The sequence below is a fragment of the Gavia stellata genome, chromosome 2, assembly GCF_030936135.1.
Source record: "Gavia stellata isolate bGavSte3 chromosome 2, bGavSte3.hap2, whole genome shotgun sequence".
Lineage (NCBI taxonomy): Eukaryota > Metazoa > Chordata > Aves > Gaviiformes > Gaviidae > Gavia > Gavia stellata.
Genome location: NC_082595.1, coordinates 71,559,465 through 71,620,412, shown reverse-complemented (window position 1 = coordinate 71,620,412; position 60,948 = coordinate 71,559,465). Strand labels below are relative to the sequence as shown.

The window sequence follows — 60,948 nt, the reverse complement described above, 5'->3', positions numbered from 1 at the left end:
CTCCGTTTGCTTTACTTCGTGGAACGTATGATGAACTGATCCAGTTGTCAAATACTTTTTTCTCTAAAGAGTGAAATATACTTTCCCCTATAAGAATCCAAAAGCATCATTAACAGCACTTAAACTTGGTTTGTGAAACAGAAAGAAGTCTGAATATAAAAATAATTCAAGCAGATTCTCTTTACAAATTGTATAGTGAATTCAGTATTTGGCAAGACCGTTTTTACTACATAATGAGCTCCTGAGTGTTTGTCTATTAGCTAAAACTTTTCTATTTTCTTTAAGCCATAAAGCAAAGAAAACCATATACTCAAGTTATACTGAAGTCACAACTTCATTTATGAAAAGAGGTTTGACCAGAAACTCAGTGCAAGTGGCAAAGTTGACCATTACTGTACAGTATCTGCAAGAAAATAAAATAACTCCACATTGCTCAAGTGGCACGAAATGGCTGTGCCAAAAAAATCGTCTATAATAAAATCTCAAATAAGTTTCCAACATTAAAATTTTATAAATAAGTACAAATTGAATGATATTGCTGAACTGCGAACCGAGAAAAAAAAATTATCGTGTAACAAGTTACCAAACTAGTTCTAGCATTGAAGACAAAAAGGAATGTTGGAACTTGTTTATACAATAGAAATGAAAGCTTCCAGTTTGTAGGATGAGAAAAACTGAGGCATGCAGGGACTTTTGCATATGGATATATATATTTTATATATATTATATATAATATGTACAGTTTAGCTATAAAACTTTGATGTGTAAAGAAGCTGTCTTCAATGAAAAATTGAACATTCAGAGGAAATTCCTGAGTTAGGGTTTTGTGACATGGGCCACTGAGAAAAAAGCTGCGGTTGGGTCCTCAGAGGTGTTCTGTCCATCCCTGTTAAGATTGAAATCAACATACAAAAACAGACAGTGTTGCCACTGCTTCGTTCCCTGCCTGAGCAAGGGATAGCACCATTGTGAAGAGAACTCCTGCTTGTAGAGAGGAGGGAATACTTAAAAACAGTATTGCTGCTAAGACCACTGTAGTGTGCACCAAATACGTTCTTCTAGACAACAAATGAACACTGCCACTGGCTGACTGAAGAACACCTGACCAGGTGTAACGTTAAGGTTACAAGTCACTAGGTGTAATCTTTCCTAGGTTGTTCATCTGTTGTACATTTATCAGTCATTTCCTGACAGAAGTCTACCGTGACCGTTTGGCTGCTCTGCTCTGGTGGAAGCTCTCTCTCGGGGTAAGTACCTGTGTCGGCTCCATCCAACCCCCCGCTAGCCGAACAATTTTCCGAGATGTTGTTGGGCAGCCAGGGCGCTCCCAGTTGCACCGAGCCTTGCTCTGAGCAGCACTGCATGCTTTCCCCGACACACTGGGAGGTCACCAGGCTCTGCTCCACGCCAGCTGGGGAGGGGCTGATGGTGGTGGCTGGCTGTAGATCCATGGGTCTGAGAACGGGGCAGTATCGATGGAGAGCTTGGATCTGTTCCGGGCTCTGCATGTCTCTACACACTTCTTGGGAAAGACATGAGAAGTTGTCTAACAATTCTCCCATGCTTGCTTTCAGCTGGTTCCTTTCTGAGAGCAATTTCTCTTTCTCACACACCTGAAAAAAAAAGAAGGCATCTTAGGTTGAGGAAGGGCCACCCGCTGGCTGCATACTCCAGGCATGTATGCAGCGATACCCAAGAAGAACACTAACACATCACTGTTATTTTTGTATGGGCAGAGTAAAAGTCACAAAGACATCAGGTTTTTGACCACCATGAGGTCTGTGTGGACTGCAGTTTGGGAAACATCTGGAGAAAAACACCTGAGTTGGAAGAGGATAAAGTCACAAGTTATTCCGAAGAGACTGTTAGTTCCCTTTGTAGACTAAGGCTGTTTGATGGATGATGATACAAAAAAATTCTGAAAGAAACATTTTTATGGAGAAAAGCCATTACCCATCTAAACTGCAAGAAAACAGGGTTTAGTTCCTGAAGGGAGGGTATGTTGCACTAGTTCAGTTTACCTTCTAACTGGTTGGTCAGACTGCCTGTACCCGCTTTGGCCCGTGTGCCAGCTGAACCCCCATTACCACTGAGTGGTGTGTTATTCAGAGGAGAGGATCTGAGTGTGTGCTCTGTGGCCTGCACCATGGCTCATTTCCTTACGTCCTGGTGCTTAATGGTTTGGTTTTGACCTAATCAAGATATTTTTATGAAGATGTATGTGAAAACTCTGAAGGTTGGTGGGCTTCTTAACACTCAGTACAACAAGCTCAATGTAATTTCCCCTTTGTTCTGCTCTGCCTCCTGTGCTCCCAAATGTCTTCCCCTACCAACATCTAGCTTGAGCATTTTCAGAGTTTCACTGTGTCAGTGGGCTGCTCTAAGAGGGGGCCAGGTGACAGGCAGGACAGTACTGGTGAGGAGGAAGAATGAGAGCATCTGGTGGGACTTATTTTTTCATGCAGGATTCAAAAACTGGGAAAAGGAGCTCAGGTTGTTCTGCATCCAACAAAGCACCAGTAAGGCCCCCAGCCCTAGGTAGTGTAGGGTGCTGTGCGACGTGCTGCGGTGGGAATCATCTCCAGCTTAGACCTCATGTGGCTGGCAAGCCCGCCGTGGGTTAAGCACTGCCCTCCTCATCCTCAGGAGGCAGACCGGGGGAGTTAGGCGCAGAGCCAGACCCAGGCTGTGGTTACACCTCTAAAAACCGGTGTTGACTCAGTGCAGACTGACTGGGATGGTCCTGCTGCGTCACCTTCTGTCCCAGGAAGGTGGGCATACAGCTCAAGGGAGTAGGTGAGATTTTGTAGAGTACCAGAGCTATTTCCAGAGTTAAGCTGGCCCTGAAAGCAGCGCAGCCATGTACCTCACCTAGTAACACTGCTAAACCCAAGTTGCCTTGGCATGTGAGGCATGAAAACTCCACAACTCAGACAATCTGACTATGGGTGGTGTTAACAGCTGATAGCATTGCCCTGGGTCCGAAGCCCACACTGGAAGTATACAGCTGTGCGAATGAGAGAGAGCAGTGCACATGAAAAGAACCAACTGCTAAAATATTGATAAATCTATCAAGAAAGCATAAAAATAATAAAAAAATAAACAGATGCTCAAGTACATCTTGAGATAATGAATTATGGAAGAGAATATGCTGTGAGTTTGCAGGGTAAAAAGGGAATGTGAGTGGGTAGAGGGATGAGTGAGGGAAAGCAGGCAAAAAAAAAATTACCTATCAAACTCAGAGGATACGACCATTTCACTCACTGTCTGCTGTGAAACCATCTGTGTCAAGAAGATGGGTGACTTGCAGGAAGTAAGTGCAGGGGAGTAAAGGGGTCTTACATAAAAAAGACCCAGCCAAGAAAAAAACCCTTAAACCCTAGTACCATTACACAATTCAGGAGACTGGAAATTACTGGTCACAAAGTGGACAAAAGATGACAGAGGAATTTCCAGTGACCATGTGTTGTGTGAAGTCAACTGGAGTTTCACTGCTGCTTCGCCTAAGAGTAAAAGTACAATTGTGAAGCAGACTATCTGCTTAGACAGGATGCGTATGGGGGGAGGGCAGGAGCGCTTGAGACGCAAAGTTAAAGTTGCATGAATTTAATTTTGCAGCTTTATACTCTTGCACACCTTGTGACTGTCTTTTTTATGAATGCCCTTTTTCAGAACGATGCACCAGATCCCGTACCACTACATACTCAAGTCCGGCTTGCTAAATAGAAACTTCAATATTTCTTCTGAAGAATCCTGTACCTCAAGGGGTTTTGATTCCTGAAATTCAGCAGGGATCAGGCCCACAAGGTCACTCATATGCCTTTAATTCATTTCCTTGAGATGTGTCTGTGTGCTGGAGAGAGAAGGGGACTTAAAAAATTTCTTTTGCCTATACACAGTTTAGACAGTAACGTTAATGTCACAGGATTGTGTAAAGCCAACGAACCCAAATTAATTTTCAAGTGAAGGTTACAGGTATCAAGCTGAAACACCCTGTGCTGCTAGTCCAGCCCTTAGAGTGCTGCCCCTGGTGCTCTGCTCTGGAGAATGAGAGATGTGTACTCCTCCCCATCATCAGCTCAGTGTAGAGGGGTGGGCATGTGCAGCCAAGACTGGACCCACTTCTCCTGACAACCTGCACGAGGAGCCACTCTTTCACCCTGCAGAACCTCTGACTCACCCCACATGCACTGTGGATTACGCTCGGTGCAGGAAGCAGTTGCTCACGGTTTTGTTTATCATCTTTTATGTTTTGTTTGTTTTGCATCAGTGGAGCACTACTCTGAACAATGTTTTGATTTTAATTTCTTTTTTTTTTTCCTCAGGGCTTCAGCAGCATGGCATCTGAAGGCTTTGCAAGCCTTCATGATTTAAGCCTCCCAACCAGCTTGTGGGGTCAGCATCACCTCCCTGTTACAGACAGGAAGCAGACAGGCACAGGCAGTAAGTGTGTAACCCAAAGTCATGCGGCTTTCTGCCATTTGTGAGGTGATACTAACTCAGCTTCTTCCAACAGATCCCTGCCTCTTTCACACTATGTTTCCTACAGCTTGTGCAGAGAATGAAGCACAACGAAGCCTACACTAAAGGCCACTTTCAACACGCAGAACACACGACAAGAACAAGAAGTACCCCAATCCCCAGATCTACAAAGTTCAACCTACAACTAAGCATGTTTTAAATCACAGAATCACAGTATCACTGATGTTGGAAAAGACCTGTAAGATGATCAAGTCCAACCATCAACCCAACACCACCATGCCCACTAAACCATGTACCACAATGCCACGTGCACATGTTCCTTGAACACCTCCAGGGATGGTGACTCCACCACCTCCCTGGGCAGCTTATTCCAGTGTCTCACCACTCTCTCAGTAATGAGATTTTTCCTAATATGCAGCCTGAACCTCCCCTGGCGCAACTTGAGGCCATTTCCTCTTGTCCTATCACTTGTCACTTGGGAGAAGAGACCAACACACCAATACCCCTTTCAGGTAATTGCAGAGAGCGATAAGGTCTCCCCTCAGCCTCTTCTTCGCCAGACTGAACAACCCCAGTTCCCTCAGCTGCTCCTCATAAGACTTGTGCTCCAGACGCCTCACCAGCTTTGTCACCCTTCTCTGGACACGCTCCAGCACCTCAATGTCCTTCTTGTAGTGAGGGGCCCAAAACTGAACAGAGCATTCGAGGTGCGGCCTCACCAGCGCCGAGTACAGAGGCATGATCACCTCCCTGCTCCTGCTGGCCACACTATTTCTGATACAGGCCAGGATGCCGTTGGCCTTCTTGGCCACCTGGGCACACTGCTGCCTCATCTTCAGCCGGCTGTCAATCAACACCCCCAGGTCCTTTTCTGCGGGGCAGCTTTCCAGCCACTCGTCCCCAAGCCTGTAGCGTTGCATGGGGTTGTTGTGACCCAAGTGCAGGACCCGGCATTTGGCCTTGTTGAACATCATACAATTGGCCTCGGCCCATCGATCCAGCCTGTCCAGATCCCTCTGCAGAGCCTTCCGACCCTCAAGCAGATCAACACTCCCGCCCAACTTGGTGTTGTCTGCAAACTTGCTGAGGGAGCACTCAATCCCCTCATCTAGATCATCGATAAATATATTAAACAAGACCAGTCCCAAAACTGAGCCCTGGGGGACACCGCTTGTGACCGGCCACCAACTGGATTTAACTCCATTCACCACAATTCTCTGGGCTTGGTCGTCCAGCCAGTTTTTTACCCAGCGAAGAGTGCACGTAGACATTTAAATCAAAGACTCCAAATAATCTTTAATTTTAATAGAAGCTGGGTACCCAGAGATGTCAGTAAGGAAACTAACTTCTGCTCCTTTTGTTTTATCTGTGTGAATGAATTAATTTATCACTCAAATCCCTGGATATTCAAAGGCTGGGTTTAAAGCTGGACTCCTAAATCTATCCTGTATAATGCAATAAAACTGTCCAGTCCTGCATGCTGCACACCCACACTTCTCATAAGAGCTGAACGGGGACTATTACATTATTTTTGATGTCTCAGAAAGCTGTTAAAGACTTTTAAACAGATGAGGAGGTGCTAACCCATTTTGAAGGTCCAGTGTTGCATTTCTCCTGCTGAGTAACACCCTGTAGACATGTCTTCCTCCATGACCCTTGTCTCAAGTCTTTTTTTCACAGAATCATAGAATGGTTTGGGTTGGAAGAGACCTTAAAGATCATCTAGTTCCAACTCCCCTGCCATGGGTGGGGACACCTTCCACTAGACCAGGTTGCTCAAAGCCCCATCCAACCTGGCCATCAACACTTCCAGGGATGGGGCATCCACAACTTCTCTAGGCAACCTGTCCCAGCGTCTCACCACCCTCATAGTGAATAATTTCTTCCTTATAGCTAATCTAAATCTACCCTCTTTCACTTTAAACCCTTTACCCCTTGTCCTATCACTACATGCCCTTGTAAAAAGTCCCTCTCCAGCCTTCTTGTAGACCCCCTTCAGGTACTGGAAGGCTACTGTAAGGTGTCCCTGGAGCCTTCTCTTCTCCAGGCTGAACAATCCCAACTTTCTCAGCCTGTCTTCACAGAAGTGCTCCAGCCCTCTGATCATCTTCGTGGCCCTCCTCCAGACTCGCTCCAACGGGTCCATGTCCTTCTTATGTTGGGGACCCCAGAGCTGAAGGCAGTACTCCAGGTGGGGTCTCAAGAGAGTGGAGTAGAGGGAGAGAATCACCTCCCTTGGCCTGCTGGTCACGCTTCTTTTGATGCAGCCCAGTATATGGTTGGCTTTCTGGGCTGCAAGTGCACATTGCCGGGTCCTGTTGGGCTTCTCATCAACCGACACCCCTGAGTCCTCCTCAGGGCTGCTCTCAGTCCGTTCTCCGCCCAGCCTTTATTTGTGCTTGGGATTGCCCTGACCCACCGTGCAGGACCTTGCAGTTGGCCTTGTTGAACTTCATGAGGTTTGCACAGGCCCACCTCTCAAGCCTGTCAAGGTCCCTCTTGATGGCATCCCTTCCCTCCAGTGTGTTGACGGCACCACACAGCTTGGTGTCGTCAGCAACTTGCTGAAGGTGCACTCAATCCCACTGTCCATGTTGCCGCCAAAGATGTTTAACAGCACCTGTCCCAATACTGACCCCTGAGGAATGCCACTCGTCACTGGTTGCCACTTGGACATTTTGTTGTGTACCAGCTTACTTTCTCAATGGGCAAGGGATGGCTGAGGAAGAGGAGCAGGGCCTGCAGACCACAGAGGCACTGTCATAAAGGAGGGGAGATTCTTCAGTTAAGGTGCCTACAGCTAAGATGTCTACACCTGACATGGCTCTCCAGGTGATCTTGTTTAGTGATGGAGAGGAACAAGCACTTCTGGGCTGTATGTCACCTCCTCTGCTGCAGGATGAGACAAACAAGACTCAACAGGTATCTATTTCTCTTCACTGACTATAAAGGAAACCAGGACAACTAGCTCTAGTGCAGGCGTCTATATTGTAGACATCTGTATTTAGCCATCCAAACCACACCTGAGGTGTCCATACCATGACTGAAAGAGAGAGGAATTTCCTGATCAGCCATTAGGCTCACTCCAGTCACCTCACTCCCTTAGATTAAAATGTGGTAGCACTGTCCACTGACACCTTGGCACACAGGAGACCTGTCCCCAGATGTGCTCTGGCCAGTGAACAGGGCATGCTTTGCTCTCCTCTCCGCAGCAGACTATTGCCAGACACACACATCAAGGAGGGTTGGGGCAAACCAACAGTTGCCACCTGAGCCCAGTGCACGGGGATGTGAAGCCCAGTGTGCTGTGGAGTGGGAACAGGCCTTTCATGTTAGATGGTTCTTGAATCACGGCGGGGTTTCAGTCCATGGCACACCAGGAGTGTTAGAGAGAAGAAGACAGCGGAAGCAAGGAGGAACATACCATTGCTGTCTCACTGACCTACACCAAAGGATGCCCACTTGTCTGGATATTCACATTCCTGGCTTGTCACTTCCCTTGCCATGTCTGCCATTTGCTCATTGAATGAAAGAGCTGAAGAAAAGGCATAGTGAGCTGAAACGTCCTGAAAACGCTGAGCTACCTTGTAGCACACCAAAGAGAAAGAAAATCTCTATGTAGAGATGAAGCTGGCCCTGCCACACCACTGTTTGGACCAGCCTGCCTCTGAAGGTCTCTTCATACCTGTCTCTTTTGAGCACTCCACGAATCCCTGACCAACAGATTGTTATGGTAGTTAGGCATGGAAATGGGTCTCAGATGAGAAAATGCCTTTGTGGATGCACTGTAAGTCCTGGGGAGAAGTTCAACTGCAAGAAGGGAGCTGTGATACAGGCTTCCCTCCTCTTCCAAGACACTCAACAATCTGCTCTTGAGATATCAAAATAAAGAGACATCTAGGCCTCATTCCACTGGAATTTTGTGTTTTCTATATACATTATATACACACACACATGAATATATTTTTGTATATTAAATTTTCATACTAGTGACTCCGCTTACTTATGTACAAACTGACTGAACCCACCAAACTCTGGACAGGAACTGCTGTCGGTGCCCTGCAAGCTGCGGCGCGAGGGTGAGCGGGGCCGTGGCAAGAGCACACAACTCACCAACTTGCGGATTTCACATTCTAGGTTCTGAATACAGTCCAGTTTCCTCTTGCGGCAGCGCTGAGCTGCAATTCGGTTCTTGCTGCGCCGGCGGACATCGTGGATGAACTCGAGCTGCTCTGAGGTTAGCTTGTGCATCTTTATCATCATCTGGAAATCATTCCTTGGAAGATCTGTGATTTGATCAACAGGAAAAGGAAGTTTCACCTAAAACAAACAAATACAAGACAAGAGCAGAGAGTCATATTTTGCTTGCTGAATGCAAGCCGAACAACACTGAGCGGAAGGACAATTACCTATGCTGCCGCCCCCTAAATAAACAACACACAAGTTTTACATTGAGCAAGTTTTTAACACTCCCTTGTGGCATGTTGTGGCGGTCCAGCTGGTAAGGATTAGATTATAACTACTGAAATCAGCAATATAGATGAATACCAGGTAAATATTTCATCTTTCTAAAAAGCTCTAATAACAGATCTCCTTGCACTAAAAGAAAGCTCCGTCCACTAAGAGACACGGTCTTTTGCAAACAGTTAAGTACCTCGCTGCTATTAATTTCAAACTGGTTTCAAGGAACGGGCTACTACCACAGCAGGAAACTTGTCTCTGCACAGCCTGCAGGACTGGAAGTTTGATTAGGTGTGAGGTTAAAAATGGAACCTGACACCTCAAGTGGATGAAAAATACTGTATCGCAATTAGGAAAGGTCGCCTAATCACCATTTCAACTGAGCAGTACACCACATAAGAGGAAAGGGTCAGAGGAGTGTGATGCAACATATCCTACCCCGCTAAAATATATGCATTTTGAAATAAACCAATATTTGCTGACATTCTAATATTTTTGTAGATAGAAGAGCACCCAAGTTGTATTTCTTGAAAAAAACCCCAAACAGTCTAAAACCTCAGTTACTTGCAGTAAAACAGCAACAGTAGCTCCAGGTTCTGACTTCAGGAATTCCAACCATCTCTCCAACTCCTACTGATTATGTGTTAAAGCAAAGCAAAACACAAAGCTCCTGACAGCTTGGAGCAACGAACACACACTCTCTCAAAACCTGGGGAATGGTGGATGTGCTCAGACTTCTGTTAGCTTTTTTTCCTCAAACCTATCAGCTTGCTCAAATCAAACTGAGCACCTCTCCCTACAAACCTTGCTTCACTTGTAGCTTGAGACCATTAACATGACCATTAAAAAAATAATGTTCCTCAGTGGACTGCTGTGTTTGGTGGTCAAATAACCATCAGTTGACAAAGCTGAAGGAGGTGACGACTGAGTAATTCGATTGCCCCCCTTTCTTTTTTTGAGTCATTCCCACACTGCCCAAAAGATGGCAGTAAGTATTTACATTTCTGTCCCCATTTGGTACAAGCCAACCTCTCGCACAAGGAGACTACTCTGCATGCAGGCTACCAAAGAAGATATGACTTAAGTTCCTCCAGCCAAGCAAAAGACATGGGTTGAAAAGGTCCCTTTGATATTTAAAACATGGTTATCATCTTCAAACGGTGCACTTCAATTATTTGGAGATAAAGAAAATAACAGCACAAATTAGAAATAAGTTATTTTCATTGGAGAGCGTGTTTGTTTATGCAAAACAGTTTCCTAAGGACACATGTACACAAACACACGGCAGTGGCCTCTGGCATTGACAGTCATGGACCCTTGCCAGGCACCCGGACCTGCCGATAACCAGCTCCTCACCTTGTTTATGAGCTTGCGTTTTCTTGTGCTCTTCTATCATTGCTCTGCATATCTCCAAGCCTGGGCCACATGAAATTCAGTGCAAACACCTACCGCATCCTTTCAGATGGTTTCATGTCCTGAACATTGCCCCTCTGCCCCATGTGTCCAGGCACCGCTTCATAACACACTACTTGACAGGTCAATTTAAACCAGCAAGAAACACCAAACACTGCTCCAATCCCCCCAGATTCCTGCTTGTACATTGAAAGGATGACCTTAGGCACAGTGATGTGGACTAGCTTGTTTACAGACTGCTAACTAATGACATGAAACCTGTTTGATTTCCCCTCCCTAGCCTTTGGACGGTCAACATAAACTCGGTGTCACTTGCTTTTCTCTCAAGCTTCAACCAGGGTCTGAAAACGAAAACAGCCTGTGCTTTCCTCTGAAAGACACCACAGTTTCACTGCAAAAACAGTCCTTTCACATTCCCAGTTTTTCCTTATTTTCTTAAGTCCAAAGCGGAAAGCAATGTTAACTTTATTTCTCCCTCCCTCTCCCTTTCAAAACATATTTAATTCCAAGGAGGAGATGTGCTTGCAGCTGGAATGGGAATGAAAGGGAAGCGACTTAAATCTGTCAGGTAGAAGTTGCTGAAGGGAAATGGGAAAATAAATAGAAACAGATTCATAAAAAGAAATAACAGATTGAAAATAAAACCATCTACACAGCAGGCCAGAGACTGCTATCAGTAAATCCAGCATAATCCCACTCCTGTCATAGGCAGCACCGCACAGGATTAAAAACGTTAAAGGGGGAGTGGAAGTGAGTCAGACTCATTTCCTTCCCCATTCACAGCATTTTTATTGCCCATCTCCCTCTCCCCAATTAGCTGTCAACTGAAAAAAAAAAACCCACCAAGCCTTTGGCACGGAGACAGTGAATAACTGCGCCGGGGTACTGCTGCAGTGAGAGGCGAATGGTGTTTTATATCGGCACAGGGCAAGACTCTCAGCTGGTATTTATCACAACAGAGCGGTAAGTCACAGAATCACAGAATCACAGAATCACTAAGGTTGGAAAAGACCTGTAAGATCATCAAGTCCATTTGCAAGAGCTGACAATTGTGCCATGGGTGGGATTCATCTGACCCACTTAGAGCTGTCTGAAATGATGGGTTGGGACTAACTAGTGTCCAGGTCCCTGCTGTTCGCATCGAGGACAGAGAGGCCTTCAGATGACAATGCATCCCACACGGCTTCTCCTTCCTCCTGGCTGCAGAAGGAGCAGAGATGAGACTTAGAAAAGATGCTGCACCTTACAGTATCTAAGGTAGGTGAGAGAAACCTTACCTGAGGTGTCTGAAAAAGGACAGTCAATCTTCTCTAAGATGTGTAAAAAAACCCCAGCCAGTATGTTTTCTTGTAAACTTTTCCTTTTAGTAACTATGAATTTTATACAGCAAATGACTGTGTACTCTTTGGTTCGGACTATTTCTAATTAGAAATGTAAGCGGGACCCCTACTCCTTCCAGGAGTTACTCCAGCCAGAGTAACCTCAGAGAGCTCTAAAATCTTCCCTGTCCGCACAATTACTCTTTCCCTGCATTTTTACACCAACAGCAGAAGCTCTGATTCCACCACACAACAAATAAACTGGCACTTTCTGCCACCACCGCAGCCTCTATTGCCCCAGACTCTGGCTGATGCACCCCTGAGAAGACAGCTGACCCACCCTGGAGAGAAAGAAAACTTGTTTATGATTTCATGGCGTTTTCCCCCCTGTATTAGCATTAGGATGCCAGTGTAAACATCATTGCTTTGAGTGGCTAAGTAACTGCAGTGATCTAGACAGACAGGGACAGCCATTGACTCAGCACATAAAAGGCCCATATATAACCAATTAATTCCTCCAAGCTTCACTAGTTAGTGCCAGCTTGGATCATATGCCAGTTACTGCTGTGCTGCTCACGTACTGTACTAGTTACCGCTGCTGCTCTCCCCCTTCTCTTTTTCTTTGGAATACAGGAAAGAACCAAGGCCTCATATTCACTCACATTAAAATATAAATGTCAAGTGTTTGGAATTTCCTCATCTCATGAGTAACATTAGCTTTTTCACTATTTCTTTATATCTAAATTTCAACATCATCTTCCTTGAGCTGCCAAATACTAGTAAAGACAAGGAACTTTCCCAGCCTGGCTTAACATCACAGTAACTAAAAGGAGTCATGTATTATCCATAAGAAAAAGTAATCATTCTGTATTGGGCACGAGAGGGCAGAACTCAGTGTACCAGCTTGACCTTTATAAATGGTTCAAAATCTCGGTCAGTTGCTCCAGAGTTGTAAGAAATAAAACTGTTCTCTTAATGCCCTTAAATTGAAAGCCAGAGCTATTGAAAGCCTCTGACACTTAAAATTGCCCAGCCCTTGGAAAGCTCTCAGGACCCACCCAAGCAATCTAGCATAGGGGTTGAATCATATCAATGCTTTTCTGACATAGAAAGGGGTAATTTGCTTCACAAAGAAGAGCCCAATACATTAATGCTCTTTTTCGTAGTAGCCTTCTTAGCATGCAAGTCTGTCTTCCACAAATGCTCAGGAAGAAATTCATCCCAGGACAGGAACTGAGGTGTGCCCACTTGTGTTAGGGGCTTGAATGCCTACACACTATTTCAGGCACCATTTGTGGTCCCACGGAATAGGGACCTACCTGATTTCACTTGGACAGAGGCTATCTAAGAAGCACAAAGCCAATGGGCCACACTTTGTGTCAGAGAGAGGACAGGCAGGATGCACTCTCACTAGTTTCCTCACCCCGTTGTCTACTGGTATAGGTAAAGCCTTCAAAGCACCTCTTCTTTTCAGATGTCAACCACACCGAGATGGCAGAGGACTGCAAAAGGAGAACAGCAAGCCCAGGCAGTGAAGATCTACCATTGTGTCAACAAACTAGGTCTGAAATGGGCTTGATCAGGGTCCCACTGCAAACAGCCTATCTGCCACAATACAATTGATGGCCACATAATTGCCCAGGGTCAACTCCAGGCTTACCTCCTGAGGGCCACAAGAGGTGTTTTGGTCAAGAAATGCTACTTGAGAGGGCACTGCTGTGCTCAGCAGAGGCAGTCTCGGTAACCTTTTGATTTGCCACCTGCCTCGAAGAACTGGGGGAAGGAGCTAGTCCCACGGCTGCGGGCTTTAACCCAACAATCAGGAGATGTGGATGGAGTTCTTGTCCTTTAGCCCATGACTTGGACTTGTATTCTGATCGTACACTGCTGGTGCTTAAAAAGCTGGGCTGACCTCTTCCTGTTCACTGGTCGCAGTGTCCCCAGCTTCCACCCCTACACAGGGCATGATAGTACAATACCTCTGCCTATTAACAGGCTTTTCTGGGAACAGGGATAGCGCGGAAACCCCAACAGAAGCTGTAGATGCACTTGAGAAGGGCAGATCAGGCAGTGAAATGAGGGGGTATAAAGTGCAGTATTTCTCTGAAAAATCTGCTTTTGCAGAAAAAATTCAAGAACTGGAAAGAGTCCTTCAAGAGCTCCAGCAAGGGCTTCAGCTCAAGGCATAACAGAATTGACTGTAGGCTGCAATGAAATAATACAATGTTTAAAAGGACCTTCCTGAAATATCAGGCTTGTAATGGGAAACTTTCACTGTTGTTGTAATCCAGTAATTCTCTGCTACCAGCGTGGATACCACTCCTACTGAAGAGAGGAAAGAAAACAAAACTGCCATGAAGTTTATCTTGCTAGACCAATGTTTGACAAGACTCCATTTAACCAGATGTTGCCCAACACAATTCCCAGTGCTCTGCTGATGCTGTCAAGGATCCTGGTCAGGAGAACATCCACCAGAGAAGAGTGTGGAGAGTAACTTTCTCACTTTCAAATTTATAAACCTAGTAAGATCAGGAAAGCTGGGGTGACCGATCACCAAATTCTGGGGAGGAGCTACATACAAGTTAACACCTTAACATGCATTCTCCTTGTTTGTTCTTCTTTCTGCAACACTCTTCACTGAGTAGAAACATTAAGCAGTGAAGACGACTCAGCTTAGGTAACTCAGCACAGCTCCAGCAGATTTCTGGTAGGGCAACTTTGCTTTACCCCCTTTTACTGGGGCTCTGACTTTGCTAAACATCAGCAGACGAACAGAGAAAGGGTGGCTGCCTGTCTCTTAACATGGAGGGTTTTGGACTCTCACTGTAGGTTTTTTGCCTGCAATATCCTCAATGGTTCAATTGCATTAGCTCTGCCTTTATGAAAATTTCCTTTGAAAAGTGAGTCACTAACCCAGGCGGGAAATTCTTTTGAAATATAAATGAAAGACACATTGAATGCAATTCTCTAGATAGTAATAGTTCTTGGAAGACTCCACCTCTTACCTCCTCCTACCCTTGTTTATTCTTTTCCTAAGAAAAGTCACTCATCAAATTAGACTGAGTTGAGATTTCTTTTTAGCTGGTTTAGCAGTACAATGGTTTTTACAAGTTTTCCAGCAGAAACAAACCCATAGATACCTGCTGAAGAAAATGAGTATCAAGAAAAGTAGGGAGTGCTGAAGTTTCTGTTCCTAAGTAGGTTAACAGATTGACAGACTACTTCCTTCTTAACAATTCATTATTTCAGGGCTTATTGTTTTGTTTTTACTATTTTAAGCATGATTGTCAGAACCTGCCTGCAAGCACCGAGGGTAAGTCTTCTCTCTAGTATTCTATCCCAATAATTGATTTTTAACAACCTGTGGAGGCCTGAGGGAGCTGGGTGAAAAGAACAACACAAACTGTTAAATGTTTCTGTAAAGTCTCAGCAGATCAAGTAATGGCCCCATTCCTGCAACTCCATAACCCCGGGATACCCCACACTGCACTTGCTGCTTCTATCACGAAGCCTTAAGAAAGGGAAATCTCAGAAGATTCTGGGTGGCTCCCTTAACAGGAAGGAAAACGAAAGGCAAAGACATCTCGGAGAGGATCTACCAGCAGTGCTATGGGGACCGCCACCTCCTCTGACACTCGCACCCCTCTATGGGACAGGAAGGCTGGCCACAGAGGAGGGTCACCTTCACCCACACGGCACTCATGCCGAGCCTTAGCACGGAACAACTTGGGCACGTGCTTCTGAACGGCACCCGTCTGCAGGAAAGCAGAATGCCCAAAAAAAGCAGAGAGAAGAAACCTTTCACCTACTTCTCACACAATCAATACACTAGCAAATGATGTTTTGTGATGTTAATTCTGGCACCTACAGCACTCCGGGACCCAAATCAAGACCAACAAGGTCCAAATTCCAGGGGAACTGAGCAGCCCCGTGAGATAACCGAGGGTCAGAGTCCATCAGGCTTATTCCCATCAGGCTGTCCCACCCAAACGAAAGCCCATCCACAGCAGAAGGGCCTGTGCGGCCGTGCTCCAAAGGGGCGAACGCCTGTGTATTGCCCCCAGCTATCTTATCAGGTGCTTTTTGAAGAGAAGCCCAGCAAACACTGTGTGATCTGATATGACAGGGGGTAAGGGACCTGTCTGGGAAGTCATCAGGACAGCAAGGGCAAACGGACAATTTTGGGGATGGAGAAAGATTCCCATGCAGCTTAAGGTGAGGTAAAGAACAGAAAGCAGTCCATTTCAAAGTGCTGTGAGTCTCTCCTGCTGTTTTAATGGCAGCCAAACCACTAAAAGTAGGTAGAGCGACTTACACAAGAACTTCTTGCTGCCATTAGATATTTTCTACTGCCTGGTTTAACATATCCTTCACTGAGGTTTCCACAGCAGCGGATCTTGCAGGATTGCAGGATACACACCCCAAGTCGCTGTATAAATACAACATTGTTTAATGAGGCTGCAATGTCCTTTCTTGTATCGGTAACAACCTTTAAAAATTCATTTTTCAGACAAAATCTGTACTGAAGCACTGGTGTGATCTGTTTACTCTTTGCTTGCTCAGGATAGTGCAGTGCAACCTCACGGAGCATTAATTTCCTCACCACATCTTTAATGCCTAACAGTCCTAATCAAAATGCCCTGCAAAGAAAAGGAAGAAAAAAGCCTTATCAGCAGTCCCAGGGAGAAAACTTCCTCAGCACAGTGCAGAAAATCTTCCCAGGAGAAAACCAGCAGCAAAACTAGGAGGGGAGAAAACCCCTCCTAGCTCTACCCCAGAGCCAGACCTGTCTGCCTGCCAGCAGCACACTGAGATGGCCTCCCATACCCCACCCGCTTTCTCCTCTCGTGAATGTCCCTCCTCTCATCCATGCTCTCCTGCACACATTTGCACGCTTTTTTGGGAAACCACCAACAACCCCCTACACCCTTCTCATTTGACTCTTCCGGACTCATTTCTGTTGCAGCATCTCCACACAATTAGCCAATTATGACAGCTAATTAGTCATCAAACCTCAAAAGGCTAACCTCCCGGCCTCTTCACTGCCTCACACTGTGCGTTAGCCCTTGTTGGGGAAGCAGCATGTGTGGGTGGAGATCCAACACTTCCCTCTGTCCCACTCCCTGCTCCCTTCCGCCCCTCATAAAGGCAGGACTTTCGAGTAACCTTGGTATTGCCAAGTAGAGTGGGTCTGCTGTAGGGCTTCCCAAATGAGGTCCTATGCACAGCATCCCAGGCAGCCTTCCAAGGACACTCCTCTCCGTTCTGCATTGACCCCTGCTCAGGACGTGGGGACAAACAAGAACCATCCTCTCAAAAACACAGGTACAGCATGACAGGGCTTAGGACACCGGAGGCTCCCCAGGCTCTTCAGCTCTTCCTTAGAGCTAAGCAGAAAACCACCGAACTAAAGGAATCATCCACGTGTGTCTGGAAGGTATCTTCCAGAGCCTGAGATGTAGCTGGAATAAGGATTGAGGGATAAAATAAAGTTCACTCTTTTCATCTCTAGCCTACAAATAAGCCCAACTGGTTCTGTCCTGGGTGCTCACAGCATGTGAAGCCCCCATACTTGCACTCGCTGCTCCCCATGCTGAAGCACAAGCTCTCAGTGGAGCGTTTCAGTGTTACTAGAGGAGCCAGATACACGTTTTCGCCCAGGTGCTCTCCACGTCATGCAGTTTCCTAATGAAACTCTAAGAAAACATCCAGTCTTTTTTCAGTTTCTGGGCTCCACGATGCTTCTCCATGATTTAAGTCTTCCCTCAACCTAGTGACTTCACACAGACAGTTTATCTGATCACGGTTAGCCAGTTACCCCCGCAGCATCTGCAACTGGCCCATCTCTAGTTTTAAAGCGGGCCCTCTTTCTCCTTCCTCTCATGGCAGAGCTGCACAACAACTCACAGCTTGCTCTCCAATGCCTGACCTTCCCCCTGTCTTTCTCTTAACAGTCCTGTAAATTAAAGGATAACTTCTCTTTGAGACCATGTATGCAACAGCTGCTAGACCTCGCCACCAAACAAAGTGGGGTCACCGGCAGGAAACATCATCTCAGTTGTCACTTAACGGAGGCAAAACCCACTGTCTGCATGTGCGCGAGAAACACACGCACACGCACGTGCATGCATGCACGCGCGCACGCACACACACGAACACCATTCCCACAGCTGAAGGTGGCCAGCTATGCAACTCTTCAAGTCATTTCACACCTCTTTCTCCTCCCACTCTGTCTGCCTCCTCTACTTGGGCCGTTAGCAGCAGGGGCTCTTGGTGCAGGCTGCCTGACCCTTGGTGCCAGTGAAGGCATCCCTTGAGGTTGCTCAAACACACCAGCAGCAATGACAAGTGTTGCTAGAACCACCTCGGCAAACTACGGATGAGGAATGGTGCTTTGTGCCATGGGCGAGGGAGGGAGGAGGACAGGACACTGCTAGTAGACTCCTACGCACATCAATGTGCTCTCATAATTCAGCAGTTTGCTATTGCCCCATACCCAAATTCTGATAAGTGCCAAGCACCTCGGAGGTCAAGCAGACCTATTTACGTGAAGTCAACCACGCGCACTCAGCTGACGAGGGAATAAATAGAAGTTACTCTTTGCCTCTGTAAACAAAGAAAGTCCTGGGGAAATGCCAAGTCATTTGAGAGAATAAAGGAGCAATTAATCGGGTCACAATGACTGTGATATATGTACTTATCTTAAATCCCTACCTCATGCCCTCTATCTTGCACAGGACATGATTCACTGTCTGCTTCTGAGAATGACCCAGACTCATCGCTGGAGTTTGTTCCATAGGATGGCTCACATTTAATCTGGGCTCGGACCGGGTTGTACAATCCATCCCCCACCACGCCGGGCTCCTGGTGCTCGGGTGCCAGGAATCGGGGGCCTTGGGAGCAAGGGGAAGAGGAGAGCTCGCAAAGACGCAGACTGCAGGGAGAGCCACCGCTGCCGTCCTCTGCGTACGAGTAGGAAGAGCACGAGCTGGAGGTCCTGGTTCTGGTTTCCAAAGGAGGAGAGCGAGGGCAAACTTTAATTGGCACCGGACAGCTGGTGTTCGGCCGCATCCTTCCCGGCAAGTGATCAGCTGTCAGTCCGCTGTGCGAATAGGTCTGAGAGCTGGGGAGAGACTGGCTACTGCCAGCCCACAGACCCTTTGGCACAGTCTCAGTGAGGTCTTTGTCCAAGCTGCTCACACCAGAATATGAATGCACCGAAGTGTTTACTTGGTCACAAGCGTTTGAAGAGAATATAACACTCCTTCTGTCCAGTTCCCCTTCTTGCTTACAGAGAGTTTCAAAGCCAGGCCCCCTGAGCGGTGATCCCACTGTGAAGCTGGAAGCATCCTTCTGCATGGCATGGGACTGTCCATAGTTCCCTGTGAAAGGGACATAATCAGTTTTGTGGTCACCCTGAGTTGTCCCTTTTTCAAAAGGGCATGCTGGACTCCTGCCAAAGTGCTGTTGGGAAGTGCTGGGGAAGCCAACCAAATCTATGCTTTTTGTTCTGTTGAAGAAAGACCGCAAGCAAGAAGGAGAGGACCCACTTTTTGGCCTGTCGGCGCAAGTGGGGCTTGGCTGTTTCCTGTCCATTTCAACATCCCCTTCTTTATCCCTGATGTCAGGTTCATCTCCAGACAGGCAAAGCGTGATGCTTTCTTCATCGTTCTCTTCATTCTGAGGCTCGCTTTTTATCTGCCCCATAGCAAGTCCTGATTTGAGGCCATTTCCAGAGCTCTCTTCACTGAATGTGCTTGCAAAACCTGAGGTACTGATGTGTGATGTGTTGTAGACATTCTTGGTACAAGCAAGCTGGTATTTCTTGTATCTGGGGTACCGTGTTACTGCATCTTTGTCCAAATTGTCCTTGCTATCTCTCAGCATGTCAGAGTCAGGCAACATCCCTTCACCTTTTTCTGGTCCAGCAACAGTGTTTTCAAAATTGAAGGGCTCTTGGTGCATCCTCTCTCTTGGGCAAGAAATTTTTGACGTCTCCGATTCCATCGTCTCCTCCTCGTCTCCATCTGAGTTCTCCTCATCGTGCATGCGTTGACAGGTGTTATCTTTTTTGCACAGGAACAGGCCATCTTCATTGTTCAGCAGTTGCGTCTGAAGGAAGCTGAAGCAGGAGTCCTCCAGGTTGTGCATGCGCAGGAATTCGGCGCAATGGATGACCTCCTGGATGTTTTCTCTGCTGAGTAACAGCTTAGCAGTGTAGGCAAACTGTAACAATGGACCAAATCCCCTGACAGTGACCTGCAAAAAAAGAGAGGGAAATTGCCAGTGTTATCATCAGCTCTTGCTATCATCCTAAGTCCTTCATCACATAGTTGGATAACCTAACACGTCTAGCGTCCAGAAATAAATACTGCTCAGTACTAGTTATTTGTCTGTCAGGTCATCAGTGATGCTACATCCCGTAATTAGCACTGCTCCCTTTATGTTGCTCCTGCACATCATTGTACAGGTTGAGCTGAGCATTATTTTTCCCAAGTATCTTGAAGACCTATGAACTAAGCCTCTGCTGTAATAAAAGACTGAAAAAACAGGGTGGTGTGGACACTGCTAATTCTTGGACGGATGTTATGTTAACTATGATGCAGCCCAGCACCCTGAAAGTACCAATTAAAATTTGACTCTTCTGCCCCAATGGAAGCTCTGGTGAACAGTGGTTTCAAGTTTAAAACACCCCTTAAATACCAAGTGTTTTGGGAAGGAAACATTTAATACTATAGAAAAATTCAACAGAAAATATCTTTCTGCCTCTTTCAAGAGCAAACTGGTTCCTTTTTTTCTTCTCAAATTTTTGCAAGCCATTGCTGAATAAATAATAGGTAAGTACTAACTGCACAGCTCTCTTCTCCATCCTATGGAGAGTATTCTTCTCATACTGTTCCTGATTTTAGTGAGTCTAAGGTACAGTTAACAGGAAATAAATCCATATTCATAGTTCAAGTGACACAAATCACACCGAGTCCCACCTCAGTACTTAATTTTCCACCATCTTCTTTGTAGAAACAACTGTTTCCAGGAGTGTGATCTCCAACCAACTGTTCCAGATCTGAGTTATGCACTACTACTTGTCCTTTCTTCTCATCATACCATCTACACTATATTTTATATTCACAGATCATACATTAAAAAATACATGCCTTCTCCCCCTGCCTTCTCCCCCCAGATATTTTACAGTGATATCTTCACATGTAACTATCAAATAACTTGCTAAGCCACATGGTAAACTATAGATATTGTCTATTTTTTGAGGAAAAATGCACTGGCACTGAATTCTGTTGCATTTTTTCCCCCAATGGGCAGGAAACAAAGATACTGGAAAAACTCTATTCTTCATGAAGCAGTGAGAGGCTGCTTCAAAACCAGGGCTCACCATCAAGAATAAAGGTTTCTCCACAAGAAGCAGATTCAGTGGTTTGGCCACTAAGTTGAGATTTGGGAGACCACAACTCAATTTCCGATTGCACCAACTACCTTCTAAATGACCCTGGCAAATCACCTCAGTCTCAATTCACCAGGACACCTTCTTGCCTTATTTGTCGTATCCACAAATCTGAGTTCCCTCATGTGCATACCAAGGAAAGGCATCTAGATGTGATTCAGAGCAGCCAGACAGCTAAACCATGCAACAGCAACCACATCTGGCACCTATGTGCAGGTTGGGAAGCACAGCCTGCAACCTCCCTCTGGCTGTAGGTATCTCTGGTAGGTGTTCCCAGCTCAGTTTCTTCTTTTAAAACAAACAAGAAGAGGAAGCACTGCTGTCCCCTTTTCATAAAATAGCCTAAAGATCAGAGAGGGACCCAGAAAGTAGGAGACCAGGTCCCTTCCTTAGGCTGTGGGGATTCGAACTTGTATTTCCCAGCTCCTCAGAAGGATATCGTGTCCAGTAGGTATGGGATACCCTCTGAAGGTGAGCTGTTTTTCCCTGTCCTTCCAATTGAATTAACACACCTGAGCAAGAAGCTGCTCAAGACGTCGGTGAGACATCAGACCATGAATTTGTGATGGTCTTATTCGTGATTAGCATAAATCTGAGTGAATAATTTGGTTCATCCCAATGAAAAGCCTATAAATTCCTTACACTGCCTCAGGACCAGTGGTAGAGCTCACAGATTTTTATAGAAAATCCTGATTTCCAGAAACAACCCTTTGTTATTCATAGATCTGCACTTGTGATGCTGGATTATGAAGATAGCACAAGTGGTGCAGACTCTGATGGAGAGAAAAATATTTTAAAACACCTGTAAAATTGCTCCCAATAGCTTTTCCATACATAATATTACTGCTGTATCTGCTATTTTAAGAAACAGTGCATTTTCATGCACATACCTACACACTTGCACGTTCCTGTTTTACAATACGCTTCTGGTACAGAATTGCCTAGATTTACAGCTGGCTATTAAACAGATCTCTGCTTTATCAGTGTTACACTTTCTGCCTATTTGTTAGATTATCAGCTCACTAAAGGCCTATCTGCATTTTATCTATGCAGCATGATGAACAAAATTGCTCGGGAACTTAATGAGCTACTCGCAGGCCAATGTTTCTCTTTGATAAGATCTTCAGTGTGGGGGCTTACATATTCCTACACATCTTGTAAGCTCCGCAGCAGCATTGGTCTGTAGGAGCAGCCATAAATACCATCTGGGGTTTTTGGGTCCCTTTTGAAGAGGAGGGACTCTGGAGCACAAACCCAGCTCTCCTGGCAGTTGTGTCATTCAGCCACTAGGTGGAATGACTGGAAAGCAAATTAAAATAATTTTCTGTGCTGGGCCAGGGTTTCACCTGCCGGTCTGCCGCCCCAGCGCCAGCAGGCTGCAGAGCCTTGGGCTGACTCATACCACCCCACAGCAAGGTTGTCTCCCACGCTGACTCAGGTTTTCACTCCCAATAAACCACTGTGATAACAAACAACAGCAAGACAGCTGTTACAGATGTTCTGCGCTGGATGTATCAGAAGCAGAGTCCGAGACTGCGCTGTGGGCTCCCCATCATGCCCAGCAGATGCCTCAAGTGAAGGATGATGAAAACGCTGGTCAAACATGTGCCTTCACTTTGTTATGAGATCTTACCTGGTTTCACAACTTCCCTCACTCTCACAATCTTCAGATCCAAAGTAGGGGGGTTTCTTTTCAAGCACCCTACACTTGCCATTGCCCTCAGGGAGGAATCTCTCAAGTGCCAATGCTTGAAACTGCACAAACAATAACTTTGGTAACAAACGGACGCAAAGCCTGCTGCCAAGTGTGAAAGCCAGCGCAATCTCTGTTGCCTGAAGCTGTCTAAATATTGAATTGGTTCCCGTGGCAGGTCCCCTGCCTCAGCCCCACCAGCTTTGGGACCTCCTGCATCTGACTCATTCTGGCAGGAAGGCTGGAATCAAGGCACTGGAGCGTGGCTATGAGCACCGCACATTGGGAAAGAAAATCACCATCACATACGCATTTCTGTAGGAAGAGGTAAGAACAGTCTTTTAAAATGATTTGACCTGACTGATGCATCCCAGTGAAAACAGTTAGTGAAACCAAGTTGATCTGTGTTTGCAGAAGGAAACAGATCATTTCTGATCGCCATTCCATACAGTCACCATTTGCACATGAGGGAGACCTTTGCTGGATGGGTAAAACACATTCCAGCAACAATCTCAGTTTATTTTTTCCCCTGCTGTAAATAAGTTGCCAAATGTCCAAGATTTTTTTCCTTATCTTCCATGTAAATTAATATTTAAGTAGGCAGGTCAGTTTGTGGGGAACCTCTACTAGACACCTTGTCCAAGCTCATATGCCAAGTGAATGCTTCCCTGCCCTCCAATCATTTGCCTTATTCCAATTTCTGCCCATTTCTATTGTTTAAATAGAATTGACTGGCTACAAGAAAATCAGGCAGAGAAAAGGTACAACGTACATGCAAAACAACAATGCCCACACAAACAAGAAAAGCAAAGTAAAGACCTCAGCTTCTCGGAGGCTTGCTTTCCCTTACCTTTCGAGGCAGGCCAGGAGAGGACTTCTCTTGTGTACTTGAAACACGTCAAACACCCTGCCAAGTCTAAGGACAAATCACTTTGTCTTGCTCCTGTCCCCAGCTGGTCTTGTATGCATTAAAACCCTTCTGCACACCTAATGCAGAGAGGACACGGGTACTGCAGCCCTACCTAAGCCTTCTGGCACATCTTCTTGCTCTACAGTAATCCAAGAGATCAAGCACTGGGGGTCCATGTGCACCTCTGCCATGCTGCCACAGGTACACCACATTCCGCATGTGCTATGGAAGTCTACATCAATTCGGCGTTGCGGTGATAATGAGCCTGACCACTGCTAAGGTGAAAGAAAGTAAGTCCTCCAGGCCTTCATCTGCCACTTGTCTTTCAGATTGAGCTAGCTGAGCCAGGGGATGTGTTTTGTATGTCCATGCCCTCATGAGTTTATGATACTGAGGAACGGGCTGGAAATAATGCAATGATATAATCACCGTCAAGAGAGCTGTTAATCAGCATTAGCCATATTGAATTTACCAGCAAAATACAGACAGCAGTCCTGCAGAAAATAAGCATGCAAAATCTATTTTAGTTCAGTCCAACACTGCTCTTCTCCTTACAGAGTCCTGTGGAGTGCGATGCTCTGGTTAGTTTTAATTGATTTAAGTGACCAGACTTCCACTACTTCCTTTGGGAGATCATTGCCAGACTCTACTTAAAATCTCCTTGTGAGGAAGTCTTCCTTCTCTGATTTTCTTCCATCATCTTTCATTATATTTTCTCAATGCATTCCGGATAATGCTTCTTCCTTTTGGAGAAATAGTTGTATCATTGTTATACTCTCTGCCTTCCCTTCTTCCTTGGTTAGTATTATATCATTAACGAAAAACTGGCTAATTGAAGGAAAACAATATTGATCACTGTCAGATGGGAGAATAAGAAGCTGAGACGAGAGTCAGCAATGAGAAATGCTAGTAAAGAAGGCAGCATTGCAGATGCAAATATAGAGTGTTTATAGCACAGTGTTTTTCTAGTACTGGGCATGCACTATTCTAAAATTAGGAGGAGGGTTAGCTCACTTCCACGTTCGGAACATTGCATTTTCGTAAGGGACTTCTAGGGCAAAAATTCTATTTTAAATGTAGTTGTACACACACCCACAGGCGCCATGGGAGATGATACAGCACTGTGGGTGAACTCTCTCTGGCTCCCTGTTGTATCAGGTCTCCTCCCTGACGGCCGATCAAGCATGCCGTGGAGGCCTCCATGTTGTTTTGAACACACGGGACGTGGCCTCAGAGCACATGCAGAGGTCCGATATTGCTGTGGATGGGCTGGACCCACTGTGCACTGCAGAGTTCATCAGTGCATGCTCATTAGCTGGCTGCCCAGACTTCCAGATGTCTCAAAATCCCAGACAAATAGACAAAATCCTCCAATTCTGCACAGACAGTATTTCTTATAGGGGGGAAAAAAGGTTATTTCCAAGGGAAACATGGATGTCTGGTAACCCTGCTCCGAATGGCATCTGTATGAAAAGCTGCATATGGAGTGGGGAAGGTCAACCCCTGCGAAATGCCAGCAAGTCTGAGTTCAATTTAAAGAGGGGAAAAGTGATTAAGGGCAAGGAAAGATCACTGTAAACATGTAGGAATGTAAAACTTGGCAAGGCAATATCTAAAATGGAGCAAGAGAATGTTTACAGTAATCTGATGCATACTAACATCAAGAACAGAGAAGAATTGTTCAGTTTGCTATGGGGTGCTATTGCTGATTGCAGTGAGAAGAAACTGAAGAAATGAAAACGAGATTTTTTCCTGACTCTTAACCTAACAGCGAATTCAGTGAGATCTTGGAAGGCTTTCCAGGGAAGACGATGGATACTTTATGTCTGAGTACTGCAAAGCAAAACTAACAAAGCACAACCTTGTTCCGGCGAGGTGGGCTTTTAATGGGGTAGGATTTTCCAGGCCTAATTAATGAGGGCACAGTGCCAATGATCTTCTAGAAAACAGCATCAAAGTTCAACAGCAAATGTACATGCAATTGTTCCTTTTCAAGTAAAGCATACCTGGGGCATATTCAAAGAACAAGCTCACTGGTGGTGGCGTGGGAGGGCAGAGCCCCCCTCCCCGCCCCGCTCCAGGGATACAATGAGATCTGCAGAACATTAGTTGCTAAATACTACCGAATTGGGGGTAAATTAGATGGTCAGACCTTCAGACCCACTGAGAACGCAGAAGTCCTAACTGAGCAGCACAGGCGCAGATTATCTTTACTTATTTGAGTAGTCTTGTTGAAATCAATAGGAGTACTGATGGCTTTTCTGTGAAGCGTGCAAGCGGCTTGTAGGATTATGGATTATATTTTTAGTATTTTGATTTTCAGGTTAAATTAATCACCAGGCACCTAAAAACAGTTAGAAACCCCTCATCTCTAATCTCCAAACATCGATTTAATTATTAAGCCATTTTGTGGGGAAGGAAGGAAAACTGAATCAAACCTCACACGCTGAATATCAAATCCCAAACTAAATATTAATTTAAAACAGTTGGATAGAAACATAGAAGAAATGCAACCGTTTCTTGCAGAACTCAAAATCAATCCGTTATTCACATGCTGTTTTGTAGCGGGCCTACTGTGGGACCCATTTTGTTAACCTTTCAGTGTTGCTATTGCAGTCTGAAGGCATGTGTGGAGACTTTTTAAATCCATCGCAGCCCTGAAGTTTGTCTAATTAAGTCCAAGGATGTAGCAAACAAACTACTAACTTCTCACTCGTCCAGCGTGTTCCTAACACTACAACTTATATAATCAAACACATGCTAGAAATATGAGATAAGATTAGTGACAGTTAACTGCTGCTATTTTTTTCCACAGCCTGAAGAAGGTCTCTGGGATTAAATATTAACTCTAATCTTATTTGCTAAAATTAGCGCACACTGTATTTTTTTTCTTTTACAGCCAATTGCAAGTATAGTGCAGAAGTTATTTTCAGAGTGTAATCTGATAACCAAAATCAGTCACCAAAGCTGTTATTCCATTAAGAGTTAAGAGACTTCCCAGTTATTTATTTAGTTATTTTTACTTGGGATGGCGGAGCCTGGCAGATCCTGTGTTTCCTAGCTTGAGCTTATTTGGTTTTGGAAAACTCTCTGAAAGATTTAAATATATTACTAGGCTCAAACTGGTCAGTCGCATGTGCAATATCAACAGTGCTAGCTATCACAGTTTGTCCCTGTATATGCACAAAGTGAGCCTGCACACAGCCAGGAATTGTTTTGAAACCATGATCCTTTTACATAGGGTGTTTAAAAGCTGGGATTTTAAACAAGAGAGGAACGTACAAGTCGCTGATGGAGACCGACGAAGGGAGGCCTTTATTTTCACTCTAAAACCACTTCTTTAATCAAGCAGATATCCTGCTGGCCCCAGTTTAACATTCTACCACTTCAGGTAGCACGTACAGATTTGGGCAGAAGAGTGACCCGAAGTCCAAGCGACAGTCTGGCATCTCCCACATCGCATCATATCACATCACACCGCAGGGGTGGGGGGCCACCACACCGTCACTGTGACAGACACCCCTGGGCACAAATGCACTCCAGGGGAAGGGAGAACCCAGACACACAGCTCCTTTCTTTGAGAGGCTGATTACCTAATTTTTTTTTTTTTTTGAGCAAAAACTTTCACTAAAGAAGCTGCCACCTGCAAAGCCACACCGAGGCTGAGCTAAGGGGCATCCCAATATATTTCCAGCGCATCCTCCACAACAGCCTCTTGAGGCATCAGGCTGAGAGCTTCAAGCTGATGCTTAACTCCCTTTAGCAGTACTTCTATGAAAGATGCCACGTTGGAAGTGCTCATACAACTTCCACTTTCGTGCTTTTGAAAAAAAAAAAAATGCACAGGTGCCCCCCTCAGCCTTCCCCCTTGAAGTCCCAGCTTTTGGCCAGACGGCGAATTTACACTGGAAGCCCTGACTGCCTGTGTGAGAGTATTTACAAATCGAAGGGGGAAACCAAATGACTTCTTGTTTTCCTCTCTCCAGCATAATGAACACATCCAGGGGCAGCACTTCAAAGGGCCTCCTCCCTCCCCGCTTGAAAGGGAGGGAGAGACCAATATCCCTCAGTGCCCACAGAGCATCACGATGCTCCCGGGTGGTAGGTGTGACCGCAGGAGATGGAAGTGAGATGGGGAGGAAGGAGTGGTCCTTCACGCTAGACTCGTCTCGAAAATGGGGAGCAATAATTGCAAACCGCGTCCATCACCCCGTGAGAAGTGCGTCAGCACTGACGGCGGGGCAAGTGGCTCGGAATTGATTGCCAAGTGTAAAGATGGCGTAAACAGCCAGCAGATCGATGCCTACGTTATTGGTTATGTCAGCGTTCGACCGCATGTGACTTAAGGGTGGAGTGCAAGAGTTAAGGCACCCGCATAGTTGGGTTTTTCCGAATCAAATTCATTGTGGTAATGGCCCCTCTACACCCCACCACGGTGCAGTATCTTCGGCAAAACAGCTCTTGGGCTGGAGGGGGGAACTTCTTACACCACTGCAAGCAAAACCGCCACGTGATAACCTATCAGAGCTCTTATTTTAAAACCTCACTTGGTAACTTGCATTGAAGTCAAACACTAGTTTATTAAACCATTAAGAGAATATTGCCTGTAATAATATGCATGCATCAAACTGGAGGAATGACAGCTGAAGTGCTACTGTTTGGAGCAAACACCTTAATGAACTGCAGCAGAAGGAGAAAAATTTTTCCTAACTAATTACGTGGTTTGGGGTAAGATGTTGATGTTAGAGGCTGCCCAGGCCAAAACTGGAGAACACAGAAAATTCAAAATTACGGCCAAGAGAGTACCTGCAGGCAAGCATAGGTGAAAAAGCTTGGGGGAGAACTTCCAGGCTGCTGAGGTCAGACTTCGAGTGGAGGTGTGAGAAAATTAGAGATGAGGATGTTTCAAATAACCTTTTTTCTGAAGGAACAACTCAGCTACAACATGACTGAATCAACAAAGAACACATAAAAACCAGTGGCACTAATTAGCAGTTTAAACACTCAGGCATGAACTGGAAGATGAAGCAAAGAGAAATATGGCTGTGATACCTGGCAATTTGCAATTCATTTGTTTCTCCAATGCAACCTGCACCTTAAGAAACCTGGAATGCAGTAACGAAGGACGACACAGAAGTGTGGCTCAGCAGAAATGCTACCTTCTCTCCTTGGGTGCCCATGCAAGCCATACTGAAACCAACGGGGAAGAAACGGGCAGAAACAAGCAGATTTTAACCCAAGAGCATCATCAGAATTAAAGTGCAACTGTAATTTAAAATTAAAATCGGTGCCATATTTTTGAAAAGGAAAACTAAACTGACCCCCAGATTAAAAAAGAAAAAAAAAAAGTGTTGAGTGGTGAGGAGGGGGGAGTAAGGAGTGGGAAAGCTTTCACAGAATATAAATTGTGAGAGAAGAATCTGTGAAAGCTCTGTTTAGGTGCATATCATGAGCCAAAGTGGGGAGAAAAAGGGAACACAAAAAGCAGTTTAAAAACTTGTAGAATAAAGAAAGGAACTCTAGAAGCCTCTAAGTTATATTAGGAAATACCAAAACAGGCAGAAAATGAAGATGCGTGTAGGAATTTGCTAATTCAGAGGGTGCTTAGAGAAGTGGTTCAGAGTTTCCAAAGCTGCAATTAATACAGAAGCAAGCACAACAATACAGAAAAATTACAAAGACCTGTAAATTACACCAATACTCCTCTTTCCCAAGCACAGCAGAATTTATTTATGCGAATAAATTACGTAATATAGTGTATTAAATACACAGTGCATTAAATACACTGTAATTACTTTATAAAAACAAGGAATACTTCACAGCAAGGCATCTCACTACAAGCCCTACTATTACATTTCATGTAGCGTAGGAGAGGAAGAAACAGGCTCTGTCAGATATAATTTAGGAAAACACAAGGCTGCACTCTGAGGAAGAGAACTAAATCGGAAGACAAAGGAGCTGGAGAAGGAGCAGGCTCAGGAGACGGGGCCGGATAACATACGGTGCAGCTCACGGATGCTCTGCCGTGGTTTCCACGGGGCTGATGATGTTAGCACTTCCGGCACTGCCCGTGACTGTGTGCCGGCATGGCACAGCATATAAAATCACTGGCATCCTTACGCCGGGGTGGCAGAGAGTGCAGCCCAGCACATCCCGTAATATTTCAAATCCAGAGACGCTTTTGCTGGGCTGTGAAAGGAACTGAATGTCAAATGCTTTACTATTGTGCTTCACGAGGTAACCAGGCAATTACAATTATTAACTGGTAGGCTGAAACCCTGTATAAATAACCTGGCTTCCTGCAGGCATCATATTTTTAAAACAAAACCTGCCAAATGCTGCATTTGTTCCAGTTTTCCTTCCCCTCCTCCCCTGCCTTGCCTTTTCATTTCCGGTATTTGGACACGCAGTTTTTCTGTGTTCACCTCGTTTTTGTTCTCGCATGGTTACTAACAGATCTGAGGATTACGGTGGCTTTTGTTCCACTGCTTGGCGTTCACATTTCATCAATGACGTCCACTCAGCTCAGCAAAGCAGGTTTGCAAGGAGAACCAGCCATTGCTGAGCTGGCAAAGTTGGTCCCCTCCCGTCCTCCACGATGAGCAGTTAACTCCTCCCGCACTGGCCCAAAAGGTTAGCTAGGCTCCATAAATCCCACCAGAAAAAATCGGAGGCACCTGCCGACTTGCTGAGATTTCACGTCTGCTGCGAGCAAAGGTAGATGTCTCTTTTAGTCCCTAAAGGAGCGCAGGCTCAGCAGAAGTGCCCCGCAGTGAAGAGGTCGAAGGCAGGGAAGGACAGGAAGGATGGGCAACAGCATCCCAGTGCAGCCACAACCCCACACCCGGCTCCGGGCTGTCCCCAAGGAATTGACTTCCCCCCTTCCGTTTCATACGCAACATTTTTAAGATCTACCCAGAAAGTGAGGGGTAGAAAACGCCATCTACCCTAGGAGCCCTAGAAATACTCTCCACATAGAAAAATGATGGCATTTCCAGCTTGACATGTGACTTCCCTGTCCTGGGAGGGCGGAAGTTGGGACTTTACAGCTATTTGTGTGTGTGTCTACATATGCTCACATGCACCCATGCATGCTAGTGTGAGAAAGAGACCAGAGAACGTGAACGTGTGTGAAAAGGACTGAATTAGCCCCATCTGCTCTGAAAAGATAATTTTCTCCTTGTATTTCTACTACCATTGCATCATTGCCACACTAGAGTGCTTCTAAAAGGCTATAGCTCTGGCAGCCAGCATCATTACAGCTGCTCAGATTATTAATAGTATAAATAAACTCTCAGAGACACTACTAAGAAAATATTAACTACAATTATCACTGTCTGATAAAATAATGAACAGTGAAGTGTTATTCTGCTGCCTCAGTCACCAGTGCGCGATTGTGTGTGCCGTGAGTAATGAAAAACAGTTTATTTGCATACTGAATCATCCTGGAATTGGTTCTTGCTATTTTATTTTATTTATTTTTCTAAAGATCAAGCAGCACAGGCCGAAGCTCTGTGTTTGCAGAATTCAGTGTACCCTGCCTCCTTTCCCACCGTATATAATCCCATTAATTCCAAGTGAACAGAAAGCCGTGCCCGTAGCCATGCACACGTCTGTCAGAGGAGGGAGATGGGGCAGTGTGCAAGCTACCAGCAGCATCTCTAAAACCCCCTGATGGACTTTTATTCTTGGGCCTCGTTGCTTTTTCTCCCTCAACAAGGAGCAAGGGCCCACATGATGTCAATGCCGTGTTTCCTGTGTGGGTCCTCCTCACCTTCGCCTCCTCCGCTGGCCTGCACTGCTTTGGCTTTGTGAGCTTGTTTTTCCTCACATCCCCCAGTAATACTCCTGAGTTCTTTCCTTTCTTGACAGCAGTGGGGAACTCGGGCTTGGTTTCTAATTAATAGAAGTTACTACTTCCCTGCAAGCACTGAGGAAAAAACTTCTTAATCGCTCGGAGAGCAGGAGATGGGAGCAGGAGCCTCTCGCCCCATGTCCCCAGGCTGGGCTCCAGCCACCGTGCCTGAGCAACACCCTCCTCAGCAGTCATCTTGTCTTCTTCACCGCCTGCTCATTAGTGAAGCTCATTAAAAGGAGGAGAAATAGCTACTTGGGCCTGAAACCACTCACTGCAGGGCAGACATGACACTGAAGCTCCAGTCCAGGCAGCCTGTTCTCATGGCCCCGATGTGGGAGAGGCTGCCCTCTTTTGAGCTGGGTCCTGCAGATTAGTAACCACCCAGCCCCAAGACATCTTTAATGTCTTCCCAGCAAAGTGCGAAGTAAAGCCCCTGCTTTGTTCAGCTCTTCCCTACCAGGCCACCGCAACAGGGCTGGGAGGGACAAAGGTAAAGGCCTGGGGCAGGCTGCTGGCGGGGAAGCAGTGCAGGCCGCACCGAGCGTTTGCAGGCCCAAGCCCACGGTGTTGAGGGCAGCTGACCGCTGCCCAAACGCAACGGATGTGGAAGTGACATTTGCTCCATCAGGGCTTGCGGGGAAGTTGATGATTTGGGGTGACGGCAGGGTGACACAGCTAGCACAAGGCACGTTATCAAGCTGAATACGCAAGCTGGGCGGTTTCTGGCTGAGCGTGCAAGGCCGGCCCAGGGTGACAGCGTCTGTCAGGCTCCTGGGGAAAGGGCTGCATCCCAGCCAGCTACGAAGGAAAACCAGAAAGATGACAGACAGGGGCAGCAACAACTAAATGCAGCCAGAAAGGAAGACAAAAATGCAATGCTGAGTGAGAGAAAAGAGAAGGGGGCATTTTCTGAAATAGCTTCCCTCAATCTAGGCCAGAAAAATCCTGCGCTGTACCCTTAGTGTTTTCATCCCAATGCCCTTTTCCTGTGCCCTTTTCCATCATTTCTCCGGCATCTCATGCTCCCTGCCTGGTCTCTTTTCCTTGTCTACAAGCCTTTTGTTCCACCAACCCCCACTTCTGCGCTTACTGGCAGCTCTGAGCAGCCAGCCACGGCGGGACCACCTTTCCGTTAGCACGCCCCAGGGCTCTCCTTGCCCGCATTGGTACAACAGTGACCAAGGAAGAAAAGCAGGCTGCGGAGGCAGGAGGAATCGCCGTCTTCGAGCATCCCCCTCTGCCAGCTGCGAGGGAAGGACAGCTCGGAGCAGGCGACCTTCTCCCTCCATACAAATCACTGCTAGGATGAACCTCCGCTCTGGGGAGGGGAAGAGTGGAGCCGCAGCCTTCCTCACTATTTTCCCTCCAGCATCCTCCCTCTCTTCTTCCTCAGCAGTGGCCTCTTCTGGCCACTGAAACAGGTTAGACGTGGCTTGCCCTGAGTAAATGACCTACATTAAGTTTTCCTCTTTAATTAAAGAGTTCTTCTGTGAAACAATTTATGAGAACTTCTTTGCTAAGGGAAAGAAAACAATGTATTGTTCCACACACGTTTACAAAGACAAACATGCTCTCTCCAAATAAATTTTTTTCCCCAAAAAGCCTCTATGGAAGGCAAAACACAGAGAACAGTAAAGGATTCGCAGAAGAACTGAAATTCATTTTAAATCAGTGTACCATGTACAAATGCTGTCTTACAAATAGGATTATTTAATTTAAACCTTAGATCTGTCAAGTTCCATTACTTCAAATGGAGCCTGTCGTTTCTTGACTTCATTATAAATCAGGATTATATTACAATTTACGTTAGGTAAAGTCACTGCTTCGATAGGAGGCAGTGAAAAAAAATTACACAGCAGTCAGTAAATAGAGCAAAGTCATTGCACTGCTCTTGAAAGACAAAAAGTCATCTTGCTAAATGAGGGTCCGAGCTGTCCTGTACTAAGACTGTTCCTAATAAATAAAAGACCTCTGGGAAAACTGCTGAGCATACGCTGGATCTATTTTCAGCTTGCATCAGCAGCTGCTGCCCCTGGGATCGCATCTTTGCTCATACTCTACACCATATGCAATCACTCCAGTACTGCAACCAGTAAGATAATGAAAGAGCATGGCATAAATCTATACTTGAGTGGAATGCTAAATGAGAAAAATAATACAAAAAAGGGGGAAATAAACCACATTTTCAAGTCATTAGGAAGAAAGACTTTGACATATGAAGTGTTGCAACCATTAATAGCACTTATCATATAGAGTGGAGACAAAGAGACAAATTAATCAAACTGACAGAACTGGGACATTTTATGCTAATGCAGGCTCCTGGGTTTTCGTTTGTATTCCTCTGTGTCTGGAAAACTGATACCATTACAGGGCAGGAAATTGCATGAATAACATGCAACAGATCATAAAAATTCACACACCAAGTGCAGAAACACTGCCAAAAGCACTGTAAAAACAAGGCTAGAGACCTCCACAGAGGAACTACCAACAGCTAATGAATGCAAATAAGTACAGGAATATTTCCCGTCCATGCATAATGATGAGACATAGGCTGTGACTCTGCAGTCTCCAATAGAGTCAGTAAAATAAAGCCTGGAGAGCGAACATGTAGAGAGTTGGGGGGAACTGCTGGCCAAGCCAGGGTCTGAATTTGTTTGCTGTACTGCAGCCAGCAGTTTAAAGCCACTGGGGAACTGGCATAGCCAAGTGCCGCTTCTGTCTAAACATATCGCTATGTTAGATTTAATTTAATGTTTCAGGTAGAAGAGAGAGGAGGAGGAGGATGAAAGAGGAAATAAAACAGAGCCACAAAACGGCACATAATCACACAAAATAAAAATCCCCTTGCCCCTGTGCAAATCCACAGCACGCAGTAAAAAACCTCACAGATAAAGACATTTAAAACATCATTCATTTGGGAAATACAAAACGTGCTTGCTGTCCAAAGCTGCAGCCGTGCTGTAAGGGGCAGGAAATGGCAAGAACTACAGGAATGCTGGGCAGGGCATGGTGTAACACAGGATCTTGCCAATGTTACTTCATTTGCCGTAAAGGCTTCTCAAGGACCTTTAAAAAACCCCTGGCTAAACAGACCACTGGTGAAGTGCAGAGAGCTCATCAGCCATATAAACAACCAAACAACAAATGCATTCACTTGATGGGCAGACACAGCATTTCTCATAGCTCTCCATTTGTTAAAAAAGTGATGCTTCCCCCTTGTATGGTAGCTACCATACAAACCTAAGGTGAGGACTAACTCTGGGGGGTAAAAGGAGTAAAGCTGATACCTTTTGGAGCTGCGTCATTTCCAGCACCTCTCTCACCTTCCCCAGAATAGAATGATATGCAGCTGATAGGATTGAGCAACAGCATTTACATGCCAGCACTACATGCATAAAAAGGGTGAGGAAATGCCAGCCTGCCTAGGGGTGCCTGCTTTCCTGAACAGCAAGTAAAGTTTAAGCCCTTCCAGCATTTGGGAGGACCCTGTGTTCAGAGGCGGCAGGGCAGAAGCTGTTTTACCCCAGCAGAGATGGGCACAGGGAGCACACAATACAGAGCCCAGCTCTCCATCCACTCTCCAGCAGACAGCTGTGGAGGTTTTACAGAGTTTTAGCCATGTGAACAGGGTTTCTCTCCAAACCTCGAAATCTCCTTCTGTTCCTTTGATCACTAGTACTAGAGTCTCAACAGGGTGCTTGGCACAGTTCCAAAAAACGGAGTGCACACACAAAAGCAAGCTGGTCCAAAAGCTTTCTAAAGACAACGGTGTAACCTTTCTTCTAAGAGGAGAAATTAGAAACAGGCATTCATTAACTCTTGTAAATATACATCCATCTCACAGACAGACAAGGGTTGCAAGCTGCGAACGGAACAACTTTCTCCCTTCCCTTAAATAAATAAAAAAAGATAGCACAGACAATTAGTTACAAAAAGGTCTCATGAAAACCTCTGCTTTAAGAAATTTTAATATGAGGAGGGAAATAATTTGGTCAAATAGTTATAATGATGTTGATTTCTTCCACTCTTTACAATAGCAAAGACACCTTTGAAGTCTCTCAAGAACACATATGACACCTGACACTTTTTTTCCTCTACCTGCAATCAATCAGAGCAGTCTGGGAAAAGAAAAGCCTAGTTAGATTAAAACACCCATTCCTGAAAGAGAATATTTAGAGAAGTCTTTACTACCACCTTACCATTCAACCAAGAGGTAGAAAGCCCAGTGACAAGAAATGACCACAAATTCTCACATCCTTTTAGCTATGCAATTCTACCTCAGAAAACCAGTTTCAGAACCGGACTGTAACCTCACCAAATAATTCACATTAAAACTGTATGTGAGAACTAAGCTGAGAGTGCAACAGCAGATGACGCAAACAGTCTGGGCCCCCAAGGCTGGGATTGACTTCAAACCCTCCGAGCTCACTGTGAAGAGCAGCTTACGGTGTGCAGCACCCATCTGCTCTACAGAGCTGCTTGGAGGAGGTTCAGCACAGCAGCCCTGACAGTGGCTCCTGCTAGGGTCACCTCGGCTGTGCACCATCAGCTGAAGACAGAGGCCAGAACGGGATCAAACGCTTGTCTTTAACAATTTACCTGCCTATGCCTCTCAACTGAGGTTTCCAATTGGAAAGTTTAGGCACCATAGTGAAATAAATCCTGTAAGAGAAGGATTAGACTCATCTTTGAAAAGGAAGCAAAACCAAACCAAGCCTGACGTAGCTCTCACTGGGTGTTCTTCTCAGTCCTTCAACTGCAATATACACTGAAGAGAGGGAAAGAAGAAAAGGAGTTATTGATTTAAAGGTTTCTGCCACTACTGAAAGCAGCTCTTTCTGTTTTCTGAATGCTATGATGACTTTGTAGATGTGAACAAGTTTCTTTGTAGAATGCTCCAATGGCTATATATGTCATGGACACCTCTTCATTCTTCACTTCCTTGGAAAATGGTATAGATATTATTTGTCCTCAATGGCTACTGCTTATATAGACTGGGCAAAAATGACAAGGATAGATGACTCTTATAAAAGACAACTCTATTTTTTGTGCCTTGCATTTGACAAATTAATTCAGACATTTAAAACATAGCCTTGGTTTGATATGTCCAGTCTCCTGAAAACTAACAAGTTCAAGGAATAGACAGAAACTGTTTGATTTGGCTTTATGTCCAGACAAAAATGCCATATGCAGAAAGCCATCCATGGGGAAACACGGAAATCTGCAGTCAGATAAAAATAAGGTTAAAAAATAGTTCAGTTCAACAGGCAGATGGAATGGCTGGAGACCCATCCACCTCAAGTCCAGCTTCTCCTTCTGGAAGCAGAAATGAGCACTAGTCCTCTGTGGAAAGCAGAAGGGAAGTTGTCAGAATTTGTCTTTCCCCAGCTTTTTCCTGTCTTGAAAGGTTACTGGCTCCAACCCTGCCCTTTGAAAGAAACAGGAAATAACTTGAGCTTATTCTGTTTTTACTTGACCAAGAATCCCGACAGGGAAATTTTCTCTGAAGGCTGCCTGTGTATCTGGGGAGAGAGGTGGCTAGGCATGTTGTAATACCGCTATGTGGTCAGAGATGGAAAGATACTTTGTTTTCAGAGTTGTTTAAGACTTGTTTCTTAATAGCTGCAGGCCCTTGAAACAGGGGCCCACAGGTCTGAATTTCAAAAGTAAAGAAATGCCCAACATATTTCCCACAAGCAAAAGCTTTACACAGCCAAAAATGTAGCCTCAGCCTCCTAACTGACAGTCTGACGAAGATCCTGGACCACTTTATCAAACGCATTTTTTCCTGAAACTGAGAACTGTACTGGTAAAGTTTGCATGGACAATTTTTTTTCTTTAAATCTACTCTTTTTACCTTGAAACACTACCACAGACAGCAACCCAACCATTCTGGGAACATAAAGTAAGAGGTATATGCACAGACTAGGGAATTTGGTCCTATCACAATTCAAAGCAAGCAAATTTCAAGTAGAGTATTATTAAGTGTTTGATGCACAATACACTGGATGCCCACACCTCTTTAAATTATTAGCACTGTTCAGGTCCCTTTCTGGGTCAATTCATTTATTTGGATGGTCTCCTTTCTATTTTACTACCCCCATAGAACCACCTCAGCCCTGGCTTCAGGAAGTACATCTGACACCACGGGAGCAAAAGGAAGCACTGAATACAATGCCGCCAGGATGAATCCATCCTGGGTCACACCTGCCAAATCTCTCTGCAGTCCTTACAGTAAGTCTGTACACTTCCATTTCTCTACAGTGTTGTTTTGAAATTATGAGCAGCTGCTGCAGGGAATGATGCGGACCAGGTGCAATATATACTCAACTAAATACAGTTGTTTCAACACCAAAACAAAGATGCCTGGTTTTTGAGGTCCTGAAAACTCACAGCTCCCATCTGCCAAGACTGATTAGCTCTCTGTGGAAGAGGTCAAGTCTTGCTAGGTACCTACTGCCTATTGCTTGGGATAAATGGGATGGCCAAAAGCTACAATAATACAGGAAAAAGTTTTTACATCTTGCTTTAAGTATCAAGGTTGTTTTTTTAAATCAAGAATTTCTTTTTGAACCTGGGTCTGCAATAGTTCTGTCACTTAAGCAGAAATTCCTAATTTCCTAATTAAGCATGCTCAAAGTGCCCCAGTTTCCTGGTGAGGGACTGGAAGTCTGCAGCAATTCAGAGACTTTCTGATGTGCTCCAAGCCTCCAAGTCTACCTTCCTCTTGGATGCTCCTCAGCAGCTCTTATCAATGGCAGTGCACAGGACCTCAGGGGTGATGCAGGAAGAGTGGGCAGAGGACACAGGGTAGACCCCATCCGTCACCGAGGACCAACGGGCCAGATAAGGCAGCAAGAGGCTCCCTCCTACCCCATTCATCTTGAGAAATGCTGCAACTAGTCTGAAAAATCCTGCATGCTTAAAAGATACAGAGGGAAGAAAATGAGACCGAAACTCTGGCTGAAGAGTGATAAGCTGGAAGCTCTGGGTTCAGATACATGGGCTGCTCTGGGACTAGCAGCTGTGCCAGCTGTGGGTCTGTCTGTTCACCTCTGTGTGAGGTAATATGAACCAGAGCATTTAGAGAGAAGTAAACATAGCTGAGTGGTTCACACAAGGTGATTTAATCATCACTGACCTGATGCACAGACCTGCGCTGTAATTCCCAACTGATGCATCAGCTTCCACCCCAGCATTCTCAGAGAGGTGATGACAGTATTTTATTTGTTCGTAAGAGACCTCAAAAATCTACTGCTGAAGGTTTTATGTTGCCATTATTTAACTTCAGAGCTGATACCTCTCAATTCCAGCTGTTTGGTGACACCTTGTTTATATATAGGTTTTACTGAAAGTGCTAGTACCACGATTCTCTGCCATTCTCTCCAAGCTATAGCTATTTTCACTGTGGAACCCCAGCTAGCTGCAGTCCCTGGGTCATGACAAGAAATTCCTGGTGCCATTTCAATTACAAATTAACCTTCTCTTCTCCACAAAGTCTTCTAAAAGCTCCATCACTGACTCTGAAGGGACCCAAAAGATGCATCGCACAAACTTTAACCAAAAAAAAAAAAAAAAAAAAAAAAATAATCCCAAAATACAAAACAAAAATTAAAATTTACAAGTGTAAATTTACAAGTGTAACATTTACACTTAACTGCACACTTTGATGCCATCCACTCTTCTAAGTTCACATTAAGCAAAGTGAAGGACAGAAAGGCTTATTAGCAAATCTTATCTATGTCATCTTAGGATCTTAAATTCCACTCAACTACATCTGTTCTGAGCACCAAACTTCTTCAAGGGGTGTCTAAAGCTCGTCCCTCTCCAAGGCCATTTGCCTTACAGTTATGAAACAATGCACAGTCATACACATCACTGAGCAGTTTGTTGCTAAAAACACATGCCAAATTTTTCAGTTGATTTTAATCCGGCTTCAAAACAACTGCCAGTGGCTCTCTTGGTATATTTCCCCAGTAAATTAAAACACGCTTCCTAGGGATATGCCTGATACTTTCTTTTCATTTAAATCTTTAAACAACCACACAAGCCTCCTCTCAAGCTCTTTCAGAGAAATTATATCTCATTTTTAAAACCAACCAAGCTTGGGCTAGTCGGATCTGTAGTTTGACCAAGTACAGCTGCTCCTATTTATTTGTTTTATTGAAGTAAATAAAGTGCCCAAGGACACAGCTTTTAGTTGTGTAAGACTGCACTGGGACTGGGAGACGTTTGCTGGCAGTCTCCCATCAAAGTGGGACAGATGAAAATTCAGCGCTGCACAGAAGTCCTGGAATAAACCAGCCATTTCTCTCTTTAGAGCTTGCATTGAACATGTAACAGAAAGTGTGTCTACTTGTTCCTCTAAAAAACCCAACAGCCTGCCTGTAAAACTCACAAAGAGCAACTCATTCTCAAATCCTAGTATGATTCAATTGCCTTCTGCTCACCTAAAACCCGTATTTCACTTCCAGATTGAACCATACTTCCTAGCCTTAATGTTTGTTGACTGCTGCAATGCATCATTTGAATACATGTCATATTCCACCCTGTAACATGCTCAATTTCACTGGTAGCTGAGAAAAACAGTCGGTTTGACATTATTCACGAGGGGATCCTTTTCAGAAAGTGCTGTACGGAGATAAAACCTTATCCTCTTCAGGTCTTGGGAACGCTAACGAAACAAAGCTTGGTACTGGGATCAGAAAGTACCTTACAGGTTGCGGTCTCTGATGTGGTGAAGCTGAGGGATGTCTTATCTGGGCCTTATCTGTCTGTTTACTCAAATAGCAAATGCTCAGTCTGTATTTCTGGACTCTTAAAAGAGCAGATACTTAGTTTGCTGGCATTAAAGAAATTCAAAGCTTTTTTAGAGGGAGAAAAAGCAAAGGTAGGAGAATCAAAGGTGGAGGGGGAAGAGAGGAGGAGATCTTTCAGTCTGCAGGGCCAGAGTGCTCACAGAATTGAGGCGCAGTCATGGCTCTGCCACTTCATTTTCATTCATGCCCACATATATATTTCAATACAGCAAAAAACCCCCCAAATTAAATATCCAACAAAATACACCTCCTGTTACACATGCTTGTTGCTTCTGCTCATGCCCTTAGCATAGTCTACCTCTAGGACTTACTCTTCGGTACATCTTTTACATTTTTTATTATGTTTGTCATGTTTGAGCGAGAAAGTTTCCACACTGCAAACTGCCTTTTCAATAGCAAGTGCAATCACAATCAATCAGCCCGATTTAGCACTAGCAGCAGTCAGGAGTCTAACAAAGGCAACAAAATTGAGTCCACTTACCGCAGTGGTGAATTTCATTCTGCACATTCATCTCCATATCCCCTTCGACAGTACATTTTTATATGCTTGCTCGAATAAATGAATAAATAGTACAACTACTACCAAAGGGAGGGTAAAGGAGTTAACATACCTGTATGCACGGCTTTTGTTTTGCCTTTTTAAGCCTAGCTCGCCCCACAACACAACAGGGAAGTATTTAACTTTTCTCCACTGGAAATGATTGGAGAAGAATTACCAATAGTGAGACAGCCCTCATCAGAAAATAATGGAAGTTACACCACGCGGAATGAAAAGTATGTGGCTAGTTTCCTCATCATACTTGAGGCATGAAAGATCAGGCAGTGCCGGAAGCTTTTGCAGTGAGACATGGATGGAATTTCATATCACATCTTGATGGTCTCATTTCTGTTTTATCGTTCACCTGCTAGAAACAACATACATCATTTGAACCTGTACTGTGCTACATAAGCAACCTACATAAACCAATGTGCATTTCTGGCTCACGGTTTCTCCTGAATTAGTATCTGTCACGTAAGACCTCAAAAAGTACCCAAATGCTCAGTTTTACTCCCACTACAGATCCGCAGCCTCCAGTTATCCTCTGTGTGGTCAGTGTCAGCACTGTGAATCAGAATGAAAAATAATACGTTCCCTAGGAGGAATTTAGGAAACCAAAGACCCAACTTCTACCCATACAGACTCACTGAAGTGGCGTTGCTGAGGTGCGGCTGAAGTGTAAATGAGTTTGAAACCTGACTTTATTTGAAGGTTGATGGATACAACCTCTTGTCACTACAAAAAGCTCTGCAGATGAAAGGGGTGGTGGCTTTCGGGAAGGCTTTCAGGTCACTGCCTTCTCCTGAGCCAAAGCAGAATTCTGGCCAGTGCTGTGAAGAACATCAATGGCTGATACAGTCACATAAAAAGAAAATCACACTAATGCTTCCTGTTCTCTAAGAACTAAACTTAGCTACTCCTAATACATCTCTGGGGTGCCAAAGAAAAAGGGTCTTTTGCTGTTCCCTCCTGCGTAGTAACATCCCTCCAGCTGGGAAACAAACTTCCAAGCAGACATTTTCTTCTTCCCCACTTGCTCCCACTTCCCACATTTATCACCTCTTCCACGCCAAGCGCCTGTGCAGAGCACTCCTAGCTCAGTCACTGCATTCCTTAAAGACATTATATTCATACATATACACACTACACAGAGAGGAAAGAGACAAAGTTAAGAGAATACCATTTATTTCTAGAGAGATAAAAAGGAATAGTAACTGCCTTTAGCCAGCAGGGTATGTCATAGTTGACCTCCTGCATCCTGCCTTCGATTTTCTCCTCATTGCAATCATCTTTTGTTGGCTAATTCCCAGCGTTTTTCCCTCCGGCTGGCAGGTTGGCATGGATGGTTAGCAGCTGCCAGTATTTCTCCTGCCTGTCAGCTATGAGCCATTGTAATGTTAGATGCCTGGCGGTGTCCCACCCAGGGTGCCACATGCCTTCGCTTTCCAACATACTCAGCTTTTGCCAGCCTTGAACCCAAATGGAGCTGCTGTCCTGCCTTTCTCCTTGCAAAGATTAACCGGGTGAGGGAGTTAACCCACGTCAACCGAAGAAGCAGATGACAGATTTCACAGGGCTAGACCTTGTGGGAAAATGGCAGGTTTTGCAGCAGCCATTGGGGAGCAGTAAAGCAGTAAGAACGCAGAGAAATTCAGCCCATGGTGTGTGCTAACGTCTACTTTGAATACCATTCTCTTAATTGCAAAGAAAAGAGCTGTGTGGATAAACAAACATAAAAGCTCCCCAACCACATCCCACCCCTTCTTCCTGAAAGAGATGCTGCTTCCCTTTGCCCCTTGGAAGACTTGTAAGGCACAGACAGCTCTGTTTAATCCGTTTGGAAAGCAACATTTCCAGCAGATAGTTCATTGCACTGAAAAAAGTCACCAATAACCACTCTGAAACAGATTCAAGAAATTCAAGGGTTACAGGCAAAACTAACCAACCTACTTGAGAAGCAAGTTGGTTTTGTAACAGAAAGGATAGTATCAGACCACTGCTAGAGACAGTTTGCTCTATTACTTTAGAAAACCTGTGTTTAACTTTACCAGAGAGAAAGGCATTTGGTGCTTTCATGGCTGGAATGACCAGGTGAAGGTTTTTTCAAATGTACACCCCAAAGTCAAAAAAAAGCAAGCAAGGCCGGGAATCTTATTTCTAAGCTGTAGGAATCTAATGCAACTGAGAGGTTTGATTTGTTGTTGCTGTTTCTGTCTTTTCACCATTTAACTGCAACGTCAGCTTTCAGAAAACCAAGTGACTAAGGTGTTTGCACAGATGATGCTCCTCCATCCAGTGCCCAGCTTTCAGCTTGCCCATATAGACTCGCTGTGCACTTCTATTAGCAAAGCCAGGCAGGTAATAATAGCGAATAAAAAGCCTATTTGACGAAGCACTGGCTCCTTCTCAAGTAGAGTACCACTACAGCATGAATGACTCAATCATCTACTCGAGAGCTATTACTTGCAGCTATGAAGCAATGTTAATTGGATAATGGCCTGCTGCCAGCTAATATTGGCATGACCTACAATACCCCTGGCTGACAGCCGTGTCTCTCTCTCTATCACACCTTTTTTTGTAATCTAGATGGGAAGTGGAAACCATTAAAAAAGCCTCATAAGTGCCATTTAACTTCTTATCATGAATTAAAAGCTTAATTAAGTGCGTTGTTAAAGGAAGGAAGACCAGTTTTCGTGATTAAATAAAACAAAACAACAGTTAGGGGTATGGAGTGAATGACTAACTTTACAGCTTTAAACTCCGTTCTTGGAAAATATTAATTTTGGGTTGCATTTAACAGCAGCTGCTAGAGGAAAACTGCACAACTGCTGAAAAATACCCTGGGTGAAGAGCAGGCATGGCTCTAGTTGTTTACCAAAAAATGCAAATGAAGAGAAAAGCATAGAAGTTAAGAGCTAACGGGGTCCTTTTTTATTAGCTGTAGGCAGCTGACACACTCCAATCCTCTAACTCTGCTCTGAGGGCTGATAGTTCACACACCACAGCCACATCTGAGCCCTTGTTATTACGTGGCTGTTTTTCCAAGTGCTTATCTACACACGAAAACGTCGCTTTAACAAAAGGTGTAGTACGAAATCAAATTACCAAGGCTAGCACAAAAGGGTTTATGGAAACTCTTCAATCAGCGCAGAATTAGCTCCATACTGACTTGGTTTAAGCTGATTAGGGAAAGGTTTGGACTGAGGCACATTAAGTCATGCTTCAACTGCCCTGAAATGTCTAACACAAGAGTTCTGCAGCGGTTTAAAACCCTGTAAGTTCAACTAGTCCCAATTCTGTGTGTGCACAATGTCTCCCTACTGAAAAGACTGGCGTATCATAAAGACTGCTCTCACTTGTAATTGGATATAAACAAGAAATAATGTAAAAAACATCTGTTCACTGTTTAGCTAGACAACAGTTAACAATGTCTGGATGCCAGATTAACCAAAATATCCCAACATGCTATGAACTAAAAAAACAGTCTGCAATTTAGACTTCAGAGGCAGATTTACTGCTTTGAATAATCAAAGTAAGTTCTTCTGTTTTGATGTTAAGCTCCCTCACACCGACATTACATGAGTGTAAAAGCTTTATATATAAAGCTTTATATATACATCAAACCTTTGAGAAGTAATAATAATAATAATGGCCTTTCTCCACAATTGAGTACATTAGCAGTTTTCAAAACACGCCAGAATTTAAAATGCAATGCTTGTATGGTTGTCTTAAAAATAGCTTTGTTAATTTACAAGTGATCGTCACCTTTGGAAAAGTTTTGAACTGTGAAGACTATATTTAAAAATTATTTTCAATCTCTGTTTTTGTATTACAACTATATGCCGACATAAATTGTTTCTAAGCCTGAAAAAAGTATTGGCTCAGGACATTAACTTTCAACTTTTGTTTTAAATTTTTCCACTGGAGGTATAACCCCCTACATGACAGATGAAGTCAGTTTTCACAGATAGCTTTAGAAATAACTCATGGGCTGCCAGAGCTCTGCAGACCATGGACTAAAAACAACAGCCTTGGGAAGAGCCATTAGCTCGTGAACTGAAAAAGACCCCGCTAACTTCTTTTAATGCACTATAACGAAGCAATTAGCAATTAATATGCATGTGGAAGATATCTGTACAAGTAGGCATTGGTAACTGTAGGTATCTTTTCTAATAGGCCAAGAGAGTTCTTTTCCAGGATAAGAAAGCTAAACCCCTGGTGCTCTGCAACTAATCGAAGCATGTGGCAAAATAACAGTGGTGGTCTTAGGTGAAGCACGACAATTTCAGAGTACTGCAAAAAACCTGAAGAACTAGATTCACTGCTTCTGCAAATCCACAGACTTCACTGGAGCTGTAAGAGCAGCCAGTGGAACCCTAAGTCACTAAAACTTTTTGATCTTTCATTGAGATATATTCTAAAATGTAAAACCCCAATACTTAATTTATCCAAAGGGGATTCGCTTAAACAGAAATAATTTATGGTTGGATTGGAGGATTTTTTTTTACATAGTATCTCATATAAAACACACAGAAAGACAAACCTTTGTGTTTTAAATCTTTAGTGTCATATGAACATAGGACTGGGCCACCAAGTGCAGACACATCATGATCCCTCCACCACCCCGCTCCTCCCACTGGCCTGTGGCTCAGCACCTCAACACTGCTGTGATTAGAAATCTGCTAATTTCCAATCTACTTTTACTAAAAGCCAGTTGAAACCAATCAACACTTGTGTCAACACTGTCTTTTAGTATTAAAGAGAAACTCCTCTCAGCCGTTTCATCTGCTCTGCCTACATAGAGCTGTAGCATGTTGCAGTTGTCATGCCAGCAGGATGAACCTGCCATGGTCTTGTCTTCTCCTCCTTTAGGCCAGACTCCTTCTTCTGAACATCTCAGTCACTCTTGTATATGCTTATTTGAATTTCAGTTATTTTTCTTTATCTAACTGGACCTGAACCATAAATGGAGGTCTCACCAAGGCTTTGTAGAAGAGCACTGATACTCTCCTGTCTCTTCCTACCAGTGCATTCCTGGGCATGTTTTGTCACCTCTTTGCTCCCACCCTTGCTTTGCGGTGTGAAAGTTATGCGACATTGACCGAGACTTGATTCTTCCACTGGAAATTATTAGTGGACACTGTAGAATCATAGTGTGCATCCTAGCGCGTCCTCTGCGATGTCTCTAAACTCCTATGCAAAATGTCTGGGTTGAAATTTCTTCATGAGTAATATGAAGTGTCAAGACTCATGAAGTCACACCCGGTGACCTACTTCTTCTAATGCTTTCCAACTTGTGCCGTGACAACATCACGACGCTGAAGTCTCTGGAGAGCTAAACCAGAGGGGGAAAAACGGTGTGTGATACTTCGGGACCTGTCATCATTTAAAAACATACTGTGCTTCTTCATGGGCATTAAGCAAATGATGGTGAGAAACCTTCTGTATGCCAGAGTACCTTCCCACTGAGCGACTGCCATCCCATGCCTTGGAGACATCACCGCCCCTTGTTCCACCCATCCCAGCTGGAGACACCAGGCCTGCAGTGCCAAGGCAGCGGGTGACGGCAGCCCTGGCCAGCAGGCACACATCTCTCCTCTGTGGGCAGCAAAGCCACCGGCGTGCCCTACGGTAGCTGCGCTGTCACGGCCGTACGGCTGTGAGGAAATTACAGTGGGGGTGGAAGCCAGCCAGTGAGATTTTGTGGTAAAATAAAGTAAACTTTCCAGTGAGGTATGTATTTTCTACATCCCTTGGCTTCCTGCTGTGGGAGCCATGCCGCATGAGAAAACCCCTGCTTTTTGACAGACTGTGTTCATGGTTTCTCAGTGGAAAACACACGGCCCGAAGCAGTTAAATCCCAAACTTGTCGTGAGGGGAGGCGAGAGGAAGCAAGGCTGAATGAAGTGCAGGAGAGGGGAAAGAAGAGGACAAGGATATGAGCTGCCAGAGAGGGGTGGACAGCAATGGGACTCCCAACAATGTGACAGCTCAAATGATTTTTCAACAATAACTTGCTGTCTAGCAGCCAAATCACCCCTTTCAAACTTCCTGTCTGGAAGAGCGGAAGAGTATCAGAGTCCTGATAATGCCCTGAATGAAGCTACGGTAATTAAGTGTTTGGGTACGACTGCCTCAGCGGTGGCGAGAAAGGCGAGCTGAAGCATCTTAAAGCTTTGCTGCCATAACCGTTAGGAGTTACCACCGGTGAGGAAGGCTGGCGTGAACATGTCCATCCTTCAGCGAGTCGCAACCCACCCAAACACCAAAACCACATCCAGAGCCATGCCCAGGCAGGCACCAATACCTGCGCCGCACCCCCCTTGGCCACCTTAGCAGACCAAGGAGGTCTTCCTCACCACGCGGGATGGAGGGGACTCGTGTTTATGGTGGGGGCACGGTGACATACTGTACCTCTTCCGGCAGGCTGACCACCAGGTCATTTTCTGTCTGCCCTACCAAGGCCTGCAAGAAGTACTCGCTGCAGGCAGCCAGCACAGCCCGGTGGGCGCGGAACTCCTTCCCCTCCACGATCAGAGTCACGTCACAGAGAATGTCCTGCTTCCGCTGGTCATTTAAGCAGAGGAGAATATTGGTACAGTGCACCGTTGACTCATACACATACATGGGGGAGTCAGTCTTCTCATCCACAGACATGCCGTTCACACCCTGCAGGGGAGAAGGAGGAAGAAAACACAAAGAAGGCGGTGAGGAGCAATGCAGCCGCAGGGCGAATGCAGTGCAGCCGGATGCTGCCTGATTTCTGGATACCCTGCGACCACGGCCAAGCAGCCCATTAATTCTTAAATCCGAGCAAGTTGCTCAGGAAAGGTATGGGGAAGGGTGTTTGTTGCCACCAGCTTTCACTCCGCCCTGCTTCGATTACCTAACCCCCCCTTGACTTCCCCCCTCAAAATCCAGTTTAGATGGACTGCAAAGTGCTTTCCTTCAACCACCTACTACGCATCTACGATTTTCGATTGAGTAGAGGCAATAACATGAGGACATGGGGAAATTTTAGAAGATTTTAGCAAAAAAAAGCAAGAGTGACTGTCAGGTCTTCTAATAGTGAAAAAAGGGCTTTGTGCTTGCTTCTGTTATTTTCAGATTAAGGGAAAAAACCCTCAAAACCCCAGCCTAGTCTCCAGCGGACAGGCAGCGCTGCATGTTTACACTGATGACCTCTGCTCAAGTGAAAGGCAAGGTGGAACTGTACCCAACAAAGACAAGCCACTAACTACAGCGACCTCACCTCTCAATCAGAATTAGAGCTATTTTAAGCCTTAAGGGGGAGAGAGTTTAGTGGCTTAGAAGAAATCCATTTTCAGGTACGGCTAAAGCAACACACCTTCATTGGCAGTTTAATGTCATTTACTGAAAAGAGCAGTTTCTGAATTCCAGACCCACAGACCCAAGAAAAATCCCCCAACCCGTATGGAGGTCCAGCCCCAGGTGGCAGGGCAGCGCGTGGGTGCTGGGGCCGCTCCTGCCTGCAGGTAAGTCTCCCCGTCCTGACAGCAGAGCGAGTTTGGAAGGGTGTAAGACACCTGTTAAAACGGTCTGAGCTTGGAAGTTCCCTGCCTGCTATTCTGCAATTTCTGCAACCAGCACGCCTTTGAAGATGGGAATCAGACTTGTGGTGGTGGGGGTGGTGGTGGGTCAGCTTCCCCCAACACCCAATACTGCATGACCCCCCTTTGCACTTGGACACATTGAAGTAATTCTTCTCTTACCCAGAACTTTCTGCCCAGCACCGGACTGAATCCTCTTTGCATTATTTTCCCATTTCAATTTCTCTGAGTAGTAAACTGCAAAAGCCTGTGCTGTGTCTGAACACACTATGTGCCTCAAAACAAACCGAACACACTTGTTTTAAGGCTTACACGGGAAAAAGGATTATTTGTATGTATTCTATCTGCTGTCGAAAGGAAAGTCGTGCAGACACGAACTTCAAGTTATTTTAAGGAATTATTTTTCCAAACAACAATCGCCTTCTGAAAGATAAGATTCAGAGGCATACAGGGCTAAGGGTGACAGATGGGGGTATTTTGGTATAATACTGCTGCACTACAAATACCTGACCACCGCAAAATGTGGAAGCAAAATTCCTCCTCTGCTGCTTTTTAACATGGTTCTTTGCAACGTTTTCCTTTGCTAGTACAAGTACACATGTAGACACAACATGACTTCAAACTGTTTCTCTTGCCATGCGTTCAAACCAGGTTACCATTTTCCTACTGTGTCATTCGAAAGATACTAATAATCTGGACAAAAACGGACTTAAGGGGACCTGCTTGTTACTTGTACAAGTAAGTACCTGTAAGTATTTACTGGACTTCTCAAAACTAACTCCATCTTCCCACCTTTGTAGGAGTATTTTTAAGCCAGTGGCTATGATGAGTCTTTCTACAAAATAGGTGTTTTTGCCAATGTTACAAAAGTATAATATTACTGGAATTCTTAATGGGATGCTTACAGCTTCTCTTTTACTGGTATTTTCAGTATTTACTGCTGACTCATGCTACACTTCTGAGTACCCAGCTGAAATGCCTATGTGAACAGAAAACAACCAAGCAACCAAGCCAGTATCCACTAGCCCTTCACTGACTTCATATCCAGAGAGAAGATACAAACCTGCTTATCGATCTGCACACGTGTAAGGGAGGGAGACACTGTGGGGTTTTTTTATGCTAACAGTTGGATTTCTTCATCACGAGAAAATGAATTCTTTCTTTTTTTCTCTCTCATAAATTGAGACTAACGAAAAGAATTGACAGCAATCATTTTATTAGCACTACGGTAAGGTAAAAGAAAAAATTATACTTAGCTCATCCCACTCATAGCTTTCTGTGTAACTGAACTCTGATGCTAATGATAGCGTTATAATGATGTTCTAAGTGGTCACTCTTGCGTGCTATGAAACGCAAGAGTTTACAAGAACAATCTAGTGGGAAAACCTAAGAGTTGCAAATGACAATGTAAAGGGGAAAGCGTTCATTTTTCTTTCTTTTTTTCCAGGCATGTCTTATGCCTGTAATGTCTCAGATGATGAAAAAATGTACAAGAAACCTGAAACCTGGCAGGTAATGAACAGAACATCAATTATATTTTCAGTGCCTTTTTAAAAAAAAACAAAAAACACTGTTTGCCTGAAATTGCAATCCTTTTTTACAGTAATAGTGCAATTTGTGTGAATCAAACCCTGAATTACTTGGTTACTAATTAGTAATTTCCCACTTTTTAACTACAGCTCTCATACAGTGTATTTTTTAAAAAAATTCATTGCATGTGAAGTGCTGAAAATACCACGGCGTATTTCCCCGTGGCGAGTGAGCCTGCCTTCTATGCTAGGAAACCTGACTGATGTGGTACTGAGATGCTGGGGCTGTAAATCACAACCTCTGCTCCAGCGGATCCCTAGCTACGCTCCTGCGAAGGACCTCCACCCATCTGCTTATATTGCCACGCTTTCCCAAGGCTCCAGCAGTCTTTTGCTACTGTTGTGACTCCAGGGGCTTCCCGAAAGCGGATTCACACTGTGCCCCTTCCTGCAGCCGCTGAGAGCCCGCGTGGATGCCCTGGCTGGTGGCTGCAATCTCAGCCTGACACAGACTTCCCCTGGCCGTGCCCCTGGCCGCTCCAGGAAGCACCCCAAGCACTGCATTGCGCACAGGGAAGCTGGGGCTGGGCTATGGCTCAGGACCACCTATTTATCAGCTTTTAATGTTTCAACACAAGTGATTTATGGTCTTCCCTTTTCCACGATCTGCCATCGACTGAATGACCTCCAGCCACGAGGTGTTTCCTCTCCAAGAAGGCTTTATCCTGCAGGACAGGAGCAAGATGGTGAAACCCTGCCCTGGGAAGTATATTGTTCATTTTCACAGCAAAAGGGTTTAGAGTGCAAAGAAGAAAGGTCACCGTAGGGCTTTGGCATGTAGTAGCAAGAAAATTAGCAGAATTCAACATTTATTTTTTTTCCCTCTCCTCGGAAGAGAAAAGCAGGGATCGGGTATTAACTCTGAACTCTGAGGCAAGCTGGACTGGAAGTCTTTTATACAATGTTAATTCAAACCACATAATTTTTTGCTGAATTCATTATTATGCTGAGTTTGCAGAACTTTCTTCATGGAAATCATTGTTACACACTTGGTATTTCTTCAAACCGAAGAGAGAATGTCTTAGCAAGCCTTTCTCCTTCTCAAAAGAACATGCTGTGCATTTGTTTGCATATAGGTCACCAGACTGCCAGAAAAAGCGTCTTTGAAACACAAGTTTCCAGAAACTGGCACGAACTATTATGGGCAAGGAAAGCACCACTGAAACCTCGCCAAAAACAGTTGCTGGTAAAGGCCAGCAACTGCAGCGAAACGAACTGGAACGTTGCTTACATGGTCCTTCCACAGCGACGGGTGGGAGATCCTACTGAGCCCTTCTGCATGGGCAGCATGGAGGAGACAAGCAAAACCTCAGGAGACCAGAAAAATTGCTCATGGAACATCCAAAGCACTTCGGTTTGCAGCACATCGTCTCTACTGGTTGGCACTTGCCCAAAACTCTCCAGGAACTCATGAACACACTGCCTAAGCTGCTACCAAAAATACATTACCTATCATGAAAAACCAGCTCCTGCCTCACAAGGCTAGCGGGCAGGCAATGGGGTGTCTGATTTTAAAGGGAAACATTAGGGGAGAGAAAATCTTATCAAGACAGACCAGAAAGTCCTGCATCAGAACTGGGTTAATTACGTGAAAAGGTGAATCTCGATTGTGGCAGAGCTACAGAGCACTTAACCAGGCAAATTATCATCGTGACAGAGCAGCATGGCTTCGGCAAGGGGAAGTCATGTCTGTGATGGGCTTTGTTAGAATTCCTGAAGTGTGTCAAATTAGCAGTGAGGAACACTGGTACGTGTAATTAGTGTTGACTTTCAGAAATCCTTTGACAAAACCTTTACAAAAGGCTGCTAGAGAAGCTCAGTTGTCATAAGGTGAGAAGTTGTATCAGACTGTAAATCACTTAGGCTAAACTGTATTCAACAGAGAAGGGATGCAGGGGCAATTTTCAGCAGGTTAACAGTGAAATTCCTTCAGAAATGAAACAGCAGCAGTACTGGCGGCTCACATCTGCCTATGGCCACACCATGCAACATGCCTGAGCTTGGCTGATCTCTGAAGCTAAAGCAGGGTTGGAGACACTTAGTACCTGGATGGGAGATTGCCTGGGCGTACTGGGGTCCTAACAGCAGCCTGCCACTATCTACAGCGAGGTCATGGAGAAAACGGAGCCACACAATGGGAGCAATTTGAAACAACAGAGGTTTAGACTGGACATAAGGACAAACTGAGGAACAGGCTGCTGGGAGAGGTTTTCTCATCTCCATCCTCAGAGATTTTCAAGACCAGACTGGATATAGCACTGAGCAACCTGCTCTGACCTCAGAGCTTACCTGCTTTGAGCAGAAGGTTGTGCTAGGAACCTCCTGAGGTCCTTTCCAACATGAATTATCTGATGATCCTATATTGATTAGTGACCACAGACCACGACAGGGAGACTGAAATTGATAAAATTAGTTCAAATGTCAAAGATAATAGGGAATGTTGGGGATTTCAAAAAGACCTAATTTAAAAAAGAATTAGACACTAACAAGGTGACACACTAAATCCAGGGCACTCTATGGTACACAAATGGCAATTAGAGGAAGAAAAAAACCCAGAATTGTTGAGGTTGGAGAGGAACGCTAGATATTGTCTAGTCCAGTATGCTGGTTTTGGCTGGGATAGAGTTAATTTTCTTCACAGTAGCTAGTATGGGGCCATATTTTGGATTTGTGCTGAAAACAGTGTTGATACACAGGGATGTTTTAATTACTGCTGAGCAGTGCTTACACAGAGTCAAGGCCTTTTCTGCTTCTCACACCGCCCCACCAGCGAGTAGGCTGGGGGTGCACAAGAAGTTGGGAGGGGACACAGCCGGGACAGCTGACCACAACTGACCAAAGGGACATTCCATACCATATGATGTCATGCTCAGTATATAAACTGGGGGGAAAGCTGGCCGGGGAACTGCTGCTTGGGCTGGGCATCAGTCGGAGGGTGGTGAGCAATTGTTTTCATTTGCATCACTTGCCTTTCTTGTTTGCTGTTGCTGTTATTTTCCTTTTCATTACAATTTTTTTATTATTATCATTATTACTTTTATTTCATTTCATTTCACTTATTAAACTGTTCTTCATCTCAACCCACGAGCTTTCTCACTTTTACTTTTCCGATTCTCTCCCCCATCCCACTGGGGCGGGGGGGCAGTGAGTGAGTGGCTGTGTGGTGCTTAGTTGCCAGCTGGGCTTAAACCACGACATCCAGCCTCCCTGCTCAAAGCAGGGTGACCTAGAGCAGGCTGCTCAGGACCATGTGTGGTTGGGTTTTGAATCTCTTCAGAGATGGAGACCCCACACCATCTCTGGACAACCTGTTACAGCGTTTGACCACCGTCACAGTAAAACACGAACTCATTGACCTGGAATCTCAATTCCTATTTGGAGTCTCTCATGAAAAACACTGGAGACAGACAGACTGTCATCACTTAGAGATAGATTTGAGAGTGAGAAAAGTATTTTAATAAGGAGATATATTTTCCAGTTACTTCTGGTATAATACACTGCAGTGTCTGCATCTGATTACTGATGTTGAAATAGGGAGAAAAGAAATCCTCAGGAGAACAACAAAAAAGATTATTGGCAAGGAAAGAGAAAAAACCCTCCTCAACAGGTATGATCAATTTGATAAACACTATACAAATAATACAAAATAAAAAGGTCAAAGCAGCACTGCTATTTGTTTCTAATGATCCAAATAGGAGAGGACACCCAAGTAAAAGAAGCGAGACAAACACAGAATTTGTAAAAAGAAGAGCTGTGAATCCTGACCACAGAAACAAACTGAAATTGTACCCCATGCTCATAGGAAGACGCTTGTTTTGTTTTTCCTGAGAGATTTCACAGCCACTGCAATAAACCATACGTACAAGTAACTACTGCTGCATGTTACTGGGCAAAGAACTCACTGCATTTGTAAAAGGATTAGTCACTCCTAATAAAAACATCCAGGGCCACATTACTCAGGGTACAAGTTTACAGGGGATGAATACTCACATGCTCCAGCACACTGGCCAACAACAAACTGTCTGGGCAGAGGAACGTGCCTGTATTATCCGTCTTTCCTAACCTACTAACCACTGTCTCAGAAACAAATTATTTGATGGATATCAACACAAATGAAAACCCAAATCTATCACTTTGAGAGGGCAATGAGCATGCTGCCCCGCGCTCCCCTCTCTCGAACAGGCACTGAAGTTGCATGGGACCAAGCTGTTGAGGGCCAGCAGTAGAAAACACGCGTCCAAAGACTACACGTGGTGGGTGTCCCTGACACCAGGGGCTCCCGCTCCCACTGGCTCTAGCGGAGTGGTGGGTTTAGGACATGAGAAGCCATCAGATGTTAAGCTCAACAGATAAAAGGTGCACAGACTGCAGTGGAAGCGTCTTTGTAGCCTCTCCATGGCAAAACACCATCGAGGAAGGGGATAGGGGAAAAAAGGGGCTGAAAGGCATCGTCTCACCCCACGAAACAAAAGCTTGCTTGTATCCCAGGAGGTGTAAGCAGGACGCCAGATCTACACCAGTGCACAGAGGACTCCCAACAACTTCAAAGGCCTGAAAAGGTTTATCGGTATCTCCTCATTATGCCTGTAACTCTACATTTTAGTATGGAAGTCAACAGATAATGTTGTGTGATTTCTCATTTAGGAATCACAGTACCTGACCTGGTGTAAAACAAACCACAGGTTTTGCCTGGAAGCATAAGCTGGAGCTTGCATTATATCCTGCTATGCAAAGTGGCTCCTGGCTTTCTCCTGATTGTGTTAAGAGAGAATCAATACTGAACCTGGGTTATTTTTAGTTCCAGTTCACATTCTTCCAATCAGCTCCACTAACGGTTAAAAAAAGACACTTAGGAATACCTTGAAGTGGTCAACTTGAATGCATCTAAGGCTCTTTGGTCAGATGTAGCTGGAGAGTCTGCACCGCAGATTTGCATGTAAATGTCTGACAGTATGTCTGTTTAATAGGATGCAGAGAGTGTGAAAAAATACTCTTTTGTTCTGAGGTTTTCTATTATTTTTTTTCCGTAACAATTTAGCAAAAGGTACTAGGAAAAAAAACGGGGAGAATGATAATAAAATAATGAAAAAGTTGAGAGGAACTCATACTTCTGACAAATGGCAGCAAAAGCATATCAGACTTGACAGTTTTTTGGTATAAACACGCACTGTTTTTAAGTAGCAAGTGGGAGGAAAATAATTTTCCAGGCTTCCTTCCCCATCTCCTAATATTTTTTTCTATGAAAAGACTTGTTCTGTGTAATCAACACTTCGGTTTTAAAGAAATTTATCAATAACTGACACTTCAGAGCTCCTAAAATGACCATCCTTATAATTGGTTATTACGATCTCTCAATTATAGCTATAACAACAAAGGATATGATTATATTGTCACCGCTTTCCTTTAAAAAGAAACTATTGAAAGGCCTAATGATTAATTCACCATTTTTGAGAGCTCACTGTAATGACAGAAGACTATATACAAAGGTCTCTTCAGTGAGCCCATTATTCAATTAATAAATGCTGAATACCAAGCAGTCATAGTCATATGAAACTCCCAAGAATTGTGTGAATTTTTAACCAATTAATTATCAATTACAACATCATAAAACACCAGTACAAAAATAGAAATAATGAAATTTAATTATACATTATTCTTCTTAGTTGCTGCAAATACTATACAAGACTGATTTTGATTAATAATTCATACAGCAATAAAGTATCAGGAAAGATAATTATACTGTGCCACAATTCTCACACTGATTTCTGTAATTACAGATTACAACAGTGTTAGCAATTTAAAAAGGTTAGGGAGCAGTAGTAATTTGCTATGTCATCCTCAGCAATATTAATGTCTTCTTCTCTGAGCACCCTAGATAATTGAAAATAGACTAGCAGGCCGCCAGGCTACACGGGCTTGCCTCCTGCCACACATACTGTGGGTGCCAGGGCCACTAGCAAGGACGTCTTCAGAAACGAGCTTTTCACATTGTTCAAGTAATTTCTGCTGTAAAGCAGATGATACATGGCCATGTGGAAAAGACGTTGTAGAGCATTCTTGGCCGGCAGCTGCAGACGTGTGCTGCTGCTGATAGCAATGGCTGGTGCTACTGACCCTACCACCTCAAAGCAAAACCTTTGTCTGACGATGACGATGAGTGGGAATAGCTAAGAGAAACTCAAGAGAGGATTTAACCACGGGCCCTCTACAGAGAGAGTTCCGGTTGGGCACGCAGCAGAGCCCTACAGACATTTGGTAACTCCCCTAAAGGCAAGAATTTACATTGCTGAGGAGGCTCCAACACATCAAGCCTTCACGGCCCAGGGAGCACCCTGTGAATTGCTAAACAGCTGCACGCGGTTCAAGGGCCACAAACTGGTCCCTGATGAGCTACACCGCAGGCAGTGAGCGGAAGTATCAGTGCCTGGGCTGGCTGCAGAGCTGGGCCGTGGGCCCTGTTTCTGCATGGCAAGCTTTGCGTGCTTTTGAAGTAGAGATGAGAATGCTGGAAATTCATTCCTTAGCTCAAACTGACAGGAACAGGGATGCGTCCTCCAGATCATGGAATGGCTGCTTTTGCACAGCCTAGACGTCGTCACAGCACAGAGGCTTTGATGTAGGAAGTAAGTCCCGTTGCAAAAGTCACTTACTGGCTTTGTTATACTGGACCTAGACCCTACTGCACAACTGGACACAGACTAGGGAAAAAAAAAAAGAGGGACTCCGATCCTGCAGACCTTTAGACAGAACTGCTGAATACAACCTTTTGTCTGTAGCATTTTGGTTACTTACAATGTTTCGCTATTGGCAGATTTCACAAACAAACAGAAATCTACTACAGCTTCATTTCTGCAATGGATCTTGGTTTTGGGTTTGTTTTTTGGTTTTTGTTTTTTTTTTTTTTAAATTAGTATCAGGATGCCCATAGTCTCCATGATGAATGTTTATTTAAACCCCAACTGCCTACTCTAAAGAAATTGCGCTTCAGGGTGTTCAGAGATTGGTACCATAAGGAGGCAGGGATTCCCAGTGGAGGCTGCTTTGAAGAGTCCAAATAGATTTATGTTCCACATGCAGATAAAACCTGTTTCTTGACTTCACAGGGTTGTGTTGTTATTGTTTTTTGAGAGAGTAACCCAGCTGAACAAGATAATGATAGGTCACAGTCTTCAGGGACTTTAGTTACAATGCAAATAATGTTTACACCCGGTACATGCATTGACACATACATTCTATACAGGCCTACTAGGCAAAGTATACATGTGCATCTTTTTATGACTCGGGAAAAATGATATAATTATACTACTGATTGTCCTACACTCAATACGGCAAGCTTAGCTTCACATGCACTTTCAATGTTCTTTAAATATAAATGGTGATGCCTTCAGGAGGGAGGCACAGTAGATGGGGTGGGGGAAGACACAGAGTGGGTAGGAAAAGAGAAGGAACAACAGAAGAACTGTCCTCATCCTTATTTTTCAGAAGCCATTCAACTGACTTATATGTACGTGGAAAGTGAGAAACACAGGAGAACTCTTCCTCAAAAAAGTCTCTTCTCATAGCTTTCACATTGCTCTCTACAGTAGCTGGCTACAGTGGAGGGGACTGGAACCAAGTCTGGTACTCAAAATAGCTTATTCAAAGCAGAATGGGGAATGCCCAACACTGAAACAGTACCAGGAAACCACCAAGCAAAACAAAAAACATATTATGTTTTTCTGAAGTGGTCAAAGGACCTCGGGGAAAGACCTTGGGGAAAGACACAACCTTTTGGGTTACTCTTGGGTAAACTGGATTGCCAGATTAAAGAATCAGAGATGGAAAAATGAACTAGTGATTTGTTTTTATCTTGCCCTCCAGCTTGGTGAGCTCTCTGAAAAGTTTTAAGGTCTCCATATAAATGGAGGCTGGAGATTCTGGCAAGGACCCACCAGATTTAGGTCCAGCCTTCCTTGCTTTAAATTAGTATTTTGGGGCTTTTTTTGAGGAGTGATACAGTGATACGGTTTTCCTCCTTTTCCTAAACTTTTAAATCATTTATGTGTACCTCTGTGGGTGTATGTCCACGTGTAGATATATATATAATTTGCACTGTGATGCCGTCTGAGATGATGAAATTGTTGAAGCATAAATGGTTGGTCAAGTATCCAAGTATCCAGGCCACTTGCCTGAATGACAGTGCTTTGGGATAGTAAAAAATATGTTTCTCTATTTGAAATCTCTTTTGCTAATATGACTATGAGAACAAAGGCCAGGCTGATACTAAGCCACTATCACCAGTGTTTGGAAGCTACAAATTATAAACAATGGTACTGTTCTGCTCTGCTCCTTTTAGCAGCCTTTTCGTGTGAAAGATTATGCCAACAAGTTAGCTGAGTAAAAGCTATTAATTTCCCTCACACTTTATTGTCAAGGAAGCCCAGCCTTTAAAAACTCCAGTAGAGTTCAGAGCTGAAGTTCTGTACTTGAATTTTTTGGTTGCTATTAAACGAGCATTTTTTGTGATTTTTTTTCCAGAGAAGAACAGAAAACTCTCTCAGAATTACTGGTTAATTTTCTCCTCACTTCTCAAGCTGTACTAATTACTGCTTTTCCAGCCTATCTGCAGAACTGGTGGAGGAAGTTCTGCCTGCATGGGAGAGTATGGCCAAAATCACTGCTAACATCTTCAACTACTCAAGTTGTAGAGTTTGCAAAAACAACAAAAGCCCATTTTCTCCTGTCATACTACATAGTTGTTATGGGAAAAATCTGCTCTCTTTTTCTTCCCCCTAAAATGCAAGCTCTTCACCTTTGCTGCACGTTAGCAGGTGTTTAGAATATCCTTCATGTTTCCTTGGGACACAAACTGGCATGTCCTTTGGAACATGTCTGTTGTGATTAATGTGTGAAGACCAGGAACGCATGCAGTAGGTCACTGGGTTAAATTTGGGAGAGAACTTCGTAGGGTATAAATTCGCATCTTCTGCTCTTGGGAAAGAACACAGGTGTCACCCTCTCCTTGGAGACTCGGCCACTATCTGCTTGTGCAGCGTTTTCCACAACCAAACAGATACCAACAACAACTTTCTCCTTTGACAACATATGTGCTGAAGGAAAAATGTTTCCTTATGGTTAAATCATAGATTTTTAGTAATCTAAAAATGAATGAATAAATAAATAAATTCTAGTCACTACTGCATTAGGATCCATAGATTTACAGGTCTGAACCTTGGAAGGCCTATGAGCACGTCCAAAAACCAATTTTCGTATGTTTTTCTAACCACCCAATCATCAGAAGGTCACCGAAACGACTATTTAGAAACTCTCAGAGCAAGTGCTAAGGGGTTACCTAGATTATGCCAAGGGATTCTGACAGTAGTTTTGATCCTGCAAGGATCTGAGAATTGCCATTTCTTTATCGGAAGGTTTAAGCAAGAGTTGCAAATCTTCCCACCATCCTCAGAGTCTGGCACATGCTTAGATTCCTATTTAAAGGTCCCTTTATCCATGGACTGGCCCTTATTCTGGAACTAAACTGCCTTTCCTGTTGCAGACAATAAATCATCCCCCGGCGAAAGGCACACGGAAAGCAATCACTTCTGCTGCCAACACCTACCAGGCTACAGCTGGGGCAAGCGGAGAGGATGTGAGACAGAAATGGGTATTTTGACTAAGTGCAACTGCAGCCTAAAGGAGCCCAGACAGAAAGAAAAGATTTGATGCATTTGGGTCCTGGTTCTGAGGGGTAAGTACAGCCAATGTAGCACCTGCACCTATAGTTTCTTAGAGGACTGCAAAGAGAGCAGAAGGCAAAGACAAGCTTTCCTTCTTCTGTAAGATCCAGAAGAGCTTATGAAAGCTTCTTTGCCATGGTAAAGAACAAGGGATTAAAGCCGCAAAGGCTGCTATAAGTAGAACTTGGATTTTTATCTTTGTTTGAGGATACTTAGATTACTTGTTGAGCTTTTCTTGCAGCTTTTTGAAGTTTGATTTCTTTGCATCCACAGAACTACAATGTACTCAACACACTTAAAGCTGCAAAAGCCATCAGATAAAATCAAACAGGAGATTAATATGCAAAACCCAAAACTAAGCCACACTTTATCCCCGGGAAACAAAGTGGCTTGATTATTTCTGTTTGAATTAGCGCACTCTGTCACGGGAGTTTTAATCTCAGGGCATTCCTTCTGCAGTTCACAAACCTGAAAGGCAGAAAGGATCACCGAATCTGGCCTCCTAAAGGCAGTATCAACAGCTGCCTTTATCACTTGCAATCCTGACAAGAGCAAAAAAACCCAGCGGTTGGTTTGACAAGCTCTCTCTTCAACTGTTGCTGGAATTATCTATACCTTTAGCCTCCAAGTTCTTTCTCGACAGATCCTGAAATAGCTGTTCCACTATTTTACCCTGGACTGACGTCAAGCTAAACCAGCCTTCAGTTCCTCGGGACATCCCTTTTATCTTTTTGAAATATCAGAAATACAGTTGGCAGCCCTCCAACTTTCTGGAATTTCCCGTTTCCCAAGATTTATTATAAATTAACAGCCACTTAACAGAGCTTTTCAGCTACCTCCTTTAAGATTCCTGGATATAAAAGTTACTAGGAAGTGAAAAAGTTTCATTTCAACCACTTCTGCCTGTCTCAGATCCTCCTTTGCTATAAGCAGCAAACTTTCTCTTCTTTCCACATCACCGCAAAGGATGGACACCTCCTCTTCCACCATTTCAAATACAAAAACCACCTAGGGAACATTTCTGCCTTTTCTATTTTCCCTCTTTTGATATTCGATTAATTAATGTTTTATCACGACTTCTATTTCTTCATTTAACCAGAATGGTTTCTCATTAGACTAACG

At 44.4% G+C, this 60,948-nt stretch overlaps 1 protein-coding gene across 1 annotated transcript; it reads right to left on the bottom strand.

The window, feature by feature from the left end:
- Positions 1 to 1,096: 1,096 nt before the first annotated feature.
- On the bottom strand, positions 1,097 to 47,607 carry BACH2 (BTB domain and CNC homolog 2). The gene is made up of 4 exons (XM_059835664.1): positions 47,365 to 47,607; positions 18,390 to 19,934; positions 8,596 to 8,802; positions 1,097 to 1,613 (listed from the first exon to the last, which is right to left on the bottom strand). The coding sequence occupies exons 1-4, from the start codon at positions 47,605 to 47,607 to the stop codon at positions 1,134 to 1,136; spliced, it is 2,475 nt and encodes an 824-aa protein (XP_059691647.1). The 3' UTR covers positions 1,097 to 1,133.
- Between the last annotated feature and the right edge of the window lie 13,341 nt (positions 47,608 to 60,948).

Excerpts from the sequence above, each read along its gene's own strand:
- BACH2 (XM_059835664.1), bottom strand. The coding sequence starts at position 47,607 with ATGTCTGTGGATGAGAAGACTGACTCCCCCATGTATGTGTATGAGTCA. Across the intron at positions 19,935-47,364 it reads TGGTCAGCCTGCCGGAAGAG|GTCACTGTCAGGGGATTTGG; the intron begins GTACAGTATGTC and ends CTTTTTTTGCAG. Across the intron at positions 8,803-18,389 it reads TGCAAGATAGAGGGCATGAG|GTGAAACTTCCTTTTCCTGT; the intron begins GTAGGGATTTAA and ends TGTTTGTTTTAG.